Source organism: Oryctolagus cuniculus, chromosome X (genome assembly GCF_051225735.1).
Source record: "Oryctolagus cuniculus isolate XC-2025 breed Fujian yellow rabbit chromosome X, ASM5122573v1, whole genome shotgun sequence".
In the NCBI taxonomy this organism is placed as follows: Eukaryota; Metazoa; Chordata; class Mammalia; order Lagomorpha; family Leporidae; genus Oryctolagus; species Oryctolagus cuniculus.
In genome coordinates, this window is record NC_142888.1 from 55,340,233 (window position 1) to 55,412,321 (window position 72,089).

Sequence of the window (72,089 nt, forward strand, 5' to 3'; positions counted from 1 at the left end):
ATAAAAGCATTCTAGATGGAAGTTGCCATTTATTACAGAGTATGTACTTAATGTTAATTACTGTATAGTTGGTAACACTCTTGTGGAAGTATAATTGGATTAAACTCGAAATGTAGGGATATTAATCACTGACTTTCTAATATAATCACACTTTACTGTTTTAGTTTCACTCACATTTTACTGTGGAAAAATTACATCTTTAACTCGCTTCTTCAGAAGTCAAAAGTCTTTGTTTTTTTAAAAAATATTATTGAAGGTATACAAGTTTCACGTATTTCATATATACAGATTTAGGAGTATAGTGATACATCCCACCCTACCTTCCCTCTCGCCCATGCTCCAACCTTTCTTCCTCCTCCCTCTCCCATTCTCATTCTTAATTTTTACAAAGATCTACTTTCAGTTTACTAATGATAATAAATTTAACCCTACACTAAGTAAAAGAGTTCAACAAATAGTATGGAAAAAAAAAGTTATTCCTCAATATAAGAGACAATGTTTGTGAACAGTCTTAAAATCTCAAAATGTCCGTTTCACTCCTAAACATTACATTTTAGGTGCTCTGTTAGTTGCCTCAGATCATGGAAAATGTATGGTATCTATCTTTTTAGGACTGGCTTATTTCACAAAGTATAAGGGATTTCAGTTGTGTCCATTTTGTTGAAAGAGACAGAATTACATTTTTTTTTACAGTTGAGTAGTACTCCATAGTGTATATATACTATAATTTCTTTATTCAGTCAACAGTTGATGGACACCTGGGTTGATTCCATATCTTAGCTATTGTGAATTGTGCTGCAATGAACAGGGTAGGTATTTGATGTTTTGGGTTATTTGGCAAAGAGCCTGAAAAGAAAAAAAAAAAAAAAAAAGCGAGGCTCCTGGCAAAGTGGTGGAGTTGATTTAGTGTATACTTAGCATCAATTCACCTAGTTTTTTTTGCTCTTTTTTTTTGTTTTGACGTGATCTTATAGTATCTCTCATATTATTAAAGCTCACAAGAATCTAATAAACTTATTCAAAATGAGGCCCCACGGATTTCTGTTGAAGGGTATCTTGATTGTGTTAATATTGTTGTTTTTAGTAATAAAGCTGCTATAAACATTGTATAAAGATATTTGTGTCTTCATTTCACTGGGATAAATTCCCTAGAGTGCAATTTTTGGTCTAAAAGGCAGTTAAATGTTCAGTTTTTTTTGTTGTTGTTAATCTGATAAACTGTTTTTTCCAGAGGGACTATCTTTTACATTTCCACCAGCAATATATAAGAAATGCAGTTTCTCTGGATCTTCTCCAGTATTTGGTACATTAACAATTTCTTCATTTCAGCCATTTTGGTAGATATGAAGTGATAGTTCACTATGATTTCAATTTACATGCCCCTGATGATTAATAATATTGAATTTCTTTTCATGTGTTTATTTACCATTTTATATTCTCTGCAGTAAAATACCTCTTCATATCTCTTGTTTGAAAATTCTTTACAAACCTTTTGTTTGATATGTGGTCCACGAATATTTTCTCCCAACTTATAGCTTCTCTTTTCAGACTGTTAACACATTTTTTTTCATGAAACAGTAGTGTGGATAGTTGCCCCAGGGTACTGGGAAAGTCCCAAAGCTAAGGTTGGTTCAGACTCCCCATCTCTGCACAGAAATACAAATTACCTACCTGAAAAAAACCTGTTGGATCATGGAAATGCTCACTGTAACTAAGAAAAAGACTATTACTATAAGTATACAAGTAGTTGATGTTGGAGCAGTAACCAGCTTCTAGCTACCCTGCTTGCTCATTGCTCCATTGCAGTGTGTTCGATACATCTAACACTGTGCACTCTTTCTGACTGCTCTGGTAAATTCTTTCACCACTTGCAACACTGGCTTCAATCAGTCACTTCCTGTAAAATTTTGGTGGCCTATACGGTGACTTCTCCGATCATTGAAAGCTAACCTCTAACATATGCTGCAGTAGACAGCAGCATTTTGTACAGGTAAATCCACATACATCATTGGCCACCCAAATAACTTTTACTCTTCCTTCTCACCTATCTGCATTCCTCAGGGAACAGCTTTCTGATGCAGGAGTTACTGATGATTCCTTGCCAGGACAACTCTCTGGGAATTCCAAGATCCCTATGTGCTGCCAGCAGTACCTGCTGCCTTCAGAGATGAGGACAACACTTCTATCTCTGGTTCTCAAGGCATGGATCACTGTGCAGGGATAACTGATTTATTTTCTGGCTAGGGCAACTCTAGTGGAATTCAAAAGACCATGTTCATGGACATTCAGGGTGAGGACTGTACTTCATTCCATTTTAATGGGCTCCCTTTGTCCTTCACAAATTTTGAAAGCCCATTGACCCCCTTCCTCTTCAACTAACCACCCTGTTCAGAACAACTCTGGGCTGAAAGATGTGATGCTTGATGCATCAAGGGTGAATACAATTTTTTGTCCCTTTCTTCCAGAATTGGATTGGCTGTCCATCAGAGACCTTTCTCCTTAAGGGATCCAGGGCTTCTCTTAGCAAAAGAAGTGCTCCAGGTATCTTTCAGTGGCAGGATGCCTCCATTAAAGTGTACACCATTTAAACTGAGTCACTCCTTTCCTACAGGATACCATGGGAAGGGTTTGTACCAATTGCCCCTCAGGCCATGTGAAAGAATGGGACAACAGCCTTTCACCACATGTGATTCATTCCTGGGATGCATCCTAAAAGAATAGAATCCATTTAATCACCAGACCCTGAAAAAGCAGCATATCATTTTCCATGGTAATGTTCTCTGTTTCCAATACAAATTTTTGGAATGGAAAGTCTGGCCCTTGAACAGACTCATTTTATCTTTTTTTTTTAAGATTTATTTATTTATTTGAAAAGCAGAGTTACAGAGAAGCAAAGGCAGAGAGAAAGAGAGGGAGGGGGGGGGAGAGAGAGAGAGGTCTTTCATCTGCTGTTTCATTCCTCAAATGGCCATAACAGCCAGAGCTGCGCCAATCCGAAGCCGGGAGTCAGGAGTTTTGTCTGGGTCTCCCACATGGGTACAGGGGCCCAAGGACTTGGGCCATCTCCTACTGCTTTACCAGGCCATAGCAGAGAGCTGGATCGGAAAGTGGAGCAGCCGGGACATGAACTGGTGCCCATATGGGATGCTGGCACTGCAGGTGGCAGCTTTATCTGCTACACCACACTGCCGGCCCAAACAGAACTCTTAGCTACAATATTGTCCCTCAGCTTGATCTCTTCTGTTGCAAACTTTAATATAATCTCTTATATTCTATCCTGTCTTAGTCAAATTCTGACTGCTTGGAAAAGCTATCTCTTAGACTTAAGATTTTTGTCTTGAAAAAGAGCCCAGAGGATATGCTAGCTCCAACATTTGTCATCTTCTTGGCTGAGACTTGGTTTAACTTTCACAAGGCAGGTAGAAAAATACAATACTTAGTGAACATGGGGGTCACATACTCTGCTGTTACTACTTTCTGTGGACCCACCTTTCAGTTCTGCATCCTCCTTAGCAGCACAGATGGCCAACACCATGCCCAACACTTCACTTCTCTTTTAGTATGCACATTAGGAGAAAATATCTTTATTCGTATCTTTCCTGTCCTGCCAAACTGCCTCAGCTCTTTACTCAGAAGGGGTATTATTATAAAACTCTGAACTAATCTCTTTTTAAAACGATTTTATTTATTTATTTGCAAGTCAGAGTTACACAGAAAGAGAACGAGAGGCAGAGGGAGAGAGAGGTCTTCCGTCCATTAGTTCACTCCCCAGATGACTCCAATGGCCAGAGCTGTGCCCATCCGAAGCCAGAGCCAGGAGCTTCTGCCGGGACTCCCACTCAGGTGCAGGGACCCAAGGGCTTGGGCCATCTTCTATTGCTTTCCCAGTCCATAGCAGAAATCTGGATTGGAAGTAGAGCAGTTGGGACTCAAACCCGCGCCCATATGGGATGCTGGCACTGCAGGCAGTGGCTTTACCCGCTACGTCACAGCGCCAGCCCCTGCACTAATCTTTACCTGAGAGTATAACTGTGATCATTGATTTTAGGCTTGCTAACTTGGATATTCTTATTGGTTTTGTAATATATTTTTCTTTTTTTGAGATTTCTGTATGTTGCCTGTCATAATTCCACAGACATACAATTCCTAGCAAGATAATGCTGGTCTGGTACTTCAAGATGATGACTCACTCCTACAGAACAGATAAAGCCAAGTTTAACAATGGGCTACAGGTAAAGAAAGATTCTTATACATTATTGCCTGATAGTATTAGGAATGGAAATAATGACTCAAAGTTAGGGAAAAATAAAGTGACTGATGCTATACATTTAAAAAATCTGAACATTGTCACCTAAGGCTGACTGATATGTCTGAGAATAACAACCAATTTTGATTTATTGCATGCAACAGACTAGTTCACCTTTGGGCAGCAGCATGGGGCATACAGTTCTCTGTATACTGCCACTTCTGGCTAGATGACTGTCCTTGTTAAATATTGAAGTTTTCCAACTGCGGAAATCAGTTCTCCAAATTAAATGGCTCTAGATGTCCTTACAGCTGCCCAAGGGGGAACTTGTGCCCTCATTAAAATAGAATGTTGTATATGTCCCCAGTAACTTGGAACATACAATTGTGCCTGAGTTTGCAGCAAAGAAATGTTATACTTAAGAACAAATAATTCAAATAATTCTTAATTCAGATTTTAAAAAGTAAATTGAAAGAACTAGTAGGTAGGGGATATAGAGAAATAAAAAGGAAGCTATAAACATAATAATGTACTCTTGGTAAAGAAGATTAACAAGTTTTCTGATGTGTGTTAGTAGACAGTTGGATTGGAAGTGGAGTATCCAGGACTCAAACTGGTACTCATATGGGATGCTGACATCACATGCACTAGTTTAACCCACTACACCATGACAACAGTCCCTCTCTGGTGAATTTTTTTTTACCACCTGCCATTCAGGTCTCAATCTGTCACTACCCCTGACAAATAGGTTTTAAAAGTAATGTAGTTCAACCCGTGAACTTGTTTAGTTTTATGAGTCTTGTTGGTGCCAATACTAAGAACTCTTTGTTTAGTGTTAGATACCAAAGGTTCTCTCCATTTTTTTCTGAATTGTCATAGTTTTTTTTTTTAAAGGATTAACTTTATTTATTTGGCAGACAGAGTTACAGAGAGAAGTAGACACACACACACACACAGAGAGAGAGAGAGAGAGAGAGAAAAGGGAGAGAGAGAGAGAGAGAGAGAGAGAGGTCTTCCATCAGCTGGTTAACTGCACAAATGGCTGCAACTGCTGGAGTTGAGCTGATCCTAAACCAGGAGCCAGGAGCATCTTCCGAGTCTCCCACATGGGTGCAGGGACCCAATGGCTTGGGCCATCTTCTACTATTTTCCAAGGCCACAGTAGAGAGCTGGATTGGAGATGGAGCAACCGGGACTTGAACCAGCACCCATATGGGAGGCTGGTACTGCAAGCAGTGGCTTTACCCACTACACCACAGTGCCGGCCCCTAAATTGTCATAGTTCTAAATTTAATGTATAATTCTGTGATTCATTATGAATTACATACATTCCATTGTTACTTATTATATATTTACATAGGTATGAGACTGAGACTGAAATTCATTTTTCTTTTTTTTTAAACTTTTATTTAATGAATATAAATTTCCAAAGTACGACTTATGGATTACAATGGCTTCCCCCCGATACCGTCCCTCCCACCCACAACCCTCCCCTTTCCCACTCCCTCTCCCCTTCCATCACATCAAGATTCATTTTCGATTATCTCAATATACAGAAGATCAGCTTAGTATACATTAAGTATGGATTTCAACAGTTTGCTCCCACACAGAAACATAAAGTGAAAAATAATAGATGCTTTTTTTTAATGATGATGAAATCAGAGCAGACCTATTGTCATGTTTAATCCCAGTGAGAGTCAAGTTGGGAATTGATAATTTCTTTTTTTTTTTTTTTTTTTTTTTACAGAGGATCAGTTTAGTATGCATTAAGTAAGGATTTCAACAGTTTGCACCCCCATAGAAACACAAAGTGAAATATATTGTTTGAGTACTCGTTATACCATTAAATCTCAATGCACAGCACATTAAGGACAGAGATCCTACATGAGGAGTAAGTGCACAGTGACTCCTGTTGTTGACTTTACCAATTGACACTCCTGTCTATGGCATCAGTAATCTCCCCATGCTCCAGTCATGAGTTTCCAAGGCTATGGAAGCCCTCTGAGTTCTCCGACTCTTATCTTGTTTAGACAAGGTCATAGTCAAAGTGGAGGTTCTCTCCTCCCTTCAGAGAAAGGTACCTCCTTCTTTGATGACCTGTTCTTTCCACTGGGATCTCACTCACAGAGATCTTTTGCCAGAGTATCTTGGCTTTCCATGCCTGAAATACTCTCATGGGCTTTTCAGCCAGATCTGAATGCCTTTAGGGCTGATTCTGAGGCCAGAGTGCTATTTAGGACATCTGCCATTCTATGAGTCTGCTGAGTATCTCACTTCCCATGTTGGATCACTCTCCCCTTTATTTACTCCATTGGTTAGCGTTAGCAGGTACTAGACTTGTCTATGTGCTCCCTTTGACTCCCAGTCCTTCCACCATGACCAACTGTGAACTGAAATTGATCACCTGGAACAGTGAGATGGCATTGGTACATGCCACCTCGATGGTATTGAATTGGAATCCCCTGGTATGCTTCCAACTCCACCACTTGGGGCAAGTCAGCCTGAGCATGTCCCAAATTATACATCTCTTCCCTCTCCCATTCCCACTCCCATGTTCAACAGAGATCACATTTCAGTTAATTTTCATAACTTAAGAATAACTGTGCATCAATTACAGAACTAAATCAGTCATATTAAGTAGAACAGATAAAAAAAACTACTAAGAGGGATAATGTATTAAGTTGTTCATTAACAGTCAGCGCTATGCTGATCAAGCCACCGTTTCCCATAGTGTCCACCTCACTCCAACAGGTTTCCCTCTTGGTGTCCAGTCAGTCGTCACCGATCAGGGAGAACATATGGTATTTGTCCCTTTGGGACTGGCTTACTTCACTCAGCATGATGTGTTCCAGATTCCTCCATTTTGTTGCAAATGACTGGATTTCGTTGTTTCTTACTGCGGTATAGTATTCTAAAGAGTACATATCCCATAATTTCTTTATCTAGTCTATCGTTGATGGGCATTTAGGTTGGTTCCAGGTCTTAGCTATTGTGAATTGAGCTGCAATAAACATTAGGGTGCAGACCGCTTTTTTGCTTGCCAATTTAATTTCCTTTGGGTAAATTCCAAGGAGTGGGATGGCTGGGTCGAACGGTAGGGTTATCTTCAGGTTTCTGAGGAATCTCCAGACTGACTTCCAAAGTGGCTTGACCAGTTTGCATTCCCACCAACAGTGGGTTAGTGTCCCTTTTTCCCCACATCCTCTCCAGCATCTGTTGTTGGTAGATTTCTGCATGTGAGCCATTCTAACCGGGGTGAGGTGAAACCTCATTGTGGTTTTGATTTGCATTTCCCTGATTGCTAGTGACCTTGAACATTTTTTCATGTGCCTGTTGGCCATTTGGATTTCCTCTTTTGAAAAATGTCTATTGAGGTCCTTGGCCCATCTCTTAAGTGGGTTGTTGGTTTTGTTTTTGTGGAGTTTCTTGATCTCTTTGTAGATTCTGGTTATTAACCCTTTATCTGTTGCATAGTTTGCAAATATTTTTTCCCATTCTGTCGGTTGTCTCTTCACTCTCCTGACTGTTTCTTTTGCAGTACAGAAACTTCTCAATTTGATGCAATCCCAATAGTTGATTTTGGCTTTGACTGCCTGTGCCTCCCGGGTCTTTTCCAGAAATTCTTTGCCTGTGCCAATATCTTGAAGGGTTTCTCCAATGTTCTCTAGTAACTTGATGGTGTCAGGTCGTAGATTTAGGTCTTTAATCCATGTTGAGTGATTTTTTGTGTAAGGTGTAAGGTAGGGGTCTTGCTTCATGATACGGCACGTGGAAATCCAGTTTTCCCAGCACCATTTATTGAATAGACTGTCCTTGCTCCAGGAATTAGTTTTAGATCCTTTATCAAATATAAGTTGGCTGTAGATGTTTGGGTTGATTTCTGGTGTTTCAATTCTGTTCCATTGGTCTATCCATCTGTTTCTGTACCAGTACCATGCTGTTTTGATTACAACTGCCCTGTAGTATGTCCTGAAATCTGGTATTGTGATGCCTCCGGCTTTGTTTTTGTTGTACAAGATTGCTTTAGCTATTCGAGGTCTCTTGTGCCTCCATATAAATTTCAGCACCATTTTTTCCAGATCTGAGAAGAAGGTCTTCGGTATCTTGATTGGTATTGCATTGAATCTGTAAATTGCTTTTGGGAGAATGGACATTTTGATGATATTGATTCTTCCAATCCATGAGCATGGAAGATTTTTCCATTTCTTGGTATCCTCTTCTATTTCTTTCTTTAAGGTTTTGTAATTTTCATCGTAGAGATCTTGAACGTCCTTGGTTAAGTTTATTCCAAGGTATTTGATTGTTTTTGTAGCTATTGTGAATGGGATTGATCTTAGAAGTTCTTCCTCAGCCATGGCATTGTCTGTGTATACAAAGGCTGTTGATTTTTGTGCATTGATTTTATGTCCTGCTACTTTGCCAAACTCTTCTATGAGTTCCAAGAGTCTCTTAGTAGAGTTCTTCGGGTCCCCTAAATACAGAATTATGTCATCTGCAAAGAGGGATAGTTTGAGTTCTTCCTTCCCAATTTGTATCCCTTTAATTTCTTTTTCTTGCCTAATAGCTCTGGCTAGAACCTCCAGAACTATATTGAATAGCAGTGGTGAGAGTGGGCATCCCTGTCTGGTACCAGATCTCAGTGGAAATGCTTCCAACTTTTCCCCATTCAATAGGATGTTGGCTGTGGGTTTTTCATAGATTGCTTTGATTGTATTGAGGAATGTTCCTTCAAAACCCAGTTTGCTTAGAATTTTCATCATGAACGGGTGTTGTATTTTATCAAATGCTTTCTCGGCATCTATTGAGATAATCATATGGTTTTTCTTCTGCAGTCTGTTAATGTGGTGTATCACATTGATTGTCTTGCGCACATTAAACCATCCCTGCATACCAGGGATAAATCCCACTTGGTCTGGGTGGATGATCTTTCTCATGTGTTGTTGCATTCTATTGGCGAGAATTTTATTGAGGATTTTTGCATCTATGTTCATCAGGGATATTGGTCTGTAATTCTCTTTCAGTGCTGCATCTTTCTCTGGCTTAGGAATTAAGGTGATGCTGGCTTCATAGAAAGAATTTGAGAGGATTCCCTCTTCTTCGATTGTTCTGAATAGTTTGAGAAGAATTGGAGTCAGTTCTTCTTTAAATGTCTGGTAGAATTCAGCAGTGAATCCATCTGGTCCTGGGCTTTTCTTTGTTGGGAGGGCCTTTATTACTGTTTCAATTTCTGTCTCAGTTATGGGTCTGTTTAGGTTTTCGATGTCTTCCTGGTCCAATTTAGGCAGGTTGCATGTGTCCAGGAATCTATCCATTTCTGATAGGTTTCCCTGTTTGCTGGCATACAAGTCCTTGTAGTAATTTCTGATGATTCTTTTTATTTCTGTGGTGTCTGTTGTTACATTTCCTTTTTCATCTCTGATTTTATTGATTTGGGTCTTTTCTCTTCTTTTTTTAGTTAGTTGGGCCAATGGGGTGTCAATTTTGTTTATTTTTTCAAAAAACCAGCTCCTCGTTTGGCTGATTTTTTGTAATGTTTTTCTTGATTCAATCCTGTTGATTTCTTCTCTGATTTTAATTATTTCTCTTCTCCTACTAGATTTGGGTCTGGTTTGCTGTAGGTTTTCTAGATCCTTGAGGTGAATTGAAAGCTCATCTAGTTGGTGCCTTTCCAATTTCTTGATGTAGGCACCTATTGATATAAACTTTCCTCTTAACACTGCTTTTGCTGCGTCCCATAAGTTTTGGTATGTTGTGCTGTTATCCTCATTTACTTCCAGAAAGTTTTTGATTTCTCTTTTGATTTCTTCTATGACCCATTGTTCATTCAGGAGCATGTTGTTCAATCTCCATGTGTTTGCGTATGCTCTAGGGATTCCTGAGTTGCTAATTTCCAACTTCATTCCTTTATGATCTGAGAAGCTGCGTGGTATGATTCTAATTCTTTTGAATTTGCTGAGACTTGCTTTATGGCCTAGTATGTGGTCAATCCTAGAGAAGGTTCCATGTACTGCTGAGAAGAATGTAAAGTCTTTAGCTGTAGGATTGAAAGTTCTGTATATATCTGTTAGATCCATTTGGGCTATAGTGTCGTTTAAATCTACTGTATCCTTGTTGATCTTCTGACCGGATGATTTGTCTATTTCTGAGAGTGGAGTATTGAAGTCCCCCAGTACTACTGTATTGGGGTCTAAGTCTCCCTTTAAGTCTGTTAATAAATCTTTTAGATAAACTGGTGCCCTGTAATTAGGTGCATATACATTGATAATTGTTATATCTTCCTGTTGAATTGATCCCTTAATCATGATATAGTGTCCCTCTTTGTCACTCTTAACAGTTTTTGTGGTAAAGTTTATGTTGTCCGATATTAAGATGGCTACGCCCGCTCTTTTTTCATTTCTGTTGGCATGGTATATCTTTTTCCAGCCTTTCACTTTCAGTCTGTATGGATCTTTGTTGGAAAGATGTGTTTCTTGTAAGCAGCAAATAGATGGGTTTTGTTCCTTAAGCCAATCAGCCAATCGGTGTCTTTTAACTGGACAGTTCAGGCCATTCACGTTCAATGTGACTAATGATAAGTGGTAACTTTGCCCTGCCATTTGCCAAAGATAAGTTCTAATATATGCTTTGAATTCCCTGTGATCTTTTGCTGTGAGGTTTCCTTCCTTGGTTTCCTTCCTTTACCTTCTTTCATATTGATGACCGTGTTTCTGTGTTTCTGTGTGTAACACATCTTTAAGCATCTTTTGCAGGGCTGGACGAGTGGCAACAAATTCTTTCAATTTCTGTTTGCAATGAAAAGTCTTTATTTCACCTTCATTCACAAATGATAGCTTTGCAGGATATAATATTCTGGGCTGGCAGTTGTTCTCTCTTAGTACCTGGGCTATATCTCGCCATTCCCTCCTAGCTTTTAGAGTTTCTGATGAGAAGTCGGCTGTGAGTCTGATTGGAGATCCTCTCAGAGTAATCTGACGTTTCTCTCTTGCACATTTTAGGATCTTTTCTTTATGTTTCACTGTGGAGAGTTTAATTACAATGTGTCGTGGTGAGGATCTCTTTTGGTCGTGTTTATTAGGGGTTCTGTGAGCTTCCTGTACTAGGATTTCTCTGTCCTTCTCCAAACCTGGGAAATTTTCTGCTAATATCTCACTAAAAAGGCCTTCTAATCCTTTCTCCCTCTCCATGCCTTCAGGAACTCCTAGAACCCGAATGTTGGTTTTTTTAATAGTATCCTGAAGATTCCCGACAATATGTTTTAGATTTCTAATTTCCTCTTCTTTTCTTTGGTCTGACTGTATCCTTTCCTGTTCTCTGTCTTCTAAGTCCGATATTCTCTCTTCTGCTTCACCCATTCTGTTTGTAAGGCTATCTATTGTGTTTTTCATTTGATCTATTGAATTCTTCACTTCAGTCACTATCACAGTTTCCTGTTATACTATTTGTTTCATTTCATTTTGATTCCTCCTTAATATTTCATTTTTACAAGAGAGATTTTCTATCTTGTCCATTAAGGATTTGTGTAGTTCCAGAATTTGTTTTTGAGAACTTCTTAATGTTCTTATCAATTTTTTGAGATCTGCTTCTTGCATTTCTTCTATGTCATCATCTTCATAATCTTGAATTGGGGTGTCTTTTTCATTTGAGGGCGTCATGGTGACTTCCTTGTTTTTATTACCTCGGTTTTTGCCTTTGTTATTTGGCATATTGGAGATATTTGGTTTCTTCACTGTGGTGCTTTTTCTTGTTATACTATGCCTCTAGATTAAGTGGACTATCTGTTTTTGATGGAGCCTTAGAGGCTTGAGGTGGGTGTGGCCTGAGAGCTCTGTTTGGTGTGCCAAAGGTGACACTCCCAGGTTAGGCGTGGTAAATCTCTCTCTCTCTCTTTCTTTTTTTTTTTTTTTGATTCAAAAGGGAAGTAATTCTGCACAGCTGAACGAAGTTGGAGGTAGTTAGCAGGCAAATGATATACCCACAGGAGCCAGAGATCAGAAGTTCTTTCCCAAGGACCCCACAGGGAATCTGTTCGGCCCTCAGAGTGGGCTCAAATTCTCCTTCAGTCTCCCACTGGGTTGCCAAAGTTACGGAATTGTAGCGTCTCTGGAGAGTGCTCACGTGAATTCTGTGAGTTCTCTCCCCCACCGTCTCTTTTTTCACAGTCTCAGTTCAGTAGCACCACAAATTTACTAGGTCCTAATCTCCTGTTAATTCGCCCCGCCCAGAGTCAGGTTTTTCTGCTAGTCTCAGGGCCGGTGCAGACCTGAGGTTGCTCTGCTTATGACGTATGTCCAAGATGGCGCCTGCTCTTTGTCTTGCTCGCCCTTGAGAGGTGAGCGGAGAGAGAGAAACCCGTGTCCGTACCAGTCACCCTTTTTTTTTTCTCTCTCTCTCTCTCTTCCAGCTAGCCTGGCGAACTTCCCCCCCCCCCGGGGGTCTTTCCCTCTAGTCTCCTCTCTCCGCTTGCCTGCCGGTGTCTCGGGCTATTGAGGTTCGGCTCACCTCGCGTTCCAATGCTGGTGTGTTGAGTCTGCCGCTGGTGTCCTGAACTGTGGGCTCCCACGCTCTCCACGCAGGTCCGCTGTGAGTCACGTGTTCCGGAAGAGTTTCTTCTGCTGTTTCCTCCCCTACTCTTCCTTGAACCTGCAGTATCTCCACTTTTATTAAACTATCTCTCCCCAGACTATCAGTGTGCTCCCTTCCTATTCCGCCATCTTGCCGCTAATCCGAAATTCATTTTTCTTACCTGTGAATTTCCCATTGGTCTTACATCACTTGTTGAAAAGACTATCTTTGTTCCATTGCACTCTGTTTGAATATTTGTTAAAAATCAGTTGGCCATTTTTATGTGGGCTATTTCTTCATGTTCTCTGTTTCTCAGATTTATGTGTCTATTGTTCTACCAATATCACATGTTTTATTACTACTGCTATATAATTAGTCTTGAAATGAGTAACAGAGAGATAAGCGGGAATTCATAACAGGATTCCAAGCACTCTATTTTTCATTTTCAAATTTGTTTTATTATTTCTAGTTTCTTTGAGTTTATTTATATATAAATATATATATTTATATATATTTATAAATTCCATCAGCTGGAATATATATAAATATAATAATAATAATTATATAATAAATATATAAAAACATGTATATATAAATACATATACATGTATATATATATAAATCAAGATGTGGAGGGGCCAGCATGGTGGCATAGTGAGTAAACCTGCCACCTGCAGTGCCAGCATCCTATATGGGCACCATTTGAGTCCTGCCTGCTCCATTTCCAAGTCTGCTCCCTGCTACGGCATGGGAAAGCAGTAGAATATGGACCAAGTCCTTAAGCTCCTGTACCCACATGGGAGACCTGGATGAAGCTCCAGGATACTGGTTTCAGATTGATCCAGCTCCAGCTGTTGTGGCCATTTGGGGAGTGAACCAGAAGATGGCAGACCTCTCTTTTTTTTTCTCTCTGCTGTATAGTATTCTATAGAGTACACGTCCCATAGTTGTCCCATAGTTTCTTTATCCAGTCTTCTGTTGATGGGCATTTAGGTTGATTCCAGGTATTAACTATTGTGAATTGAGCTGCAATAAACACTGAGGTGCACACAGCTCTTTTATATGCCGATTTAATTTCCAGTGGATAAATTTCAAGGAATGGGATGGCTGGGTTTACGATAGGCTTATATTCAGGTTTCTGAAGAGTCTCCAAACTGACTTCCATAGTGGCTTTACCAGTTTGCATTCCCACCAACAGTGGGTCAGTGTCCCTTTTTCCCCACATCCTTGCCATCATCTGTTGTTGGTAGATTTCTGTATGTAAGCCATTCTAAGCCTCATTGTGGTTTTGATTTGCATTTCCCTAATGACTAGTGGTCCTGAACATTTATTTATGTGTCTGTTGGCCATTTGCATTTCCTCTCTTGAAAATGTCTATTGAGGTCCTTGGCCCATTTCTTAAGTGGGTTGCCTGTTTTGTTGTTGTGTTTGTAGATTCTGGTTATTAATCCTTTAACGGTTGCATAGTTTACAAAATTTTTTTCCCATTCTGTTGGTTGCCTCTTTACTTTCCTGACTGTTTCTTTTGCAGTACAGAAACTTCTCAATTTTATGTAATCCCAGTTGTTAATTTTGGCTTTGACTGCCTGTGCCTCCGATGTCTTTTCCAAGAAGTCTTTACCTGTGCCTATATCTTGCAGGGTTTCCCCAATGTTCTCTAATAATTTGATGGTGCTGGGTCGTGCATTTAGATCTTTAATCCATGTTGAGTGGATTTTTGTGTAAGGTGTAAGGTAGGGGTCTTGCTTCATGCTTCTGTACGTGGAAATCCAGTTTTCCCAGCACCATTTGTTGAACAGACTGTCCTTGCTCCAGGAATTGGTTTTAGATCTAAATCAATTTTTGTCTCTGTTATGGGGCTGTTTAGGTTTTCTATGTCTTTATGGTTCAATTTAGGTAGGTTGTATGTGTCCAGGAATCTATCCATTTCTGATAGATTTCCCTGTTTGCTGGCATACTACTCTTTGTAGTAATTTCTGATGACACCTTTTATTTCTGTGGTGTCTGTTGTTACATTTCCTTTTTCATCTCTGATTTTATTGATTTGGGTCTTTTCTCTTCTTTTTTTACTTAGTTGGGCCAATGGGGTGTCAATTTTGTTTATTTTTTCAAAAAACCAGCTCTTCGTTTGGCTGATTTTTTGTAATGTTTTTTTGATTCAATCCTGTTGATTTCTTCTCTGATTTTAATTATTTCTCTTTTCCTACTAGTTTTGGGTCTGGTTTGCTACAATTTTACTAGATCATTGAGATGCATTGATAGCTCATTTATTTGGTGCCTTTCCAATTTCTTGATGTAGGCACCTATTGATATAAACTTTCCTCTCAACACTGCTTTTGCTGTATCCCATACGTTTTGATATGTTGTGCTGTTAACCTCATTTACCTCCAGAAAGTTTTTGATTTCTCTTTTGATTTCTTCTATGACCCATTGTTCATTAAGGAGCATGTTGTTCAGTCTCCATGTGTTTGCTACGCTGTGGGGATTTCTGAGTTTTAATTTCCAACTTCATTCCACTGTGGTCTGAGAAGCTGCATGGTATGATTCTAATTCTTTTGAATTTGCTGAGACTTGCTTTATGGCCTAGGATGTGGTCAATCCTAGAGTAGGTTCCATGCAATGCTGAGAAGAACGTAAATTCTTTAAATGTAGGATTGAAAGTTCTGTAAATATCTGTTAGATCCATTTGGGATGTAGTACCGATTAAATCTGCTGTTTCCTTGTTGATCTTCTGTCTAGTTGATTTGTCTATTTCTGAAAGTGGAGTATTGAATTACTCCAATACTGTTGTATTGGAGGCTAAGTCTCCCTTTAAGTCCCTTAACATATCTTTTAAATAAACCGGTGCTGTGTACTTAGGTGCATATACATTTACAACAGTTACATCTTCCTATTGGATTGCTCCCTTAATCATTACATAGTGCCCCTCTTTGTCTCTCTTAACAGTTTTGGTGTTAAAGTTTATTTTGTCTGATATTTTTGGTTGCTGTTGGCATGGAATATCTTTTTCCAAGCTTTCACTTTCAGTCTGCATGTGTCTTTGTTGGAAAGATGTGTTTCTTGTAAGCAGCAAATAGATGTTTTTTTTAATCCATTCTGCCAGTTTGTGCCTTTTATATGGAGAGTGGAAGCCATTTACATTCAATGTGACTATTGATAAGTAGTAACTTTGCCCTGCCATTTTCCCAAAGATATTTCTAATATATTCTTTGCACTTCCTGTGATCTTTTACTGGGAAATTTTCTTCCTTTGCCTTCTTTTGTATTAATGGCTGTGTTTCTGTGTGTAACACATCTTTAAGCATCTTTTGCAGGGCTGGACGAATGGCGACAAATTCTTTCAATTTCTGTTTGTTATGAAAGGTCTTTAATTCACCTTCATTCACAAATGAGAGGTTTGCAGGATATAATATTCTGGGCTGGCAGTTTTTCTCTCTTAGCACCTGGGCTATATCTCGCCATTCCCTCCTAGCTTGTAGGGTTTCTGATGAGAAGTCAGCTGTGAGTATAATTGCAGATCCTCTAGGGTAATCTGACGTTTCTCTCTTGCACATTTTAGGACCTTTTCTTTATGTTTCACTGTGGAGAGTTTAATTACAACATGTTGTGGTGAGGATCTCTTTTGGTCAAGTTTATTAGGGGTTCTATGAGCTTCCTGTATGAGGATGCTTTGTCCTTCTCCAAACCTGGGAAATTTTTTGCTAGTACCTCACTAAAAAGGCCTTCTAATCCTTTCTCCCTCTCCATGCCTTCAGGAACTCCTAGAACCCGAATGTTGGTTTTTTTAATAGTATCCTGTAGATTCCTGACAATATTTTTTAGATTTCTAATTTCCTCTTCTTTTCTTTGGTTTGACTGTATACTTTCCTGTGTTCTGTCTTCTAAGTCTGATATTCTCTCTTCTGCTTCACCCATTCTGTTTTTAAGGCTCTCTAATGTGTTTGTCATTTAATCGATTGAATTCTTCATTTCATTTTGATTTCTCTTCACTATCACAGTTTCATGTTCTACTAAATTCCTCATTTCATTTTGATTCCTCCTTAAGATTTCATTTTCATGAGAGAGATTTTCTTTCCTGTCCAGTATGGATTTCTGTAGGTCATGAATTTGTTTTTGATAACTTCTAAATGTTCTTATCATAAATTTTTTGAAATCCGTATCTTGAATTTCTGCTATGTCATCATCTTCATTATATTGTATTGGAGTGTCATGTTCATTTGGGAGCATTATGATGTCTTCCTTGTTCTTGTTTCTCAGTTTCTGCATTTGTTGTTTGGCACTTTGGAGATATTCTTTGGTTTCTTCTTCTTTTTTTATTTCTCTCTGTGGTGGCTTTTCTCCTTACACTATGTCTCTAGATTAAGTGGACTGTCTACTTTTGGTGAATCTCCAGAGGCTTGTGTTGGGTGTGGCCAGAGAGCTCTGTTCAGTTCTTCAGGATTAAGGGTGTACCAAAAGCGACACACCCAGGTTTGGTGTGGTAAATCTTCTCTTCCTCTCTTTTTTTTTTTTTATTCATAAAGGAAGTAATTATGCTCAGCTGAGCTCTTCTCCGTGATGGAAATTAGTGCCTGAGCACTAGCCCAAGTGGGTATAATATTTGTCTGCTCTGTCCCAAGGACCATACAAAGGATCTGTTCAGTCCTCAGTGTAAGCTCAGATTCCCCTGGAATGACTCTCACCACGTAGCCAAAGCCCTCCGAATTTGTGGGGTCTCCCACTGAGACTATTCACGTTTAGCCACACTGTGAGTTTTCCCACACACCCTCAGTTTTTTTATTCACTTTTTTTTCACAGGCAGAGTTACACAGTGAGAGAGAGACAAAGAGAAAGGTCTTCCTTTTTGTTGGCTCACTCCCTAAATGGCCGCTATGGCCGGCGCTGTGCCGATCCGAAGCCAGGAGCCAGGTGCTTCCTCCTGGTCTCCCATGAGAGTGTAGGGCCCAAGCACTTGGGTCATCCTCCACTGCCTTCCTGGGCCGCAGCAGAGAGCTGGACTGGAAGAGGAGCAACTGGGACAGAACTGGCACCCTAACTGGGACTAGAACCGGGCTGCTGGGGCCGCAGGTGGAGGATTAACCAAATGAGCCGCAGTTTCACAGTCCCAGTTAATAAGCTTCACACTTTCACTAGGTCTTAATATCCTGTTATTTCTCCCCACCAGAATCAGGTTTTTCTGCTTGGCTGAGGGCAGGTACATCCCTGAGCTGGCACAGCTGTTATGTATGTCCAAAATGGTGTTTGTTCTATTGTCTTCCCCACCTTTGTAAGGTGAGTTAAGAGAGAGAATCCTGTCCATACTGGTCCCTTTTATTTTTTTTCTCTCCTCTAGTTAGGCTGGTGTACTTTCCCCCACAAGGCTTCAAGCCTCGTTCCCTCTAGGCTCTTCCTGCTGCTTTTCCGCCAGTGTCTTTGGCTACTGCAGTTTTGCCTCACCTCCTTTTCTAGCGTTGGTGCATAGACTCGGCAGCTGGTGTCCTGAGCTGTGGGCGCCCATGCCTTCCACATAGGTCCACCGTGTTCCACTAATTCCAGAAGAGTTTCCTCTGCAGTTTTTTCTCTAACTCTTCCCTGAGACTACAGTATCTCCACTTTTATTAAACTATCTTTTCCAGAGCTATCAGTGAGCTCCCTCCCTATTCTGCCATCTTGGAGCCCTCTCAAGGGTGTCAATTGTTAAATCAACAACAGGAGTCACTTTGCTCTTGCTCCCCATGTAGGACCTCTGTCCTTAATAAGTTGTACTCTGAGAATTAACGATAAAACTTGTCTTCAAACAGTACTTTATACTTTGTATGTCTGTGTGGGTGAAAACTGTTGAAATCTTTACTTAGTATAGAGTTGATCTTCTGTATATAAAGATAATTGAAAATGAATCTTAATAAAGAATGGGATGGGAGAGGAAGTAGGAAGTAGGATGGGAATGGGTGTGGGAGGGTGGTTATGGAGGGAAAAATCACTATATTCCAAAAGCTGTACCTATGATATTTATATTTATTAAATAAAAGCTTTTAAAAATAACAAATTAAGCTACTGTTTGATAGGAGAAAACAAGTTCTGGTGTTCTATTGCACAGTAAGGTGGCTATAGACAATGAGGAGCTAGAAGAAAATACTTTTTAAAGCATTTTCACCATAGAGAAATGATAAATATTTGAAGAGATACATATGGTTTCCATGATTTGAACATTATATGCTGTATACATGTATTGAAACATCACATTTTACCTCATAATTATATTCAAACTTTATGTAGCCATTAAAAATATAAACATTTTTAGATTGCTGAGGACAGTCTATTAGGATTTATCTGAAGATCAAAATCACCAGTAGGTATAGAAAAAATGAACTGTGTTTTCAGTTGTCTCAATTGCCAAATGGATAACAGTGTTCTCTACAAATAATTAAGATAACAATATTAGTTGAGATGGATAATTAAAGCACTTTTTTTTTTATTTTGCACCCAAATCAACTTAAGCTTTAATTCCATTTTCCATGAGCTTTTGAAGTATCCTTGCATTCTAGATATCAGTTTGTCCCTCCTCTTCTCTTTCACACACTACCTTTTCCCACCCATCTGTAGCCAGTCTCTTAGTTTTCTTAACAGCGTCCTGTCCTTTGATAAATGGAAGTGCTTAATTTTGATGAAATCTAATTGCCTGTATTTAGCTACTGATTTTTCTGTACTGAGGGTTTTTAACTATCTTAATATTAATTTATTTTCTTTTTTTTTTGAGTGTTACTAATGCTTTTCTTTTCTTCCTTTTTTTAACACAGAAACCTTTTATTTAAGATATACAAATTTTGTGCATTTCATATATACAAATTTAGGAACTAGTGATTCTTCCCACCCTATCCTTCCTTCCACCCACACTCCCACCCTTCTTCCTCCTCCCTCTCCTTTTTCCATTCTTATTTTTCACTAAGATCTTTTTTCAATTAACTTTATACACATGAGTAACCCTACATTAAGTAAAGAAGTTAACAAATAGTATGAAAAAGTAAAAACAAAATACCACTCAACATTATGTGGGCACAGGTTCCTTTCTAAATATACTAAAGGATAGGGCATTACCTGGAAAGAGCTTCTCTTAGAGAGCAGCAGTGTTGATCAAGGGGATATAGCTCTGAATATTTCTTGCTTTCTTCACCTTGTTGAGTCAATTATTATTCATCTAATTATATTCTGTGCACTAATTTTTTTTCAACACTTCTAAAATTCTGTTACCCACTGCTTCCTTTCCTATTTTCTTTGTTCTTGTGAATTAAAGCATTAAATCTTTCTTTGTACCTTTGGTGTACTGTTTTATATATCACAATTTGAGATAATTGAATACATTAGACTTGAAAGTGAAATTCATATGACAAAAAACTGTTAGAAATCTGTTAGTGCATTGTAAGAGGCCCCATATTCTAAACATGTACTTTTTTTAAAAAATTATTTATTTGACAGGAAGAGTTATATATATAGAGAGAGAGACAGAGAGAGAGAGACAGAGAGAATGGTCTTCCTTCTGTTGGTTCACTCCCCAAATGGCCGCTACGGCTGGCTCTGCGCCAATCAGAAGCCAGGAGCCAGGTGCTTCTTCCTGGTCTCCCGTGCGGGTGCAGGGTCCCAAGCGCTTGGGCCATCCTACACTGCCCTCCCAGGCCACAGCAGAGAGCTGGACTGGAAGAGGAACAACCGGATCTAGAACCCGGCACCCATGTGGGATGTCAGTGCTGCAGGTGGAGGATTAACCAAATGAGCCACGGCGCTGGCCCCCTAAGCATGTACTTTTGCAGTGGCATGCCAGTCAGAGAGAAATCATAGTTTATGGAGGTTTCTCCCATTTAAATTTCTATGGTAGGACTGGATAGATATTTTTATAAAGCCATATGTTTATGGTTTAATATACAGTGAAGGACAAAGTAGCTAACACATATATAGTAAAAAGACTCAGAAATTAATACAGAAGAAAGAACAATAAATTTATTGTATTTTCAAGTAGAAATTGAGAATAAATTCATTAGTAACATTCATTTAAGGAAAGTTGTACTCAATGAAATATTTATTTAAATAGCTTTGGCCTTTCCTTCAATTTTTTATTTGAAGATTTATTTATTTATTTGAAAAACAGAATGACAGAGATATATCTTCCACCTTATGGGTCACTCTGTTTTTTTTAAACTTTTATTTAGTAAATATAATTTTCCAAAGTACAGTTTATGGATTACAATGGCTTCCCCCCCCATAACTTCCCTCCCACCTGCACCCCTCCCATCTCCCGCTCCCTCTCCCATTCCATTCACATCAAGATTCATTTTCAATTCTCTTTATATACAGAAGGTCAGTTTAGCATATATTGAGTAAAGATTTCAACAGTTTGCACCCACATAGAAACAGAAAGTGTAAAATACTGTTTGAGCACTAGCCTTGGAAACTCATGACTAGAGCCTAGGGAGATTTCTGACGCCATAAACAAGAGTGTCAAATTGTTAAGTCAACAACAGGAGTCACTGTGTACTTACTCCTCATGTGGGATCTCTGTCCTTAATTTGTTGTCCAATGTGAATTAATGGGTCACTCTCTTCAAAAAAAAAAGCTGTATCAGCCAGGGCTGATCCTTGCTAAAGACAAGAGCCGGAAAACCCAGCCTGGTTTTTCACATGAGTGCCTATGGCCCAAGTACTTTGTGTTCTTTTACAAGTACTTGGGCTATCTTCTTTTGCTGTCCCAGGTACATTAGCTGGGAGCTGGATCAGGAGTGGTATAGCCAGGACTCACACTTGTACTGTAATATGGATACGGGTGTCCCACTGTACCACAATGCCCACTACTCCTTCCACCTAAAAAAAATTATAATGCAATTATGGGCTGAGATTTTGTATTATCACTGAGCACAAATGAATTTTATGAATTCTTTTTTGTACCATTAATTTCCAATCATGTATCACTTCCTCTCTCAAATAATCTGATCTGTATTATATGAGAGCTCTCCTGAATCAAAGCAAATAGGAATTGATCATCATGGAGGAGAATTAAAACCTGAAATGTAAAGAAAATTGGGGAATGGTGTCTGTTGCAATGGTTAAGACACTACCTGGGACCCTCACATCTCATATCAGAGGGCCTGAGTTGGAATCCTGAATCCATTTCTCTTTTCAGCTTCCTGTTAATGTTTACCTTGGGAGGTGATAGGTGATGGATCAAATACTATCCATGTGGGAGATGAAGATTGAATTCTGTGGAACTGGCTTTGGCTTGGGATAATTCTCCCTCCCCTCTCCCTCTCTCTCTCTCTCTGCCTCTGACCCTCTGTAACTTTGCCTTTCAAATAAATTAAATGTTTTTTTTTTTTAAAGTCTGAGAGATTGGCAAGTCCATCTGTTTACAACTTTTTTAAAAATTTCAATTGTTACATTACACTGGATTTCTTAATATGATCTTTTCTTAAATTCCTTGTCACCATGATCTGCCTATCTGCCAGGATAACATAGTACCAACTTGCGCTGTCCTAATTAATGGCTGGGGTAAGAAAATAATCCTCACCACAAAGTCTAATGCTTCTTTTTAGCACCTTAAACATCTTATAATAATCCAGATATCTAAAAGTATATTGCAATGACTGATTATGAAAGAGGTGTGTAAGAAGTGGTACATGTCCACATTTAAAAAAACATTAAGTTACAAGATAAAATTGACAAATCCAATCATTTTTATAATATATTGTGCATATATATATTGTGCGCACACACACACACACACACACATATATATATATTGCTCCTTGAAATTAGATCTTGTGCCAGTTTAATTTTGGACTAGAAATCTGAGATTTAATCTTTAATTATAAATGATAAAGTATTTTATTACTATTCATGACAAAGAAAAAAAGAACAATGGGTTATTTTGTTAAATAGTGCATTTTATACCCCTCTTTTTGGAACTCATAATGTATAATAAGAACATATTAACACACTGAGAAGTCTTGCAATTAAAAGAGCACTGTTTAAACTGCTTAAAAGTTAAATAACCATATTTACATTCATGAAGACTTTTTATACATCCAGAGTTGTCTTTAAACTCAACTGGAATGGTCTCTAAAGAATCAAATATTTAGCATTCTATCTATTCTATATAAAAATTGCTTGGAATAATATTACATTATAGATGAGAGAGTCATAAAACTGTAGTCATATTTTTAAGAAAATTGTGTCAAATTTATCTTCTTGAACAATTTATTTTTTTTTATTTTTATTTTTTTTAAACTTTTATTTAATGCATATAAATTTCCAAAGTACGATTTATGGATTACAATGGCTTCCCCCCCATACCGTCCCTCCCACCCACAACCCTCCCCTTTCCCACTCCCTCTCCCCTTCCATTCACATCAAGATTCATTTTCGATTATCTCAATATACAGAAGATCAGCTTAGTATACATTAAGTATGGATTTCAACAGTTTGCTCCCACACAGAAACATAAAGTGAAAAATAATAGATGATTTTTTTAAATGATGATGAAATCAGAGCAGACCTATTGTCATGTTTAATCCCAGTGAGAGTCAAGTTGGGAATTGATAATTTCTTTTCTTTTTTTTTTTTCACAGAGGATCAGTTTAGTATGCATTAAGTAAGGATTTCAACAGTTTGCACCCCCATAGAAACACAAAGTGAAATATATTGTTTGAGTACTCGTTATACCATTAAATCTCAATGCACAGCACATTAAGGACAGAGATCCTACATGAGGAGTAAGTGCACAGTGACTCCTGTTGTTGACTTTACCAATTGACACTCCTGTCTATGGCATCAGTAATCTCCCTATGCTCCAGTCATGAGTTTCCAAGGCTATGGAAGCCCTCTGAGTTCTCCGACTCTTATCTTGTTTAGACAAGGTCATATTCAAAGTGGAGGTTCTCTCCTCCCTTCAGAGAAAGGTACCTCCTTCTTTGATGACCTGTTCTTTCCACTGGGATCTCACTCACAGAGATCTTTTGCCAGAGTGTCTTGGCTTTCCATGCCTGAAATACTCTCATGAGCTTTTCAGCCAGCTCCGAATGCCTTTAGGGCTGATTCTGAGGCCAGAGTGCTATTTAGGACATCTGCCATTCTATGAGTCTGCTGAGTATCTCACTTCCCATGTTGGATCACTCTCCCCTTTATTTACTCCATCAGTTAGCGTTAGCAGGTACTAGACTTGTCTATGTGCTCCCTTTGACTCCCAGTCCCTTCACCATGACCAACTGTGAACTGAAACTGATCACCTGGAACAGTGAGATGGCATTGGTATATGCCACCTCGATGGTATTGAATTGGAATCCCCTGGTATGCTTCCAACTCCACCACTTGGGGCAAGTCAGCCTGAGCATGTCTTCTTGAACAATTTATTTTGATATTGACATAACACTGAGTTTTAAATGCACTAGCCAATTACTGTTGAAAGTTTCACTTTCAAAGGATTTAATAGATAACCCATTTTCAATTATTAGGTTTTATAAACTAAGTTTTAGCACAGTCTCCAGTGTTAACATTTTTGTAAGACTATCACCTCTTTTATTACCATCCACTTCATATCGGGCTCATTTACCATGTGACTACATTAACATTGTACATGTCTTAATGCTTCCCACTTTACCCAATTTTTTTATATTGAGTGTCTAATGCCTGACTTTATATTGGGGTGTGGCAATGGGCAATACAGAAACCTATATAAGGATTCTTCAAAAACTTATTGAAAATGGAATCAAAAGATAAGTTTGTTTTACTGTAACAATCTTTGAAAGGCATGCCTAGGTTTTCCATAATATGAATTTCCATGAAATTTTTAAAGACACCTCATGTGCATGAATTTCAAATATATTCAAGATCAAGGAAAGGCAATGAGTTCTTAGAATTAATACTAAAACAGTACATAAAAGGAAAACTTTATAAGCTGAACTTCATCAAAATTAAAAACTGATATTTCAACAAGAGGCTATAGCTATGAGAAGTGAGCATATTAAAAGGTGTGAAATATCATTACCATTTATATAAATTAAAACTACAGTTAAATATCACAACATATTTATCAGAATGATCAAAATAAAAAATTAATAAATGAGGAGAGACACATATATACAGAAGAATTGCAAGTATTTTATGCTTATACTCTATCCTCCAGGAGGTGTAACATAACTCCCCATTCCAACTCTTTCCACAGTAGAGTGTACATCATGATTTCCTTCTAAATGGCATTGTATTGAAAGAAGGGAATAAAACTGGGCTGGCACTGTGGGGTAGCAGGTGAAGACACCACCTGAGGTGCCAGCATCCCATGTGAGTGCTGGTTCAAGTCCTGAATGCTCCACTTCTGATCCAGCTCTCTGCTATGGCCTGGGAGGGTAGTGGAGGATGGCCCAAGTCCTTGAGCCCCTGCACCTGCATGGGAGACCTGGAGGAAGCTCATTTTCAGATTGGTGTAGCTCTGGCTGTAGCAGCTGTTTGGGGAATGAATCAGCAAATGGAAGACTCTCTCCTGCTCTCCCTCTCTCCCTCTCTCTATTTTTCTTTCTCTCTGCCTCTCTGTAATTCTGCCTTTCAGGTGAATGAATAAATCTAAAAAAAAAAAAAAAGAAAGAAAGGAAAAAGTAATTTCAATCCCTAAATTCCACAATGGCCCAGTCTAATCTGCAGCCAAAACTGTGAGGCAGAAATTCGTTCCAGTTTTCCCTTGTTTGTGATAAGGCCCAAATTATTTGAACTATCAACTCTGACTCCCAGACTCTACATTAACTGGAAGCTAGATTTAGGAGACAGAGATGGTTGTTGAACTCAGGTACTCTAATGTAAGACAGAGGCATCTTAACTACCATCTTAACTGTTAGGTTGAATGCTTGTCCCTGTATGCATAGGTACTGCTTTGGTAAAAAATTTATTTTAAATGAATGTATGTATATGTATAGTTTGAAATGGGAAATGTATTTTTCACTGATGATTTGATCATTGTGTAATGTTTGTTATTCTAGAATAATTTTCTTTGCTGTAGAGTCCACTTTATCTGATATTAATGTAGTCATTCCTACATTATTTTGATAAATATCAAATAGCATATTTTCCATCATTTTTCTTTCACACTATTTTTTTTAAATTTAAGTGGATTTTTGTCGACAAGAACAGGTATCCGATAAAAGTGGATCATTCAACAAGGATGGTAAGTAGATTTATTTGCAGATGATAAGAGGAAAAACTATGATGTTTAAAGTGGGGAAAAAATAGAAGTTGTACAAATGTGTGGAATTCTAAGGCTGCCAATTGGGTCTCTATACCATTGAGATATATCTGATAGACTGTGTGAAACACACCTTAAAATTGTTTCACCTGTCACTCAATGATTATTGTATCATGAATGTTAATTCTCAGAAATTGGCTTCCTCTCTTTTGGATCAAGGCATACTCTAAAGAACCAGAGAATGTCTTCAGGCAGAAAAACAAAGGAAGCCATCTGTTGTCTTTCGGCAACATCCAGGGTAGACTGAATGGGAGACACTCAGATAATATATACTACAATTCACCTCTTGTGTCATATATATATATATATATGGCTATTATGAATACATATATACATATGCATATACATGTATATTGTGTGTGTGTTTAATATCTACTTATGTACCATTTAAAGTTGACTCTTCCCTATCACTGATCTTTTATGGTATAGTCCAGTTGCAAATCCTTGAAGAAAAGACAAGACAACAGACTCCCAATAATGGGACAAGCTTTAGTACTTGTTGCTGTAATTTTCCTCATATCCATCTTTTATTTCACCATGAATTCCGGATTTAGTTTACCCTCAGCACGCACTACTGCATTTCTGAAGTGTTTGCCAAATTAAGTGACCTAGATTTTCATGTCTCTAAAAGTTCTAAGATTTTTGGTGATATTGCTCTTGTCATTCTGTCATTGCTACAATTCTCTTTTAACACTTGGCATAGAAGCTTAAAGAGGATTTTGAATGAATGGAGCAGCAACACTAGCTCTTTGTGAAATTTGATTTCATTATAATCACCTGTTTATTTTTCTTGAGATTCTACTGATTGAAGGAGCTCAAAAAGTGTCCTTACAGCCATATATTTAAATTTCATGGTGTCTTTATTGTGCTTGTTTGTGAATATTTCCTCTTGATGGAAGCAGAACCCATAGAACCTAAAGTTGCTGGAGAAAAAGTCACAAATTCCTCAAGCAGGTCCCTGGGAGCCAGGTGAGTGTTCCATTTCTACTTTTACCGCTTTGTTCTTGAACCCAGGTGTTCTATCTTGGTAGGACTAGTACCATAAAATGAACCTTTCTCTATATAATAGACAACATCCTGAAGAAGAGTATTCCAGCTTCTGAGATTTTCATCTGCAAACCAGTGCTTCAACTGCACTGTCAAAGGACTGCTTCACTATCCCACCAGGCTAGCAGCTTCTGAGTGATGTCATAGATTGTAGGAGCCATGGATCCTATTGTCGTATATTAAGTGTGAAAAATGCTTTATCAAAAAGTAGCTGTCTTGTTTCAAGGTGATGTTGTGTGGAATCCAGTGTAGGTAAATATGACACTGTGTTAGAGTTGGTGTTGGAAGAAATGGTGCCTGCAGTGAAGGTACACCCACAGCAATAATCCTTATCATTCTTAGAAAAGGCTAACCAGTGTCCTCTGCTATGAGGAAGGAGTATGGTTTAACTAACTTTCTATCACATGATTGGTTGCTCTTTGTGAGGGGAGGTGTTATATCAGGGACTCAGTCTTGGTCTTGTTTATAGATCAAATATTTAGCAAAAACTGTATGTCAAGAATCAATTCTAGAGTGCCCCATCTTTCTCAGCCTTCTAAGCCCTTCCACAATGTCCTGTCAAGGCAGTTCAGACATGTCTACTTAATTTACAATAGAGAACCTTTTCTCATTTCTCCATATGGATCCTAATCTGCATAATATCTGGAGAGGGTATTTGCGGCAGCTATCAAAGATTCAGTGGTTAGTAGACTTAAACATATCTTGATTCAAATACTAGTTTTGTTTGTTAATAACTATGTGATCTTGGATCATTCCTTAATCTGTCTAAATCTCATTTCCTGCAGTTAGGAAACTAATAGGACTTGCTTTAAATTTACTAAGAGTGTTGGGATAATGCCCACGTATTGATTAGCACAGTGCCTGACATACAACTACCAACTATTGGAGGTGAAACTGAAATCCTAACTTATTTGACCCTAATACCTAAGATCTCGATCATTATGCCATAGTAACTGGCAAGAAAATTTGTAGAAACCGTACTACATGGAACCATGCCCCCCCTACCCTCTCATTTTTTGGATACATGATTTCGAAGTAAAGTCAGTTTAAATATAACATGGAAAGATCTTTATTTATGATGACTAGATACACAAACGTAATTTAAGTTGTGAAAAACTTGAATTACAAGCCTTAAAGCCTCAAGCCTTTATCTCCATTTTGAGATGGGATTTATTTAATTTTGTTCATTGTTCACTGGAAAGGACTTTGAACACAGGGTCCTAGCAAATATTTAATTGATTACACTTACAAATAATCTGATTAATACTTTGTGCTTTGCACTTATAAATGCATAGGAGGAAATGACTATAAATTCTAAATTCTGAATTCTTAAATATATTTATAATTGACATATATTATGTTCTCCATAGCTTAAATAGTCCAAAGGACTATTTATTCTGCAATAGATTTAGAAATGCTCTACATTGTGTTTGTTTTTATTGTCACTTTAAATTAGAAAGCAATTAACGAATGACCTCCATTATGTTGTTTCCTTTCTCTTCCAGGCAGTTCACATTAGAGTTCACTACTGGATTGCAGATGACTGTTGTCACCTTGGGAAACTATTAAACCAATCAATTTCCTCCCCAAGGTTGGCATTAACTACTGACATTTTAATTGCACAACAGTATTAACGATCCCTGTAATGCTTAACATTTTCATCTAAAGCTGTTCATGGCCTGCTTTTGTGTATTTAGGCTGGGATTAGAAGAAGTTTGCTCATCGGTATGTTAACCTCTTTTATATCTTGCTGATGTTAAGTGCACTTTAATAAAATGCTGATTCTTCTCCTGTACCTATTTGGTCAGAAAACAAGAAACAAATCAACCCTGCCACTCTATTTTGGAAAGCTTTTTTTAAGTGAGAACTATCATTCAACCAGAACTGAAAAGTGACTAAGTAGTTTCCGAAAACTAATTTGGCTTATTTAGTCTTACTTGGTTCTCTTGGGCCATAAAACTGATACTTTTTAGCTCTGTACATTCCATGATACTATTTAAAATGTACTGCAAGCAGCAAATCATTTTTCTGACAGCAGAAAGCAACAGGTAAACCCAACTATTGACAAAAATGGAAAAGTTCTTATTATGCAAAGATATTTGCCTAATGATTTCTTCTGCTAACTGAAAACTAGTAGTATGTTAGATTCAAAGGTGCAGTAAACTTGTTCTACCAACAGAATTTTCTGTAGTACATACCTCCCTTTTTCCCTTCCTTCACTGTGCCAATTTTATGTCTGCTTCAATGCAGAGCACCCAGTCTCATACATATTTTCCTAGCACTTTTATTTCTCTCTGTGTGTTTTGCATGGACAATAAAACTATTGGAAGGATCACAAGAATTATAGTGAGGCAGATCTATGTCTTCCTGAAACTCCACTACTGTATGTGCTGAGGCAAATTATCCAAGTTGTCTGAATTGAAGTTTTCTTCTTTGCACAAACTAATACAACAATATCTGTTTCAGGGAGCTTATATAAGAGACACATTAGGTCACACACGAAAAGGAACTTCTCAAACTTTGTATGTGCAAAAAGACTCAAAAGATAACTTTGATTACACCATTGCAGGGGTTATTCAATGAGAAAACATGAGATTTGGTTCTAGGTCATCAATGAAGGAGGTACCTTTCTCTGAAGGGAGGAGAGAACTTCCACTTTGACTATGACCTTGTCTAAATAAGATTAGAGTTGGCGAACTCAAAAGGCGTACATAGCCTTGGCAACTCATGACAAGAGCCTAGGGTGATTACTGACGCCATAAACAAGAGTGTCGATTTGTTAAGTCAACAACAGAAGTCACTATGCACTTACTCCTCATGTAGGATCTCTGTCCTTAATGTGTTGTTCAATGTAAATTAATGCTATAATTAGTACTCAAACAGTATTTTACACTTTGTGTTTCTGTGTGGGTGCAAACTGTTGAAAGCTTTGCTTAATATATGCTAAACTGATCTTCTGTATATAAAGAGAATTGAAAATGAATCTTGATGTGAATGGAAGGGGAGAGGGAATGGGAGAGGGGAGGGTTGCGGGTAGGAGGGAATTTGTTGGGGGGAAAAGCCACTGTAATCCATAAGCTGTACTTTGGAAATTTATATTTATTAAATAAGAGTTAAAAAAAATTTGGTTCTGAAAGCCCCTGTTTTTAACCATGTATAGAGCACAGAAAAAAATGGTCATCAATTTTTACTTATTTCTTTTAAGCAAATAGTTCAATATTTAGTGTATCTACTTATTTTGGATAAGAACATTTAAAAATGTGAGGTCAGAATTATCAGGAGTCACATTTGCTTTTTTCCTTTTTGCTGACCTTTATCTCACAGACACAAATACACAAGGTTTCTGACATTACAAAGAAGTAGAAAGAATAGCATGGTCTCTGGAAAATATTTTCCTGTAAACATCAGGGACTGATATTCCAATAAGGGACATCTACTAAAGTTCTATTTAAATATAACTCAGGAATGTCTTTATATTTGATACAAATTATAAAATATAAATTATTTATATTTTTTATATGATAAATGATAAAATTATTTATCATTGGAATTTTAGAGTATACAATCAAAGAAAACTGTATATAATAATTCATATTCATAATCAATCCACATAGTGATCAGGTGCTCTCTGTGTATTCAACACTAGGAGAGAAGCTTTGAGGTTTACAAAGAGAATATTATATAATGGTTAATCAACACTTAAAGACTTTGCAATCTAGATGCAAAGAAAAGGCTAGCATACAAAAAATTCAACATAGAAAATATAAGCTAGTTAATAGTTATGTGCTAGATCATGCACTCTAAAATTATAAATTTGTGAAAGGAGGGATGTGAGTGAAGACATGACTAATTATAAAATGTTACATGGAAGAGCTGTGTCTTAAGGCCAAAAAAATCAGAAGGAGGTTATTGTAGACTTCAGGTGTAGTTTCAGAAATATAGGCAACCAATTTAAATACCCCCTTCAATGACTAGTTAATGCTAATCTTTGCACAGACAAATATTTATGGCCCATCAAATCTACAGAGATTTAAATTATATATAACTTGTTATTTTTGATACCCTAGTGGAAACCATAATGCCTATAAGTATAAAAATCACTTTTCAAAAAACATTGATTTGCAGTCCCTGGAGCAAGGACAGTCTATTCAACAAATGGTCCTGGGAAAACTGGATTTCTACATGCAGAATTATGAAGCAAGACCCCTACCTTACACCTTACACAAAAATCCACTCAAAATGGATTAAAGACCTAAATCTATGACCCAATACCATGAAATTATCAGAGAACATTGGGGAAAACCTGCACAACATTGGCATAGGCAAAGACTTCTTGGAAAAGACTCAAGAGGTAAAAGACATCAAAGCCAAAATTCATAAATGGGATTATATCAAATTGAGAAGCTTCTGTACTGGAAAAGAAACAGGAAAATGAAGAGGCAACTGACAGCTTGGGACAAATTATTTGCAACCATGCAACTGATAAAGGATTAATAACCAGAATATATAAAGAGATCCAGAAACTCTGCAACAACAAAACGAACAACCCAGTGGCCTTGTCTAAATAAGATCGAAGTCGGTGAACTCAAAAGGCTTCCATAGCCTTGGCAAATGCCCGTTAACTGAAGACTGGATAAAGAAATTATGGGATATTTATACCATGGAATACTACACAGCATTAAAGAATGAAATTCTGTCATTTACAACAAAATGGATGAATCTGGAAAACATCATACTTAGTGAAATAAGCCAGTCCCAAAAGGACAAATACCACATATTCTCCCTAACCTGTCATAACTAATAGAGCACCTAAAAGGCAATTTGTTGAAATGAAATTGACACCTGGAGATGCAAAGAATTGAATATCCCTTGTCTTGACTATGAGGAACACATTTTTTTAATATAAACTATTTGTTGAACTCTTAACATAGTGTTAAACATATGTGTATAAAGTCAATTGAAAAAGTCAATAAAAAAATAAGAGTGGGAATAAGAGAGGGAGGAAGAAGAGGGGTTGGTAGTGTGGGTGGGGGAATGGTGAGAAGAATCACCATGTTCCTAAAGTTGTAATTACAAAGTGTATGATGTTTATAACTGTGAAGCTGTTTAGTTCTGCATACCTTCCTATGGACTTACTTCTAAGGGTACAGATTGAAAACTTATCATGGGACCCTAAATCCCCTTAAGCTGGGTGGTAAAAATACCATCTTAAGTGTTAAAGTGATCATATGTATGGGATTAAGGGTTTGGCAATAATATTAGATAGAATTAAAAAGAAAGGAATGCTCCAACATGGGAAGCAGTCCACATATCAGACTCATAGATGACAATCGCTTTAAATAGCACTCTGACCTCAGAATCAACCCTTAAGGCATTCTGGTCAGGCTGAAAAGCCCACAAGAGCATTTCAGGCATGGAAAGCCAAGACACTGTGGAAAAAAAGTACTACATAGAAGGACCTTGGTGGGTGATACCCCAGTGGAAAGAAGTGGTCATCAAAGAAGAAGGTACCTTTCTCTGAAGGGAGGAGAGAACTTCAGCTTTTCTTATGGCCTTGTCTAAATACTGATAGAGTTTGTGGACTCAAAAGACTTCCATAGCCTAGGCAGCTCATGTCAAATACTCCAGGTGATCACCGATGTCATACATGAAAGTGTTAATTGTTAAATTAACAACAGGTGTCATTGTGCACTAACTTCCCATGCAGGATGTCTGTCCTCAAAGAGTTGTATTATAATTATGTGTAAGTGCTCCCAAAAGATTTATCATTCTTGCGTGCTTTTTAAAAATTAATTAAGTTTCTTTAAAAAAATATGTGAAATTAACTTCAAGGTGCAATGACTTTGAACAGCCCCTGTCTTCACTGTTGAGGAAAAGTTTTCTTGTTGTTTTGTTTTGCTTCTTTTTTTTTTTGTTCTTTTTTCTGTGAAAATTCTTGAACTATTTACTTATCATAGGGTTTGCCTTCTGTGTATAATGTTAGTCAAAAACAGATATTAGTGGAGACTGGGACTAGGAATGGGAGAAGGAGGAGGGGGAGGGGTAGGAGACTAAGTAGTAGGGCGGGTATGGTGAGAAGAATCACCATATTCCTAAAGTTGTACTTATGAAACACATGAAGTCTGTATTCCTTAAATAAAAGTTTTCTTTGAGGGGAAGAACAAATTTTAAAAAAGAGCTTTACAAAACAAAAAATAAATAAAAATCATTGGTTTGTTTTAATCTGTTGAAATCATACTCCATATTTTTGACATAAATGAATAATATTGATGTATTTAAAATATTTTTACAATATTTTGTCATACATTTTGTATTGAAACTCATGAACATTTTACAAAAATTTTGTAATATTTTAAGTAGATATTTCTTATACTTGGAATAAATTGTGGTCCAGAAAAAAATTGCTGGAAACCTGATGTTCCGTGTGTGGAAAAATGTTACAATGAAGGCTACATCCCTGATCTCAGGTTTTCATTCATTCAATCTATTGTCCATTTATTTATTAAGTAATTTTTTATGTTCCAATGCTGTGCTGAGTAGCAAATATGTTACTAAAAGAAGATGAGTCCATTTCCTCATACACAGTAGAAAGGCCAAACACTAAGCCACAGTCTTCTGAGGAGAAAAAGTTTGCTATGATGTAGTAAAGCAAGAGGTCAGGAGCAATGCTCAAATGTTATTCCAAGACAACTTTTATAAAAAATATTTATGGGGAAGGGAGTGAGGGGTGGAGATAGGACATGGGAGTTAACTGGTCATCATAGCAAGAAGAATATCAGGTCCCTCTGTGCAGGTACAGATTAGGCTTTTCATACACTGCATTTTAAAAATATGAAAGCCTTGGGGGCCAGCTTTGTGGCATAATGAGTTAAAGTGCCACCTGTAGTGCTGGCATCCCACATGGCCACCAGTTCATGGCCTGGCTGTTCCCTTTAAGATCCAGTTCCCTGATAGTTGTCTTGGAAAAGCAACAGAACATGGTCCTAGTGCTTGGTCCCCTGTCATCTAAATGGGAGACCTGGATGAAGTTCCTGGCTCCTGGTTTCTTCCTGGTCCAGCCGTAGCCATTGCAGCCACCTGGAGAATAAACCGGCTGATGAAAGTGATGGAAGATGAATCAATCTCTCTCTCCCCTACACACTCTCCTCCCCTCCCTCTTCACCCTCCCTCTCTCTTTCCCTCTCTGTCCTTGTAACTCTCACTTTCAAATAAATAAATAAATAAATCTTAAAAAATGATGACAGCCTTAAAATTCTTGGTGGGGGCAAATTTTGAACTAAATCATCAGAGCTTCATCCAGTTGTCAGTGTCATATATGCCATGTGCTGCTCCACAGTTCAGACTATACAATCAGTTTTGTCTGGGAGTCTCAACAGAGTTTCCTGCATCCTCAGTAAGGTAAGCTCAAGATTTTGATTATTTCTTTGTTTCTTAACCCTACAGGATATGATTTCAAGAGTACAGTGGTGGTTGAAATAGATCTTGCTTCCACTCTCACTCTAGTGGGAGAGGCAGACAAATAACAAGGAAACACATAAATGCAGAATTATAAAGTTCTAAGTACCATTTAAATAAAAGGAGCCAAGTTGGCGCTGACACTGTGGTGTAGCAGCTAAAGTCGCCGCCTGCACTGCTGGCATCCCATATGGGTGCCAGTTTGAGTAGAGTTCAACAAATAGTAAGAAGAAAAAACACTGCTCCTCAATAGTAGAGACAACAGCTGTAACCAATCATCAAATCTCAAAATGTCAATTTCACTCCTATATATGACATTTTTGGTACTCTATTAGTTACCACAGATCAGGGAAAATATTTGGTGTTTGCCTTTTTTCAGACTGGCTTATTTGACTAAGTATAATGGTTTCCAGTTGCATCCATTTTGTTGCAGAAGAGAGGATTTCATTCTTTTAAAAAAGAAAACAAGAAACAAAACAAAATATTACTTAACAAAATTCAAGCTATTATGAGTTTATTTATATATCTATTATTATCCAGTAAGATGATAATGCTATTCTACTTGGACAATTTTTCTTTAAAATATCAGTTTAATAAATTTTTCATTTATATGGTGACTGAAATCAAAGAGATGCTGCTATAATAAAAATATCTCAAGATCTTTATGGATCATATGGCAGCAATACAACCAGTTAGCATGTTTTCTAGAGAATCATTATCAATGTCATTGTTGTCATCCCTCAAAAATAGGATTTCACAGTTTAAAGGATCTATTCTCCAAGTGGAAATGTGTATTTTGAAAGCACAGCAAGTGGGGTCTTGTGCACAGCATCACTGATCTGTGGACCTGTGATTATGTCTGCTATATGACATTTGATAGTGTTCCAATTTCTTAACTTTGACATGCTTTCTGTCTTTTCACATGATTTTCAGCAGCAAAAAGACTGAGTACAAATTTATTGGATGTTTATAAATAAACAAAACATTTATTTTAGAGTATGCCTTACTCTAAATATGGCTCTACTCATAACACAATGCTTTCTTTGGGAATATTGTTTTGCACATAGTCTCAGAAGAGCAATATCTTTAGGCTTAGATAAGATCTGGTTTTCATTTTCTCAAAAGTTTTCTGGGACAATAATAGACTACTAATGATTCAAGACTTGGATCTACTCATTGATTGTCTCCCGATTTGTTTTCCACGAGCCTGATTCCCATATTGTGCTATCTTGAGCAACTTTTCTATACCACACATAGGCAAGAAAATATTTGGAAAAAATTCTCATTAGAGCTGCATTTTCAAATACTAAATTGATTTTTCAGATATGATTAGAATGATTTTTGGGGATTTGTATACATAATTAACTTGTAGCCTCACTGAATAATTTTCTTCATGTAGACATTATTTATTTGATTATATAATAATATATGTGTAATTTGCATACTGAAAACTAAATTGTGCTAAAATCATGGGAGTGGGTGGGAGTTTACATTATTGAATACACTCAGTAAAAATTTGCTTAAAAAAACTATGTGTGCTATTTACATTCCAAAATGCACAGAAAAATCTTGGTTACAGCCAGCAAATCAGCTGTCTAAATATCAACTCAGCAGGAAGTGAAGTAAAATACGGAAAAAGCTACATTTGATTTAAATTTTATAAAATTAAAAACAGCAAAATAATGGTGTAAATATATAATTATCTGTATTAATTTTACAACTTGTCAAAGATTCTACCAATCCAGAGTTGCTTTGATAGAGTTAGTCATAGAAACAAAGAATTATTAGTGCAGAATTTTTAGTGCAGAATTACTAGTGGAGCATCAGTGGATCAAACTCCAAGATAATCAGGTAAAAAAGTGGCTAAATTACAAACTAAGCTGTTTGAATGAGACTCCCAAAATGTAGTTTAATGCTTTAGAAGAAAGCTGTACAAGAGGAAAGTCAATCAACATGTTGTTTTAATTCAGTCTTAAGAATACGAAGTCATGATGAAATTACTTGAACAATCAACTAGGCATGTTGCTGATTTAGAAAATCCAGTTAATAAGGATGAATTAAAGGGATACACAGCAGAGCTATATATAAAGCTATTAGCTATATGGAAAGTTGTATGGAAAGACTGAGGTGAAGATTAAAGAGTATTAGCATACATAGTGTAACATATCAGAAAAATAAAAAAAAAAATGTGCTATTTTCCTCTAAATGGAACTTGGAACAAAAACTGAAATACAAAGAAATTATTTCTAAATAGGAGCAAATTCCAAAACCCAGCAATCACTTTTGTGAAATGCTAGAGAATTCTTGCTGGTAAAATAGTTTTCTGCCTCTTCATCCTTATAGCTCAATGGTGCCCAAAGGGTGAAATATGGAAAACATGCCAAGTCTATTGATATAAAATTTCTTCTCACAAGTCTAGGAATCTGTATTTCTATGAAAACATTGTGATTCTGATATATACTAAGCTTTAAGTAACTACTGCTTTACATCTCTTTGATATTATTAATCCAGAGTTTAATAGAAATGACCACTCATCAGTGAATTTTGAGAACAGGCATGACATAATCAGAGTTATGGCTCAGTAGAAATAACCTTCTGGGTCCAGGGTAAAAACAAAAAGACCACTTTGGAAATTATTGCAGGAATCAAGTTTAAAAAGAAATGATGGTGGAATTGACAAAGAGTTAGCAGTTGTGATATTGTAACGCTCTTGCTTAAAGTCATACTGGTAATTTAATTTACCAAGAGAAATATGCTCAAATGAACTAGGCCATGCTTTTTTGGTTGTATGTTACAAATTATTATGAAAAATCCAAAAACTAACTTATTGGTTCATAGGTAAAAAATAACATAAGAAGGGCCAGTGCCGTGGCGCAGTAGGTTAATCCTCGGCCTGCGGTGCCAGCATCCCATAGGGGTTTTGGAAGGTGTTCAGTGTGTAACGAATCTTCCCAACCTGATGAATCAATACACAGGCTTTTATTGGGATTCTGCTCCCGGCAAGGTTCCCCAGTCCCAACGAGCAGGGGCCAGGAAAGTCATGCGTCAGAGGTTGGGAGGGCTCCTTTTATAGATACAGGGTGTGGGGGTTAAAGGTTGAGGCAGGTCTGATCCTCATTGGTTGACCTTTAGGCACCCGTGGGGACCTTGACAAGGACTTTTTGTTCCCGGAAGTATGGGTAAGGACTCTCCATTCCTGGAAGTGTAGGCCTTCTCTCCTTGCAGATTCCAAAGCTACCAGGTGTTAATTCTAGTCCTGACTGACCCTCTGTGATTTCACCATACCAGCATCTCCTTCTATGAAGCCCTCTCAAACTTCTTAGCACTCTTGTTCAGCAGAATGGTTGTTCTTGAGACTCAGATTGAAGTAGGCAGGCATATAGGCTAGAATCAATTAGGTTTGTGAGCTGGAAGACCAGGCCTTCACCACACCCCTGTGTGACCTCACGCCCTACCTGATACCTTTACCACGCCCCCGTGTGACCTAATGCCCCTCCCTGGCCACACCTGAGTGCCCACCAGCCAATAGGTTAATTAACCACTCCACTTTGGAAGTGGGTTAAAAGCCTGGGACATGGTGTGTCCAGCCCTTCTCTTTTCCCTGGCCTCTTGCCAGGAAGGGCTTGTTGTAGCCCTGCACCTTCAGGGCGCGTGGCCTTCAGACCATGCACCCTAGGCTTCCTGGCCTAGATGCTCCTCCACGTGGCTGGTTCCTGGTACTCGGTATGAACCCCGATTTACCTCTCTCTCTTAATAAAGTTCTCACTCTCCTATGCATCTTTCTTACTAAATAAAAGCTTAAAATGTACCATGCTGCCTCGTCTATCTGTGCTGGTATTTAGAATTCTTCTCTAAATATTAGGCAAGAACCCTCTCAGGCTTATTAATATTGGGGATTTATTAATAAGCATATGGTGAAATCGTATGGCACCCCAAATTCCAGTAGCATATGTGGCACCCCAGATGGCACTTCTGGGGAACTTTAAAGGGCCACATTTTTGTATAAATATTAGGGGGTCATCTTCGATTTCAAGATCTGCTACCTTGTTATCTGTTTAGTTTAAATATTCTCCTGCTTTCACCCCCAAACCTTCTCCTTATTTTGATTGAGCACTGAGTACCAGTAAATACATTTTTTCAGGAATAAACCCATGCTGTCAAGTTTCTCAGTCTATTTAATTTTAGTGCTAATTCTGTATCTATTTATATCTGTCTCATTTCCTACTTCTCTTTTTGTTGACTTATCTTGTGATATAATACAAAATTGTCTGCTCATCACTCAAAAGCCAGTACTTCAGAGACAAGAGTTGATGCAAAGAATTCAGGTTCAGTGAACAGAAACATTAGAAGATGGAAGACATAATTGTCATCATGAACATCTTAAATTCTCAAGTTTCAGGCCTTTGCTTGCTGATAAGGGACTGGTTGGATTCACAATGGTTATGTTACCGGTGAATGGCAGGGTCCTTGTCTTCACACAAGAAAGAATTCAGGCATGACACAGAGAGTAAGTGGAAAGCAAATAGCAAGGTTTATTAGGGTAGGGACATCCGTAAGAACAGATGGGCACCTCTCCAGACAGAACCTGAGAGAGAGTGCCCAGTTGCTCAGACTGGGGGAAAGCGGGGTTACATGGTTGAGTGGAGAGAATATACCTGGCCAGGCCAGGCGGGCGGCTCAGCAGAGAGGCAGAGGGCTGAGCAGGCAGTCTGGTTGAGGTTGGGGGGGGTGGTTAAGGGGATAGGTTTTGTTTTCCCACATCTTCTTCTCCTGAAACAAAAGACTTTTTGGATGTAAATATGAAAAATTCCTATCTGAGTTTTCCCCCTGAAGTTATCAGACAGGAGGAAGCCTGGCTGGGGCCACCTCAGTAGTTAGAGGAAGGATGGGCTGGACCACCTGGAGGATCAGGATCCATAGCAGGATATTTGAAATGCAGATACTGGGCAGGAGGGGCAGGGACCCCCACCTGGCAGGTTATGGGGTAGAAGGGGCAGGGCAGGATGTAAATATTGGGCTGCCCCTGGAAGGTTATTGGGATGACTTTGAGATGCATATGCTGGACCTAGATGTCAATTCTTTAGGCCTTTGTCACACACACATAAGTTCATATATGACTTCCTACCTAACAGTTATTTTTAGCTTGCAGTCATAAATTTGATCCTCTACACATGCTGCCTGGAGCCAGAATACTTTGCAACTTCAGCCAACTTTCCCAAGGCCAGTCTCTGGAAAATTCAAGCAAGCATGATTTTATCAACAAAGTTAACCCTAAGTCTGATTCGTACCTGTTATATCTTAATGTTAGCCATCACAAAGCACACCGGACACCGGAGTAAGGGAAAGGGTTTATTGGGGAACAACCTACAGACAGGAGTGAAGGGGTGATGAAGGAAAAAGGGAGAAAGAGAGTATAAGAGAGAGAAACAGAGAGGAGAGGAGCTAGCAAGGAGAGAAGATAGAGCAGAGAAGAGGAGAGAGGAGAGCAGAGCCAAGAGACCAGAGGAGGAGGCTAGAGAGAGGAACCGAGAGAGAGCAGAAGAGAAGGACCAAGAGAGTGGAACAGGCCCTTTTGAAACTTTGCCTGAGGGCGGGCAGGGAAGCAGGAGCAGCCAATCCCAATAGGATGGGGGTGGAGCCTGGCTCAGGTAGCTGGGCCATGCGGCCAACTGCACCAGTTTCCTAACAGTACCTAAGTCAGCAATCAGCTTTTTTTTTTTTTTTTTTTTAAAGTTTCAGTTTTTAAATCTCTTTGTAAAGCAGAGTTACAGAGAGAGAGAGAGAGAGAGATCCATCTTCCATCACTGGATCACTCCCTAAATGACCACAAAGCTGGGGCTGGGCCAGGCCAAAGCTTGGAGCTAGAAGCCTCTTCTGGGGGTGCAAGGGCCCAAGCACTTTAGCCATAGATGTGCTAACAGGGAGCTGGATAGGAAATAGAGCAGCCTGGTCTGGAATGAATGCAGGCATCTCAAGCAGCAGCTTAATCTGCTAAACCACAAAGCTGAAGGCCCCAGCAGTCAGCTTTTCTTGTGCGAACTGGAGTCATTTGAGCTACTGTTAACATCTCCTTTCCTACTTAATGTGAGCTTTATCAGTATGGTGATGAGGATTGGGAGATAACACATATGCAAGAGGCTCCAGTATTATAATATTCTAGCCTGCAACTCCAGAGAGAAGAAAGTCTTTTCTAGTGTTCATACATGAAATTTGCAGAAAGAATTGTTGCTATACTGGGTACCTTTCTTTAGGAGAATCGTTGAGACTGAGGAACCAGAATATTACAAAGTGTCAGGCCTAAGTGAGACATGTGATCTTGCTAATGACCAGGAGATTGAGTTCTTTGACAACATCCTTAGAAACACAGAGTGGCTGTGGAGTAGCTCCTTAAAAAAAGAGGTTAAAGTTACCAGAAAAAGTTTAAGTAAGGCTGAGTGATTAAAAGCTATGAATTGCTCACTATATTTTGCTGTGAGCTCAAGAATTATGCTTGCATATTAGCAAAATCATCCTTTGGCTTACTTTGCAAAAGATATTTTTCACTTTAGAAAATTGTTTTACTTCTAATAAAAACTTTATTATTATTTTTAATGGAAGAAATAATTCATAAAGACTATATTACTATATCCAAAATTATAATGTTAATTAAGAGAAATAGAAAATTTACTGTAGTCTGGAAAATGATCATTGAACAACATTTGAGTGCTTAATTAACATTTATATCGTATTACTGTTACCTCTACAATAATTAATCGATTATCAATTCTATTGCTACAGATAACAAAACTAATTATTTTAAATTTTCTTTCTTATAAAGCAATAAAATGCAATGTAGTTATTATTAGAATTACTTTTCCTAACAGTAATGCAAGTAATATGCCACTTAATTTTCCTTAAAATTAAAAAGGAAAACAAAATGTGAATATTAAAAGTGAAAAACTGTTAATCTGTTTAGAAATATATTAATAATAAAAGAATGAGGCTCTGTGAGAGAAAACATGTTGATTACAATGCTTCTTTATATTAAATATGAAAATATGAAGAACATTACATATAACATAAGATCTGCTTTCAACATCAATTCAATGGTTCTTAAATATTTATGAAAGCCCAGTTATTAATTTAAAATAGGATAAAAGAAAACACTAGACTCACAGGAATAAGATTTTAATTATAGTTTCATCTATGCAACTATTGTAGGCAGAATTTTTTTTTAATATTTATTTATTTTACTTGGAAGTCAGAGTTACACAGAGAGAGAAGGAGAGGCAGAGAGTGAGAGAGAGAGAGGTTTTCCATCCTCTGGATCACTCCCCAGCTGGCCACAACAGCCGGAGCTGCGCAGATCCAAAGCCAGGAGTCAGAAGCTTCTTCCAGGTCTCCCACGTTGGGCGCAGGGGCCCAAGGACTTGGGCCATCTTCTACTGCTCTCCCAGGCCGTAGCAGAGAGCTGGATTGGAAGTGGAGCAACCTGGACCTAAACCAGCACACAAATGGGATGCCAGCACTGCAGGCAGTAGCTTTACCTGCTACGCCACAGTGCCGGCCCTGGCAGACTTTCTGAAATGTCTTCCCAAAGATGTTTTGCCCTAATCACTGAAATATCTGAGTATGATACTATTCCTGCAACTATGTTACATGGAAAAATTGACCTTGAGATAGGGAGAATATCCTTGATTGCCCAGATTGCCCCAATTTAATACATCTCATGAGTCCTGAAAAAGAGGACAGAAGATGTGGTGTGCTTTTTTTTCTTAGCCCCAGATATTAAACTTTATTTTTTCCTAGAACACTTTTATTTAAGGTATACAAACCTCATGCATTTCATATATACAAATTTAGGAATATAGTAATTCTTCCCATCTTGCCTTCCTTGCGTCCACACTCCCACCCTTCATTCTCCTCCCTCTCCTATTCCCATTCTTATTTTTTTACTAAGATTTATTTTCAAATAACTTTATACACATAACATTAACTCTACACTAAGTAAAGAGTTCAACAAATTGTATGAAAAAAAACTGTTCCTCAACAGTTAAGACAAGGGCTGTTCAAAGTTGTCTTATCTCAAAGTGTCAATTTTACTTTTATAGATTACCTTTTATGTTTTCTATTAGTCATCACAAATTAGTGAGAACAATGCTATTTGTCTTTTTGGGGCTGGCTTATTTCACTAAGTATAATGGTTTCCAGAAGCATCCATTTTGTTGCAAATGACAGGACTTAGTTATTTTTTACTTCTATTTAGTATTCTGTAGTGTACATATGCCATAATTTCTTTATCTACTCTTCAGTTGACAGATATCTGGATTGATTTTCATATCTTAGCTATTGTGAATTGAGCTGCAATAAACGTGGCAGTGCAGATCACTATCTAATATGCTGATTTGATTTATTTTGGGTAAATTCCCAGGATTGGGAAGGTGGGATCATATGGTGGGTCCATATTCATATTTCAGAGGTATCTCCATACTGTCTTCTACAATGGCTGTACCAATTTACATTCCTACTAACAGTGGATTAGGGTACTTTTGCCCCTGCATCCTCGTTAGCATTTGTTGTTTGCCGATTTCTGTATGAAAGCCATTCCAACTGGGGTGAGGTGAAACCTCATTGTGGCAACTGCATTTCCCTGATGGAAAGTGAGCCTGAGCATTATTTTAAAAAAATTATCTATTTGAAAGTCAGAGTTAGAAAAGAAGAGTCAGAGAGAGAAAGAGAGAGGTCTTCCATCCACTGGTTCACTCCCCAGATGGCTGCAAGGGCCAGAGCTGCACCAATCTAAAGCTGGGAGCCAGGAACTTCTTCCTGGTCTCCCATGTGGGTGCAGGTGCCCAAGCATTTGGGCTATCTTCTACTGCTTTCCCAGGCCATAACAGAGAGCTGGATTGGAAGTGGAGCAACCACGACTTGAACCCATACCCATATGGGATGCTAGCATTGCAGGTGGCATCTTTACCTTCAATGCTACGATGCCAGCCCACCCTGAGCATTTTGTAGTGTTGGCCATTTGGATTTCCTCTTTTTAAAAATGTCTATTCATGTCCTTTGCCCATTTCTTTTTATTTTTTTATTTTGGCATAAGTAATGTTTTTTTTTTTCTTTTTTTAATTTATTTTTTCCTGCCAAAGAAACCTTTTATTTAAGTGTTTTCCTATTTTGTAACTGGATTCTTTGTTTTATTGTGGTTAAGTTTCTTGAACTCTTTGTAGATTCTAGATATTAATCCTTTATCAGCTACATAGTTTGCAAATATTTTCTTCCATTCTGTGGATGGTCTTTTGTTTTGCTGAGTGTTTCTTTTGCATCACAGAAACTTCTCACCTTGATGTAATCCCATTTGTCAATTTTAGCTTTGATTGCCTGTGCTTCTGGGGTCTTTTACAAGAAATCTTTCCCTTATGCCAATGTCTTTCAGAGTTTCCCCAATACTCTCTAATAATGGTGTCACATTGTAGATTTAGGTCTTTGATCCACTTTGAGTGGATTTTTGCATAAGGTCTAAGTTTATACTTCTGAATGCAGAGATTCAATTTTCCATGTGCCAATTATTAAAGAGACTACCCTTGCTCCAGGGATTAATTTTAGCTCCTTTGTCAAAGATAGGTTGGTTGTAGATTCATGGATTGATTTCTGGAGCTTCTGTTCTGTTCCATTGGTCTACATATCTGTTTTTGTGCCAGCATCAGGCTGTTTTGATTAATATCACCCAGCGGTATGTCTTGAAATCTAGTATTATGATGCTTCCAGCTTTGTGTTTAAGATTACTTTAGGTATTCAGGGTGTCTTGTGTTTTCATATGAATTTCAACATCATTTTTTTCTAGATCTGAGAAGAATGTTACTGGTATTTTGATTGGGATACCATTGAATCTGTAAACAGCCATTGGTAGTATGGACATTTTGATGATATTGATTCTTCCAATCCATGAACATGGAAGGTTTTTCAATTTTTATATATTCTATTTCTTTAATGTTTGTAATGTTCATCGTAGAGATCTTTGATGTCCTTGGTTAAATTTATTCAGATATTTAATTTTTTGTATCTATTATGAATGGGATTGTTCTTAGAAGTTTTTTCTTAGCCATGACATTTTCTGTGTATATAAATACTGTTGACTTTCATGTGTTAATTTTCTATCCAATTTCTTTATGTAGGCACCAGTTGCTATAAACTTAACTCTTGGCACTGCTTTTGCTATATTCCATAAATATTGACATGTTGTATTGTCATCTTCATTTGCTTCCAGAATTTTTTCATTTTTTAAATTTCTCCTATGATAGACAGCCTGTTGATTCAGCAGGATGTTGTTTAGTCTCCATGTGATTGCATATGTTCTAGAGATTCTTGAGTAGTTGATTCCATTCCATTGTGATCAGAGAAGATACATGGTATGACTTTGACTTTTTGAATTGGCTGAAACTTGCTTTATGTTCCAGCATCTGGTCTATCCCAGAGGAGGTTCCATGCACTTGTGAGAGAAGAAGAACCTGTATTCTGCAACTGTAGTATGAAAAGTTCTGTAGATTTCTGTTAGGTCTATTTGGTTTATAGTGTCAACTAACTGTTGCTTTTTACTGATTTTTTGTTTGATTGATCTTTCCATTGCAGTGATGTGCTTCTGCAGCTTGAAGATAGAGAACACATTAGAAGAAATGTGTACAGCTTCTAGGAGCAGAATCAGACTTAGTTGGTAGCCAAGAAAGAAACAAAAACCTCAGTTTTACCACCACAAGAAATGAGTTCTGGTAATGTTGCCAGGGGTTCTAAGATGGTGGAATAGTGACTGGGCAGTCTGATCTATGCTAAACAAAATTAATAGAGAAGCAGTGAAAGTACACTTTCAGGGTAAAGCTTTAGGAGAAACTGCTGTGGGAAGTCCTGTGAAAGCAGTAGAAACTGCCCAGACCAGTTGCAAGGTGCAGACAGTCAGCAACGAGCAAGAACCTAGCAGCTTAGAACCAAAAATAGCACCTACCTACCTTGTCAAATCAGGTGAAGTCAAATGGCATGGGCCTGGACCACTGTTGATACAGCTGAAGGAAGAACCTAGTGGACTGCACCATTTTTGAGACTCTCCCAGATCCCCCAAGCCAGGAGGTTGACTGCTCACCTGGGTTGGGGGGAAGAAATGGCATGCTTCTCTCTCCTCTCCCCCACAACAGCAACCTGCAGCCAGCTGTGGGAAGGCTGCAGCCATTTTTTAAAAAATAAACAGGTGGCAGCTGCTCCAGCTCTTGTGCATGTACCCAGCAGCTACCAGGGACACTCTCCACCTAGTCAGTAAGGGCAACTGCAGAAGTTTCAGAGCAATGGGCAGTGATAGTCTCCACCTCACCAGCTGTACCCACCAGAAATTGGTTGGGAGGGGGAAACATCTCTATTGAAGGGAAGTGCCACCTGCAGAACTCTCCTATGCACCCAACACAAGTGTGAAGCCAGCAGAGCTGTGGCTGGTGGATATTGTATGTGTTTGTGACCCAGAGAGTTTACCAGAGAGAAAAACCTATGTTCCCCACTAACTTTGAATCTGGCTGGGAGGATTGGGCTCATTCCAGTGGGGTGAAGCACATATAGGCAGCAGCTCTGGGAAAACCTCCAACTCCTGCTCCCCTGGATGGGATGAGCTAATGGGGAAGAGTGGTCCCTCTTGAACTTCTTGACCATGAGAGCCCTGGGTGCTGAGAATGAGAAAACATTATGACTGTGAGAGAGGAGACAGAATGTAGCTAGGTTTCTGGGCAGTAACAGAGTGCTGATACACACTCTCAGAGCTCCTTGGTTGAGCAGAGAAGCTCATAGCACAGGGAACCATGTTCACAGAAGGACTGCGAAGATCACATGTTTGGTTGATACGGCAGTGCAGATGAGTGGTAAACACACTCGGGACTAACTGAGCATTCCTCATCTTGGAGGAAAGAAGGTGAGGGTTTGGTTGCACAGAGGTGACCAATCCTCTCCATCCTGTTACAGGCTAGAAGACAATGGCAACCCAGAATATTGTACCCTGGAAGAAATAAATAGTTAAAATTATAGAAGAAATAAACAAAATTGAATCAAAAAATAATGCAAAAGATCAATCAAACGAAGAGCTGGTTTGTTGAAAATTAAATAAAATTGACACATCATTGGCCCAACTAACCAAAAAAAAAAAAAGAGGGAGAACATCTAAATCAATAAAAATCATAATGAAAAAGGACATTTAACAACAGATACAACAGAAATAAAAAAGAATCATCAGTAATTACTATAAAGAGCTGTATACCAACAAATTGGGAAACCTAGAAGGAATGGATAGATTCTTGGACACATAAAATCTAAAAAAAATTGAGTCATCAAGATACAGAACACCCAAACATAAAATAACCCAGAAGGAGACTGAATCAGTAATAACCGCCCCCCCCCCCCAAAGAAAAGCCCAGGTCCCAGATGGCTTCACTGCTGCATTCTACCTGACATATAAAGAAGAACTAATTTCAATTCTTCTCAATCTATTCAAAACATTTGAAAGGGAGGTTACTCTCCCAAACTCCTTACCTTAACTCCTAAACCAGAAAAAGAAACAACAGAGAAAGAGAATTATAGACCAATCTCCATGAATAACATAGATACAAAAATCCTCAACAAAATACTACCCAATCGAATCCAATAACACATCAGAAAAATCATTCACCCAGATCAAGTGGGATTTATCCCTGGTATGCAGGGATGGTTCAACACCCACAAATCAATACATGTGATAAATCAATACATGTGATTTTCTCAAGAGAGGTAGAGGAAGCATTTGATAAAAAACATTCTTTTATGATGAAAACCTTAAGCAAATTTGGTATAGAAGGAACATTCCTCAACACAATTAAGGCAGTTTATGAGAAACCCCATAGCCAGTATCCTACTAAATGGGGAAAAATTGGAGGCATTCCCATTAAGACTCAGAACCATAGAAGAATGCTCATTCTCACCATTGCTATTTAATATAATCCTGGAAGTTTTAGCCAGAGCCATCAGGCAAGAAAGAGAAATCAAAGGGATACAAATTGGGAAGGAAAAAGTCAAACTATCCCTCTTTGCAGATGATATGATTCCATATATAGGGGAACCAAAAGACTCCATGAAGAGAGGCTTTGGAACTCATAAAAGAGTTTGGTAAAGTAGCAGTTTATAAAATCAACACACAAAAATCAGTAGCCTTTTTAAACACAGATTATGCCATAGCTGAGAATGAACTTCTAAGATCAATCACATATACAATAGCTACAAAAATTTTAAATAGCTTGGAATAAATTTTACCAAGAAAAATGCCAAGACTGAGAAAGAACTTTGAAGATCAGTCTCATTCTCAATAGCTCCAAAAACAATTAATGCCTTGGAATAAATTTATCCAAGCATGTCATATATCTCTATAAAGAAAATTACAAAACATTAGAGAAATATAAGAAAACATAAAAACGTGGAAAATTTTCCATGTTCATGGTGTAGAAGAATCAAAATCATAAAATGTCCATACTACTGAAAATAAAATTATAAATTTAATGCGATTCACAACCAAAATACCAGCATTCTTCTGAGATCTAGAAAAAAGGATGCTAAAATTCTTATGAAACACAAGAGACCCCGAAAAGCTAAAGTATATCACACAATGAAAATAAATTTTGAGGCATCACAATGCCAGATCTCAAGACATGCTACAGAACAGCTATAATCAAAAGAGTCTGGTACTGGCACTAAAACAGATATGTAGACCAATGGAACAGAATATAAACTCAAGAAATCAATCCACACCTCTATAATCAACCTATCTTTGACAACAGAGCAAAAATCAATCCCTGGAGCCAAGACAGTCTCTTCAACAAAAAGGTGCTGAGAAAACTGGATCTCTGCATGCAGAATTATGGAACAAGACCCCTACCTTACACCTTACACAAAAATCCACTCAAAATGAATCAGAGACCTAAATCTATGATATGATATCATCAAATTACTAGAGAACATTGAGAAAAGTCTGCAAGACATTGTTATAGGGAAAGATTTCTTGAAAAGATCTCACAAGCATAGGCAATCAATGCCAAAATTAATAAATAGGATTACATCAAACTGAGAATCTCTTGGACTGCAAAAGAAACACTCAGCAAAGTAAAGCAGCAACTGACTTAATGGGATAAAATATTTGCAAACAATGCAACTGATAAAGGATTAATTTCTAGAATCTATAAATAGCTCACAAAAGTCAACAATTACAAGCAAACAACCTAGTTAAGAAATGGGCAGAGACCAAGAGCAGACATTTTTCAAGAGAGGAAATTCAAATAGTCAACAGACACATGAAAAAATTCTCAGGATCAGGGAAATGCAAATCAGAAACACAATGAGGTTTCACCTCACTTCTGTTAGAATGGTTCTCATACAAAAATCAACAACAAATGCTGAAGTGGGTGTGGGGAGAAGGGTACCTTAATCCACAGTTGGTGGAAATATAAACTGGTACAACCACTGTGGAGGACAATATAGTGATATGTCAGAAAGCTGAATATAGGCCTACCATAGACCCAGCCATCCCACACTTGAGAATTTATCCAAAGGAAATGAAATCAGCAAATGAAAGAGTGATCTGTACGCCCATGATCAATTTAGCTCAATTCACAATAGCTAAGATATGGAATCAACCCAGATGTCCATAAACTGTAGGCTGAATAAAGAAATTATGTATATATGTATACACTGTGGAATACTACACAGCAGTAAAAAATGAAGTCTTGCCATTTGCAAAAAAATGGATGCAACTGGAAAGCATTATAGTTAGAAAAGTAAGCCAGTCACAAAAAGACAAATACTATATGGTCTCTCTGATCAGTAGTAACTGATAGAGGTACCTAAAAAGGTAATCTGTAGGAGCGAAACTGACCCCTTGAGATGCAATGATTTTGAACAGCTCTTCTCTTGACTGTTGGGGAAAAATGCTTTTCTTGTTTTTTTTTTTTTCATACTATTTAGTAAACTTTCTATTTAGTGTAGGGTTAATCACGGAAGTATAAAATTAACTTAATATTGACCTTTGTAAAAAATAAGAATGGGAAAGGGAGAGGGAAGAAAAAGAAAGGTGGGAATATGGGTTGGATGGAGGTAGTGGGGGAAGAATCACAATGTTCCCAAACTGGTATGAATTAAATGCATGAAACTTGTATTCCTTAAATAAAATTTTATAAAAAGGAAAATGAAACAAACAAACAAAATAAAAAGAAATGAGTTCTTCCAACAATCTGAATTAACTTCTTTTCCACTTTTGCTAAATACAATAGCTGAACTACATTCCTGTAGTTATCAGCTAATTTGGTTTTCCATGAAATACTGTTCTTAAGGGTGTCAATGACTCAAAATACATAAGGTTTCAAGTGGTCATCTGTATTTAACAAAGACTGATTGGGACCAGCACTGTGGTGTAGCATGTGAGGTGTTGGTTCAAGTCCTGGCTGCTTCGCTTCCCAACCAGCTCTCTGCTGTGTCTCTCCTGGCTCCTGGCTTCAAATTGGTGCAGCTCTGGTCATTGCGGCCAGTTGGGGAATTAACCAGTGGATGAAAGACCTCTCTGTCTCTCTGCCTCTCCTTCTCTGTGTGTGTAACTCTGGATTTCAAGTAAATAAATAAATCTTAAAAAAAAGACTGAGTATTCCAGCATTGAAAAACTACCCTATTTTAATTTGTGAATGTATCAATATTTTCAGCATGCATCTGCATCATGTTGATTCAATATTGAGAAGTTATGGCTTGGGTCCCTGAACCCACGTGGAGACCTAGATGAAGCTCCTCGCTCCTGGATTAAGTCTGCCCCAGCTCTGGTCATTACAGCCATTGGGTAATGAACCAGTGGATAGAAGACGTATCTCTCTCTCTCCTTCTCTCTCTCTGTCTCTGTCACAACCTATGCCTCTCTGTAACTCTGCCTTTCAAATAAATAAATAAATAAATCTTTAAAAAAATAAAATGCTGCTCACAGCTATTTAATACAAGCTATTTAAAATAAACTCTTCTAAGAGTATTAGGATATTCCCTTCCTCCCTGCCCCTCACCCTCTCTCTCTTTTTTCTTTTTCAGTTTTGGAGATAACATATTTTAAATTTATATCACAGTAAAAAGGCTTAATGCTTCACTAAATAAGAAGTATAGCAGGTAAAAAACAAAAAAGATCCTTGTTCAGTTGTGATATCATTATATTCTTAGAATTTTATCTACAAACTCTATTGGATCTATTAAAAACTAAGCAAAAAATTTAAAAATCCTAAAAAAGGTACAAAGTATTTTAATTAAAATATATTTGAAAACAAAGACCTTGTGAAATAGGGTACTCAACCAATGATATAAATGTGATCTCTGTATGAAACATATTCTCATATGGTACCTCATTATCATTTGTTCACACTCTAATGTTCATCATCCAGGATTATTTCCAGTTTACAAAAAAAGAAATTAAAACTCAGAGATTAAGTTACTCAAATTTACACAACAACTTAATATGAGAAGGCTAGTGAAGCAATGTGAAAAATTTTAAATGCAAACATATTCTAAGATGTATGAATTCCTTTGTATGGATGCGACTGACATAGGTGACCCAAATGAAAATAATATAACTAAGAATGATAATGAGGAGACAAAAGCAATACTGTCAAATAACTTTAGTTCATTTTGTTTATCCATATACAGCAAAGAACTATGAGTCAGAGAATTGGAGCCATAGTGTTTACACTTGTGTGATTTAAGAAAGCATGAGAGGCCTGCTCTGTGGCACAGTGGGATAACGCCCTGGCCTGAAATGTTGGCATCCCATATGGACGCTAGTTTGAGTTCTGGCTGCTCTACTTCCGATCCAGCTCCCTGCTATGGCCTGGGAAGACAGTGGAGGATGTCCCAAGTACTTGGGCCCCTGCATCTATGTGGGAGACCTGGGGGAAGCTCCTGGCTCATGGCTTCAGATTGGTGCAGCTCCAGCTGTTGCGGCCAATTGGGGAGTGAACCAACGGATGGAAGACCTCTCTCTCTCTCTCTCTCTCTCTCTGCCTCTCCTCTCTGTGTAACTCTGACTTTCAAATAAATAAATAAATATTTTTTAAAAAAGCGTGAACAAAAAGACCCATGTACACACATACAAATGCACACCCCCACCCTAGTTCTCTGAAAATAAATACACTTACAATACGTACTTTAAAATAAAAAACTGTTCTAAATTCACCCACAATTCAAAATATAAAAATACTTAAAAACAGAAAACATAAATTTGTCTTTGAGATACCATTCATATCAGAAAAACGTGTGCTTCAGTTTTTAGCAAATCAGAGGAAATGGGTACAGGAAACAATCCCAGGGAAAACCAAAGTTGAGAGTCCAATAGAATAACTCCTCCTTCCTTAAATAAAGCTGAGGATCCCAAGAGTTCTACCATTAACATTAAGTATGAACTTGAAATAAACCTGTACTTCTGGAGTACAAAGAAACTTCCCCATCATGAACAATCATGCCAAATGTACAGTAAAACTATATATATTTATGTACAGTAAACTATATATATTTATGACAAGATTAACCACATGTGGATTTACAGCCTAAATTTTTCATTACCTGGGTAGTCCAAATAATATCAAGTTTGGAGTTTAGTTTAAATTGTTCCTAATTGGTAATGTTCCCAGGTGCCTACCAGAACTGATTACAAATTTTCTTTGACTGGATTAAGAGGTTAAGAGATGTAGAGATTAGTATAAAAATGCCCAATTTTAAATTGTTGCTGTGCTTTGGATATGGTTTGTAAACCACAGGTTTATATGCTGGAGGTTTGGTCTCCAGTATGATGGTGTTGAAGTGGTAGAACCTTTGAACTGAGGTGTGGAAGATAATCATGTTATGAAGACAACACCCTCAGAATCAATTAATACAGGTCTTATGCTACTGAATCAGTTCCTCAAAGAAAGAGTTGTTTTAAGGAAGCCTAGAACCTTCCTTGGGTTCCTCTTTCACATATACTACTCACCCTCTTTCTCACATACTCCCATATACCAATGTCATTCACCATGAGGTCTTCACCACAGTTGACAAGATGCTGATGCCATGCTATTCCATTGCCAAAGCTATAATCTAAATAAATCTATTTTTAAAAATAAAGTGCCCAGACTTGGGAATTTTTCCATAGCAACACAAAATGGATTAAGACAAAGGAATAGGAAAGGGAGAATGCGGCATAGACAATATTTTTAAAAAATATGTTTTTCCAAACTAACAAAAGATAACCATCTGCAGATTCAGTTAGCTTAATGAACACCAAGCACAGTAATTAAAAGAACTATACAGTCCATCTTCAAAACGCAGACTGTAGAAGAAAAATACAAATTATAAGGAAAATAAAAAAGTAATAAAGGGAAATATGTATTAAAAGAGATTTAAGCAGTTGGCATTGTGATGCAGCAGGTTAAACTGCTGCTTGCAATGCTGTCATCTCATATTAGAGCACACATGGGTGGCTGGAATCCAAGGCCATAAACCATCATCTGTTGCCTCCTAGCTTGCAGAAGAACAGGAAGCTGGAGTTATGAACAGAGGCAGAAGTTAAACTCAAGCACTCTGACATGGGACACAGGCATCTTAATCACTAGGCAAAATGTCAATTCTATTAATTTATTTACATTTTTTCAGAGGCTTTAAATTTACAAAACAAAAATTGGGAAGTAATAATACAAAGAGTCCCCATATACCTTTCACCCCATTTCCCATATTAACATCTCATATTAGTGTCTTTGTGACAATTAATGAACAACAGACAGCTTCTCCTGTTTTTTTTTTCCATCCAGAAAACTTTTATCATTCCATCCCTCCCAGTCTCTAGTAATCAACATTCTGTGTTCAAGCTGAGTTGGTTTACCTCTCTCAATTTTAATTCCCACACATAAGGGAGAAGGTACAGTATTGGTCTTTCACTCAAATTGATGTTCTCAATTTGCATGCATTTTGCTGCAAATGACAGGATTTAATTCCTTTGTTAGCTGAATATTCCATTGTATAAATATACCATATTTTCTTTACCCATTCATCAGATGATGGACACCTTGGGTGATTCCATGTTTTGGCTATTGAGAGCAGTGCAGCTATAAATATGGTGGTACTGGTTTCACATTGATACAATGTACTCATGTTTTCTGGGTGTATACCCAGTAGTAGGATTGCTAGATCGCATGGTAAGTGTATTTCATTTTTTTAAGGAAATCTCCATACTGTTTTCCACAGTGGTTGCAATAATTTACCTTGTCACCAGCAGTATATCAGAGTGCCCCTTTCTCCACATCCTCACTGACATTTGTTACTCTCTGTGTTTTGGATAATAGCCACTCTGACAGGGTTGAGTTCTTATCTCATGGTAGTTTTGATTTGAATTTCCCTGATGGCTAGTGATGCTGAGTGTTTTTTCATATATTTGTTGACCATTTGTATTTCTTCTTTGAGAACAGTCTGTTCAGGTCATCTGCAAATTTTTTAACTGGATTGAATGCCTTTTTCTTATGTTTCTTGAGTTGCTGACATACTCTGTATATTCATGCTGTGTCAGATAAACAGCTTACAAATATTTTCTTCCATTCTGAAAGATGTCACCTTCGCCATGCCAAAGCTTCTGAGTTTGATATGATACCATTTGTCTAGTTTTAAAATGCCCATCTCTTTTTAGAGTATTTCATATTTTCATCACAAGATATATGCTAGAATAAGCTTATTCATATGATAGCAACAAATAAATAGCATAAATGACCCAACCTCCATTAAAATAAAATTAAAAACTTGTGATATGTCCATTTAGTGCAACTCTATGCAGTGACACTGGAAATGAATAGACTGAAAAAGTGTGTGATAACATTGGTGAATGTTCAAGACAAAACACTGAAAATATGTTTCAGAAAATATGTTCAAGGCCATTTCCCTAGTATAAATTTCTCATTTTAAAATATTTATTTACTTATTTGAAAGTCAGAGAGGAAGGGGGGTGGAGAGAGAGGTCTTCCTTCTGCTGATTCATGCCCCAAACAGCCAGAATGGCCAGAGCTGTGTTGGGCAGAAGCAAGGAGTCAGGAACTCCATCCCAGACTCCCAGGAGCTCAAGAACTCAGGCTTTCTTCCAGTACATTCCCAGGCACATTAGCAAGGAGCTGGATCTGAAACAGCAGCAAGGACTGAACTGATGCTTATATGGGATGCAGGCATCACAAGAGGTGTGTAAATCCACTGCATCACAATGCTGGCCCCCATCTAGTATAAATTTCAAAAATAATTGGAGGGGCCGGCACTGTGGCACAGCGAGTTAAAGCCCTGGCCTGAAGCACCAGCATCCATATGGGCACCGGTTCTGGTCCCAGCTGCTCGACTCCCAATCCAACTCTCTGATATGGCATGAGAAAGCAGTAGAAGATGGCCCAAGTCTTTGGGCCCCTGAAACCACGTGGGAGACCTGGAAGAAGGTCCTGGCTCCTGCCTTCATATCGGAGCAGTTCTGGCTGTTGCATCCATCTGGGGAGTGAACCAGCAGATGGAAGACCTCTCTCTCTGTCTCTACTCCTCTCTTTAACTCTCTTTCAAATAAATAAACTAAATATTTTTAAAAATAAATGGAATAATATTACAATGGTACTATGCTGCTTAAGGATGAAAAGACAAATGATAACATTATTTTTAAATGCATATAAATGATAAACACAAAATTCAGAATATGTTCACTTCCTAAGGGGTAATGGTATCATGTATATCTTAAACTAGATGATAAATGCATTGTTGATCAGTAGTGAATGAAACAAATTTTTAAATGATGACTCTGTTGTAATTCGATATATATATTATATTATATTATATTATATTGCAGAAAAATCCCTAAACACTTTAACATTTTATGTGTGATATCATGTAGATAATTATTATACATCCCTAGCATTGAATGTTTAGCATCAAGAATAAAAAAAGGAAATTTGTAGGCAGAAATATGGAAAGATCTCCAACATATAATATTATGTGAAGAAATGGAAATGGAAGAAAATACCTATAGCATTCCATAAGTTCGGTAAATATATTTGTATTTTTTGTATAGGCATAAGGTTCTTAGATGGATACACAAAAAAGTCATGATAGTGTTCAGTTGTAGGAAAAAGAAAAACTTGACTTAGGCAAGGTTTGAGATGATTTTGTTTTACTTTTTACACTTTGTGGAAGTTCTTTCCTCCCTTCAGAGAAAGGTACCTCCTTTTTGATGGCCCATTCTTTTTACTGGGATCTCACTCGCAGAGATCTTTCATTTAGGCATTTAGGTCCTTTTTTTTTTTTTTTTTTTTTTTTTTTTTTGCTAGAGTGTCTTGGCTTTCTATGCCTAAAATACTCTCATGGGCTCTTCAGCCAAATCTGAATGCATTAAGGGCTGACTCTGAGGGCAGAGTGCTGTTTAGGACATCTGCCATTCTATGAGTCTGCTGTGTATCCTGCTTCCCATGATGGATTGTTCTCTCCCTTTTTTATTCTATCAGTTAGTATTCGCAGACACTAGTCTTGTTTATGTCATCCCTTTGACTCTGAGACCTATCATTATGATCTATTGTGACTTGAAATTGATCACTTGGACTAGTGAGATGGCATTGGTACCTGCAACCTTTATGGGATTCTATTGGAATCCCCTGGCACATTTCTAACTCCACCATTTGGGGCAAGTCTGACTGAGCATGTCCCAAATTGTACATCTCCTCCCTCTCTTATTCCCACTCTTATATTTAACAGAGATCACTTTTCAGTTAACTTTAAACACCTAAGAATAATTGTGTGTTAATTACAGAGTTCAACCAATAGTATTAAGTAGAACAATAAAAATATTAAAAAGGATAAAGTATTATATTGTACATCAACAGTGATGACAAGGGCTGATCAAGCCACTGTTTCTCATAGTGTTCAATTCACTTCAACAAGTTTCCCATTTGATGCTCGGCTAGTTGTCACCGATAAGGGAGAACATATGATATTTGCCCCTTTGGGATTGGCTTAATTCACTCAGCATGATGTTTTCCAGATTCCTCCATTTTGTTGCAAATGACCGGATTTCATTGTTTTTTTCACTGCTGTATAGTATTCTATAGAGTACATGTCCCAAAATTTCTTTTTTTTAACTTTTATTTAATGAATATAAATTTCCAAAGTACAGCTTATGAATTACAATGGCTTCCCCCCTATATCGTCTCTCCCACCCGCATCGCTCCCCTTTCCCACTCCCTCTCCCCTTCCATTCACATGAGGATTCATTTTCAATTCTCTTTATATACAGAGATCAGTTTAGCACACATTAAGTAAAGATTTCAACAGTTTGCTCCCACACAAACATAAAGTGAAAAATAATAGATGATTTTTTAAATGATGATGAAATCAGATCAGACCTATTGTCATGTTTAATCCCAGTGAGAGTCAAGTTGGGAATTGATAATTTCTTCTTCTTTTTTTTTTACATAAGATCAGTTTAGTATACATTAAGTAAAGTTTTCAACAGTTTGCACCCCCATAGAAACACAAAGCGAAATATACTGTTTGAGTACTCATTATAGCATTAAGTCTCAATGTACAGCACATTAAGGACAGAGATCCTACATGAGGAGTAAGTGCACAGTCTTGGCTTTCCATGCCAGAAATACTCTCATGTGCTTTTCAGCCAGATTGGAATGCCTCTAGGGCTGATTCTGAGGCCAGAGTACTGTTTAGGACATCCACCATTCTATGAGTCTGCTGAGTATCTCGCTTCCCATGTTGGATCACTCTCCCCTTAATTTATTCTATCGGTTAGTATTAGCAGGTACTAGACTTGTTTATGTGCTCCCTTTGACTCTTAGTCCTTTCATTATGATCAATTGTGAACTGATATTGATCACTTGGACTGGTGAGATGGCATTGGTACATGCCACCTTGATGGGATTAAATTGGAGTCCCCTGGTATGTTTCTAACTCTACCATTTGGGGCAAGTCAGCTTGAGCATGTCCCAAATTGTACATCTCTTCCCTCTCTTATTCCTACTCTTATGTTTAACAGGGATCACATTTCAGTTAAATTTCAACACTTAAAAATAACTGTGTGATAATTACAGAATTAAACCAGTCATATTAAGTAGAACAGACAAAAAAAATACTAAGAGGGATAATGTATTAAGTTGTTCATTAACAGTCAGGGCTATGCTGATCAAGTCACCGTTTCCCATAGTGTCCATTTCACTTCAACAGGTTTCCTTTTTGGTGTTCAGTTAGTTGTCACCGATCAGGGAGAACATATGGTATTTGTCCCTTTGGGACTGGCTTATTTCACTCAGCATGATGGGTTCCAGATTCCTCCATTTTGTTGCAAATGACCGGATTTCATTGTTTCTTACTGCGGTATAGTATTCTAAAGAGTACATATCCCATAATTTCTTTATCCAGTCTACCGTTGATGGGCATTTAGGTTGGTTCCAGGTCTTAGCTATTGTGAATTGAGCTGCAATAAACATTAGGGTGCAGACCGCTTTTTTGCTTGCCAATTTAATTTCCTTTGGGTAAATTCCAAGGAGTGGGATGGCTGGGTTGAATGGTAGGGTTATATTCAGGTTTCTGAGGAATCTCCAGACTGACTTCCATAGTGGCTTGACCAGTTTGCATTCCCACCAACAGTGGGTTATTGTCCCTTTTCCCAAACATCCTCTCCAGCATCTATTGTTGGTAGATTTCTGCATGTGAGCCATTCTAACCGGGGTGAGGTGGAACCTCATTGTGGTTTTGATTTGCAATTCCCTGATTGCTAGTGATCTTGAACATTTTTTCATGTGCCTATTGGCCATTTGGATTTCCTCTTTTGAAAACTGTCTATTGAGGTCCTTGGCCCATCTCTTAAGTGGGTTGTTTGTTTTGATGTTGTGTAGTTTTTTTTTTTATCTCTTTGTAGATTCTGGTTATCAACCCTTTATCTGTTGCATAGTTTGCAAATATTTTATCCCATTCTGTCGGTTGCGAACATTGAACCATCCTTGCATACCAGGGATAAATCCCACATGGTCGGGGTGGATGATCTTTCTGATGTGTTGTTGCATTCTATTGGCGAGAATTTTATTGAGGATTTTTGCATCTATGTTCTCAGGGATATTGGTCTGTAATTCTCTTTCAATGCTGCATCTTTCTCTGGCTTAGGAATTAAGGTGATGCTGGCTTCATAGAAAGAATTTGGGAGGATTCCCTCTTTTTCGATTGTTCTGAATAGTTTGAGAAGAATTGGAGTTAGTTCTTCTTTAAATGTCTGGTAGAATTCAGCAGTGAATCCATCTGGTCCTGGGCTTTTCTTTGTTGGGAGGGCCTTTACTACTGTTTCAATTTCTGACTCAGTTATGGGTCTGTTTAGGTTTTCGATGTATTCCTGGTTCAATTTAGGTAGGTTGCATGTGTCCAGGAATCTATCCATTTTTGATAAGTTTCCCTGTTTGCTGGCATACAAGTCCTTGTAGTAATTTCTGATGATTCTTTTTATTTCTGTGGTGTCTGTAGTTTCATTTCCTTTTTCATCTCTGATTTCATATTGATGACCGTGTTTCTGTGTTCTGTGTGTAACACATCTTTAAGTATCTTTTGCAGAGCTGGGCGAGTGGCCACAAATTCTTTCAATTTCTCTTTGCTATGAAAGGTCTTTATTTCACCTTCATTCACAAATAAGGGCTTTGCAGGATATAATATTCTGGGATGGCAGTTTTCTCTCTTAGCACCTGGGCTATGTTTCGCCTTTCCCTCCTACCTGTAGGGTTTCTGATGAGAAGTCTGCTGTGAGTCTAATTGGAGATCCTCTGAGAGTAATCTGACGTTTCTCTCTTGCACATTTTAGAATCTTTTCTTTATGTTTCACTGTGGTGAGTTTGATTACAAAGTGTTGTGGTGAGTGTCTCTTTTGGTCATGTTTACTAGGGGTTCTATGAGCTTCCTGTACTAGGATATCTCTGTCTTTCTCCAAACCCGGAAAGTTCTCTGCTAGTATCTCACTAAAAAGGCCTTCTAATCCTTTCTCCCTCTCCATGCCTTCAGGAACTCCTAGAACTTGAATGCTGGGTTTTTTATTAGTATCCTGTAGATTCCCAACAATATTTTTTAGATTTCTAATTTCCTCTTCTTTTCTTTGGTTTGACTGCATACTTTCCTGTGCTCTGTCTTCTAAGTCCGATATTCTCTCTTTGCTTCACCCATTCTGTTTTTAAGGCTCTCTAATGTGTTTGTCATTTGATCTATTGAGTTCTTCATTTCATTTTGATTTCTCTTCACTATCAAACTTTCCTATTCTACTAGTTTCTGCATTTCCTTTTGATTCCTCCTTAATATTTCATTTTCACAAGAGATATTTTCTATCCTGTCCAGTAAGGATTTCTGTAGTTCAAGAATTTGTTTTTGAAAACTTCTAAATGTTCTTATCATAAATTTTTTAAATCCGTATCTTGCATTTCTTCTATCTCATCATCTTCATAATCTTGGCTTGGGATGTCTTGTTCATTTGGGGGCATCATAATGTCTTTGTTGATCTTGTTTCCTCGATTTCTGTGTTTGTTGCTTGGCATTGTGGAGATATTATTTGGATTCTTCTTCCCTTGCTGAGGTGTTTTTTCTTGTTATACTATGACTGTATTAAGTGGACTGTCTGCTTTTGGAGGAGCCTTAGACGCTTGAGATGGGTGTGGCCAGAGAGCTGTGTTTGGTTCTTCAGTGTTAAGGGTGTGTCAAAGGTGACATACTCCGGTTAGGTTTGGTAAATCTCTCTCTTTCTCTCTCTCTCTTTTTTTTTCGATTCATAAGGGAAGTAATACCACACAGCTGAGCAGAATTGAAGGTAGTCAGCTTCTGATCTCTGGCTCCTGTGGGTATGTCATTCATCTGCTCTTTCCCAAGGAGCACGCAAAGAATCTGTCCTGCCCTCAGTGTGGGCTCAAATTATCCTGCAGTCTCCCACCGGGTTGCCAAGGTTACCAAATTGTAGCATCTCTGGAGAGAGTACTCACGTGAACTCCATGAGTTCTCTCACCCACCGTCTCTTTTTTTACTGCCTCAGTTCATTAGCTCCACACATTCACTAGGTCCTAACCTCCTGTTATTTCACCCTCCTCCAGAGTCAGGTTTTTCTATTTGACTGAGGGCGGTCGTAGTTCTGAGGTTGCGCACAACCCTGAGGTCACATAGCTTTTATGTATGTCCAAAATGGTGCCCTGCTCTTTGTCTTGTTCGCCTTTGGGAGGTGGGTGGAGAGAGAGAAACTCGTCCATATGGGTCCCTTTTTTTTCCTCTCTCCTCTATTAGCCTGGTGAACTTTCCCCAGTGGGGCTTCAAGCCTTGTTCCCTCTAGGCTCTATCTGCCATTTCCCTGTCTCGGGTTACTGAGGGTTTGCCTCACCTCGCCTTCCAGCTCATATGCGTAGACTCCATTGTTGGGCTCTGGAGCCGTAGGCGTCCTTGCTCTCCCTGTAGGTCATCCGTGTTACATCCACTAGATCTGGAAGAGTTTCCTCTGCAGTTTTTTCCCCGAGCCTTTCCCTGAAACTACAGTAACTCCACTTTTATTAAACTACCTTTTCCCGGACTATCAGTGCATGTCCTCACTATTCCACCATCTTCTATATTTTAATTTTAAAAATATACTCCTGTTTAACAACTCATACTGTAACGTTTGTTGGACATACTTAATTGTCGCATTTAGCTATTTATATACTTAAACTCAACATATTCTATTCTGTGCAATCATAGAATACTTTAATGAGCGACTTATTGTGAAAAACAAAACTTCATATCACTGTGATGTTGGTTTTCAGGAAAACAAATGATGGAAGTGTTTACATGATAAAGATCATTCTACTGTTTCTATACAGTTAATTGTGATAATAGAAACCTTTTATTCATTGCCCTTCACCTACAGTAAAACCTAAAATGAAACTGAATCAAACATCTAATCTACCACCAATGAAAATGCTATCAGAGAGAGGAGATAAAACAAGAAAATAAGCAACTATTACATAAAAGAGAAAGTAACAATCATTATGAAGGGAAAAAAATAAGTGTCAAAGTATTTTGAAAGTTACTTGGGAATAAATTTTGCAAAGAGGAAAAGAAACCAAGAGAGATTTTATGGAGAAGGTAACATATGAGTTGTCCTTTCAGGAATATATAAGATATATTCATGGCGAAACAGGTGTTCAGGTAATGTGAGATAGTGTAGATAGTGCGTTTTTTTTAAGATTTATTTATTTATTTGAAAGGCAGTGTGTGTGTGTGTGAGAGAGAGAGAGAGAGAGAGAGAGAGAATCTTCCATCTACTGGTTCACTCGCCAAATAGCTACAATAGCCAGAGCAGGGGTGGTCTGAGACTGGGAGCCCAGAGCTTCTTCTGGGTCTCCCACATGGCTTCAGGGGCCCAAGGACTTGGAACATCCTCCACTGCTTTCCCAGGCACAGTAGCAGGGGACTGTAGTGGAAGTAGACCAGCCCAGGGCTCGAACCAGTGCCCTTATGGGATGCCTGAAACATAGGCGGTGGTTTTACCACTATGCCACGATGCTGGCCTTGAGGTAGTATATTTTATGTAGAAAGATTGCATTAATCAAATCACTGGATAGACCAAATTAACTGTGATATAGCACAGGAAGGATCACAATATCTATACCAATGAAATATTCAAGAAGTATTTCTTGAATAAATGAAAAATGAAGTTAATCTAATAATGAAAGCCATTTATTTGAATCATTATTTGGACTTTTTTTCATTAGTACTTTATTTATCATCTATATTCATCTATATATCCACCTTTCCTTAAATTTCAGATACAGCAGCTATGTTTTTAGAAAAACTACTTGAATAAAAAAGAAATATTTCAGGGCCAGAGCTGTGGCATAGTGGGTAAAGCTGCTGTCTGCAGTGCTGGCATCCCATATGGGCACTAGTTCGAGTCCTGGCTGATCCACTTCTGATCTAGCACTCTGCTATGGCCTGGAAAAGCAGTAGAACATGGTCCAACTCCTTGGGCCCCTGCACCCATATGGGAGACAAGAAGAAACTCCTGGCTCCTGGCTTCAGATTGGCCCAGCTCTGGCCATTGCAGCCAACTGGGGAGTGAACCAGCAGATAGAAGCCTCTCTCTCTCTCTCTCTGCCTCTCTTTCTCTCTCTGTGTAATTCTTTCAAATAAATAAATAAATCTTTAAAAAAATTTCATCCCTCTACTCCTTCTGTGGAAGGCAATGGTGAGGGGTCATGTATTTGGATTCCTACCACCCACGTGGTAGGTAGATTGAGTTCTGAACTCCAGGCATATTTTGTGTATTTGGTGACTGAACCAGTAGATGTAAATTCTCTCTCTCTCTCTCTCTCTCTCTCTGTGTGTGTGTGTGTCTATGTTTTGTGTGTGTGTTTATCTGCTGTCTGCCTTTCTGCCTCTCAAATAAAATATTTTGGAAAAAAATCCACAATGACATATCATCTGTCAGAATGACCATTATCAAAAAGATTAAAGTGTAGTAGTCAAGGGTGCAGAGAAATGGGGACACTTGAACACTGTTGGTGGGAATGTAAATAGTACATCCATTATGGAAAACAATGCAGAAATTCCTCAAAACACTAAGCATAGAATTCACAGATTATCCAGCACCTCTATTTGTTGATATTTATACAAAATCTATGAAATTAGTTTGTTGAAGAGGTAGCTATACTTCATGTTCATTGCTATTCTCTTCACAGGAGTTAAGTTATCTAATCAACTTAAAAGTTTCTCAAAAAATGAGTGGATAATGAAAATGCATTACATACACACAGTGGAATAATATTCAGCCTTAAAAAGAGGGAATTACAAAGACAATGTGGATGGAATTGGAGAACATCAACATAAGTGAAATAGACCAGGTACAGAAAGACAAATGCTGCGTGATCCCACTCAGATGCAGAATCTAAAACAACAGAATATAATAGAATATAATGGTAGCTGAAGAGGGTAAGTGTGGGGAAAATGGGGAAGTGATGGCCCAAGGGTACAAAACCTCAGAAGGAAGTTTTTTTTAGCTATATGCACCACATGGTAGATATAGATAATATAGAGTATATTGCTTCTCCTTCATGTTATGAGGCAACCATGGGGTCCCTCACCAGAGACTGAACAGATGAGGCTTTCCGATTTTGGACTTTAAACTTCCAAAGCTGTGAGCTTAATGTACTATTTTTTAATAAAGTACCCAGAATAAAGTTTTCTGTTATTTCAACACAAACTGGCCTAATACAGTGGAGTAACTGAAAGTCTACACTATTAATCTTTTCGTGGGCTAATAAGTTGGTCCAGGGTGCCGTCATTATATTTTGTTTGAAAGTTCAGCCTTTATTGACTTCTTTTCTTGTTTGTCTCATTTCTCCACTTCCTTATTAGTGTTTCTGTATATTCTCATCAAATAAAACTATTTGCGGGGCTGGGGCTGTGGTGTAGCGATAAAGGCCACCACCTGCAGTTTGAGTTCCGGCTGCTCCACATCTTATCCAGCTCTCCGCTATGGCCTGAGAAAGCAGTGGTTTATGCCCCAAGTCTTTAGGCCCCTGCACCCCTGTGGGAGATCTGGAAGAAGTTCTGGCTTCGGATCTGCCCGTCTTCGGCCATTGTGGCCATCTGGGGAGTGAACCAGTGGATGAAGACCTCTCTCTCTCTCTCTCTCTCTCTCTCTGTAACTCTAGCTTTCCAATAAATAAATAAATCTTGAAAAAAAATTTTCATTTGAATCCTTGACTCAGCATCTTTTGGAAGAACACAAGCTAAGATATTCTACATGAAGATATGTTGAAAAAGCTTATAAAAGACCAAGTTCTCCATATCCCACCCCAAAGTAGAAAAGATTATTTGAGTATCTAGAATGTAATGTACTGCAGTGAAATTGACAATGATCTCTTACACACCTTGTCTCCATTGTTAAGGAACCGTTGTTTTTTTTTTTCTTATACTGTTTCTTGAACTCTTAGAGTAGGGTCAATCTTACAAGCATAAAGTAAACTGAAAATAGATCTTTGTAAAAATTAAGAATAGGAATAGGAGAGGAAGGAGGAAGAGGGGTTGGGAGTAGGGGCTGGAGGGAGGGTAGGGTGGGAAGTATCACTGTGTTACTAAATCTGTATATATGACATACATGAAAAAATTTGTATACCTTAAATAAAATTTATAAAAATGATTATTTGGAAAAAAATTGAAGCTTTTGGAGAGCATCTTAGGAAGACAGAATAAAAGGAGTCAATAGATAATAGCTATTATTGTTCTGGGGGAATCATTTGGTCATTCATTTCTTTATCACAATTTCACTGAATATACACATGCAGATTACAAACATGCAGACTATAATATTGAATAAGAAGTCATTTTTACCTTTAATGAACTTACAGTTAGTTGAAAAAACAAATATGCAAATAATTTTAATGCATTAAATAATGTAGATGAGCAGCATCTCTAATGAATTAATGGGAATCCCACCTTAAGTGTTTTGGGGGAAGTATGTAGACAACGTTTGATAGTAGTTACGTCTAGAATTTTGTGAATTGGGTGGAACTTTGCCAGGTGAAATCGCTGTAGCAAAAATATTTATTCAAAGAGATCAGCATGATTAAAGGCAAAGAGGTATAAGACAGTGTATGAAAAATGATATGAGGTTTAGTATGACATAACTACATACAAAAATAAATACATGCAGGGTTTTGTTAGACAACAGCAAGAAGGAGGAATTAAATACTGAAGTATTCTGGTGAGAGGCTAAGTAAATCAGATTTAGTTCATGGTTAATGACAGCATTTTTATACTCACACAGGCACCACTTTCACATTTTTTCTATATTATGGGTAATATATTATAATACCTGCAAGGACAATTCTTTGTTGGAAGGTATTTGTGAGCTTTATGATTGCTGCACATGACAGCATCTTGAAATCCTCTAGTTTTCATGTCTGAATGTCGATTTATATGAAGCCCAGTAATTGATATAAATCACCTGATTTATTTTTTAAGATTTATTTATTTGAAATTAAGAGTTACAAAGACAGCAGAAAAGAAGGCAAAAAGAGATTTTCCGTTAACTAGATCATGCCCTAAACAGCCATAAGGGCCAGGGTTGGGAAAGGTTGAAGCCAGGAGCCAAGAATTCCATCTGGGTCTCCCACATGGGTGGCAGTGCATCAAGCACTTGGACCATCTTTTGCTGATTTCCTAGGTGCATTGGCAAGGAGCTGGATTGAAAGTAAAACAGCCAAGAATCAAACTGATGCCCATATGGGATGCCAACACCGCAATTGGTGGCTTAATCTGCTGTGCCTCAACACCAGAACATGAACTATTTTTATTGTGTGGAAAATACTACAAGCTATGTTAAAATAGATGATTAAGTTACATAATTAAACCTTTTATTGTTGTCTAACACATGTTATACCGAATTTTGAATGCCACAGACACCAAGTTTTAGCAATATTTTTAGCAGGATTTTTCTTAATGACTTGTAAGGGGCCTGACATCCCTAGCTCATTGTAACAAAGAAGCTTGTTTTAAGTAAATGTTCCTAAAGCTCTGTACTTATTAATACTCTTATCTACCTAAGTAGTTATTAATTTAAGAACAACCTAGTTGTTGGAACAGTTTTTTAAAGAAGTTTTAAAAGTATAACAGGGCCGGAATAAAACAATGGAAAACAGTAGCTGCATTTGCTGTCTGGTCTTAGCAGGGATGCCGAACAGCAGCTATCTCTTGGGCAATTGGGAGGTCACTGCCTGTAGGGTTGACAGATTAGGAGGTAGTCTGCTTCTTGCTTGCCCTGGAACAGAAGCATATATAATAAGCCACATGCCTAAGGCTTTCAGAATACAAAATTTTTTTCATACTGGAGTTGGATTTTTTTATATAAGGCTCCAATTTCCAAAATTAAAACCTAACAAGCTATATATTAGCCCTAAAATTTAAGAGTTATTTTGCTTTCTAAATCTTTAGTTCATAGAAATTGGTTATTAGGTATGTGGCCTCTAAGATCTAAAAGAAAACCAAAATAGTAAATATAATTGGATGGTAAAATCAATCAATAACATTCTAAGTAACATTTTTAGTTGATGTGAAGATTAGAGAGTTCAGACTTTTATTAAGCAAGCCAATAGAAATGCTGATGGGTTAATTATCTCTTTGAGGAATGGAATTGTTCAATAAGATTACCATTATCTGAGAGTAAAATAATGATTTTCTAAATCTCTTCCTCAGCTTTAAAAGGGCTAATCAGAGTCAAGATCTGTTCATATTAACCTGTAAGAACAGGGAGTTTTTTTTACACTTATTTTTATTTTACTTTGTTCTGGAGTTGATTATAAACAGTAGTATATGTAGAGTAAGTCAAATATAAAGCTTATAAAAATGATAGCCTACAATAAGCATTTAAGATTTCCTAGTTATAGAAGAATGTGAACAATAATTGAAGCAAAGTACTTGTAATGTGAGTGTTATAGGTTTCCTGTTAGCTAGCTAATCACACTCTGTGAGATTGATCTTTTGAGGATAGAAAAGCTTTATTACTATTACTTGCAAATGAGGAACCAGGAGAAATATGCTTCAAATCTACTTCTCTGGGGTGTGAAGGAAAGATTTATAGATTAGGTAGGAGAAAGTTGATATTTGGAAATGCCCGCCAAGAAAAATATTGATTGGAGAGCTTGGAATCAGGCCATCATGGTAATATAGAATTTTAATTCCAGGTTTCTGTGTTTGATTAACCCCTTGCTTCGGGTGTTACTGCAGCTTCTTTGGTTCTGCCAGTCATATCCTCCCTCTGCACTTGCCCAGGTCACTGACATGTACTCCTCCGTCTGGGTTCCCTCTGTGGGTGCTCAGCCATGTCCTAAAAAGCAGAGATTTTTTTTAAAACGTGATTTTTGTTAAAAATTGTTAAAGCATAAAATGGGGAAACTGTCAAGAAAAGTATAAGGATAAAGAAGTATAACACAAGATTTTTATGAGTGAGGCATCAAGGGCAGACCAATATCATGTTCTCTTGATACTTAGCCAAAAAATCAAAACCAATGTGAACTTCAACTGAAGAAAAACAAGTCCAACTAGAAATTAGAGTAACAGCAATTATGACTCTGTTAAAACAATGAACAGACTAATCTGTAAAGCTAAATGTTCTGACTTCATATTCTCTCTGTCTCTTTTGCCACCTTAAATTTTGGTTCAGGCCATTTCTGTTCAGCTCTGCATGTAGATGTGTTAGTCACAAGAGGAATTTTGCTTGCAGCTTAAGATTCCTGAAAATAGGCCTTTACCTGGATCTTTCCTCCTCCTAGGAGATAAGGAGCATGCACAAAATTAATGGCTGTTTTGTTAATGATTTATAATGGCTGCTTAATCAGATCTACATCTACAAAGTCAATTGGCCAAGAACAGACAGCTTCATGAAATTTCTCAGACCCTGACTGGTACCCAGGTGTATGAAGTGATTCATCTCCTCTTGACCTCACCTACTTCTCTTTTCCTGCCACTTTTGCTAAAAAAAATAAAGATCTGCTACAAGGCATGGACAACATGGTTTCCTTAGGGTAATAGTTCCACCCCCTTCTTGGATTACCATTACTTCAAGAAAACTCACCTTTTTTGTTTCAACACTCTGCACTAGAGTTATTGAACTAGGAAATAGTTCAGCATAAACAGCCTCTAAAGTAAGACATGCAAATTCAGGTAAAGCAAAAGAAATAGGAAGACAGTAATGATACAAAGGAAAAAAATACAAGGAAAATCCATAACGGAGAAGGTAAAAATCCAAGGTAAATTTCCTTTCCTGGAATTTACTGACTAATGTGCATCACACTTTCCGCTGAAGCAGTAGAAAGTCCTGACCAACTCCCCCAGTAACCCTCTCAGCTAATTCTATCATTTCATGAACACACACACACACACACACACACACACACAAAACTGATGTGTGCACAGAGATTGTGGAGAGCAGCTCTTAAGAATCAGGGAATGTGACTTTGGGTGTGAAACCGAGCTCCTATACAGTACTGTGGATCCACATGCTAGATCCTAGCAGGTCCTATTTCCCACAGCCTCCCAACCTCCCTCACTCAGCTTAAAATTCCCGTACTCTTATATACTACAATTAACTGACTGAAATGAGCAAGTGGTGCAGCTGGACCTACAGGGTCCCTGAACAAAATATTAAAGAAGCCATTTATAACATCTCAGTGTATGGTCTTGCATAGAGAGTTTCTTTTCAAAGATTGACTGATTGATTTGAAAGGGAGAAGAGAGAAGAGAGGGAGGGAGAGAAGAAGAGAGATGGGGAAGAGTAGGGGAGAGAGAGAGAGAGAGAGAATCTTCTATCTACTGATTGACTCCTAGCAGCCTGGAACTCCATCTGGGTTTCCCACGTGGGTTGCAGAAACCTAAACACTTTGGCCATCTTCCACTGCCTTACCAGGTACATTAGCGGGGTGCTAGATACAAAGTGAAGTGGCTAGGACTGGATCCAGTGCTCCAATATAGGATGCCAACATTGCAGGCGGCAGCTTAGCTGGCTACACTACAATGCCAACCCCATAGAGAAGTTTCTTTTCCAGGAAACTCAGATCCTGAACAAATAGCAATTACCACTTGTGCATAGGCCCTAAACTGGAGTCTGCTTTGTCCTCAAGATATTGCCCACCATTGAACTAGAGCTGCAAGCACTGTTAGACCAACCAGGGTCTTGGACATGAACTGAATATGCACATCTGAATCCCAAATTTAATCTGTGAGAAACTTTAACCCAATAACTCAAGGAGCCTGAGAATTAAGCAACAGCTCCTTGGCTCTTTGCTCCATGCTTTGCAATAAATACCCACTTTTATATGTTTTTTTTACCACCCCAGTGTCAGTAGTTGGCTTGCTATGCATCAGGCAAGTGGACCCAGTTTGGAGGGATTCAATTTCAATTCCTCCAAACACTGTGAGAATGTTCTGTAACAAGTGTGCTGTGACTCAGGAAATAGAGTCACTTTTGAACTTTATTCAACTTGCTCCTAACTTTCTCTGAACTGAGTAAAAATAAAGTCAAATTGCAGTGGGGTGAGATGTGGATATACCCAGTTGGATACATTCTAAGCTCTTGTCTCAGTGTGAGAGATGAATTCAAAGCAGAGATATAGATAGAGTACAATAATGGTACCAGGATTTATTTAAAGAGACTAAAGACATAGTACACAGTCATAAGTGAATGCAAGAAACCTCATGAGAGAGAATTGTGCCCTCATCAGTTTGGTTTCCCCTTTTATTGGATAGGGGATGATTCCTTAATTGAATACACAAGCAGGGTGGACTTTGGGCAGAGTTCAGGATAACATGGATGATTATTTTTAGTTATGTTTTCTTATCTTAAAAAAGATATCTTTGGTTCTATTTATCTGAAACCTTGAGAGAATAATCCCATGTGTTTCAAGAACAACTAACATATCTCAACAGTGGAAAAAACTGTTTAATTTTGGAACTTTCAAAAAAATAGACGAGTTTCTCAAAAGTATGCATTTTATTGAGAAAGACATATTCCATGACTGGAATCAATATTTATGTTCTCCTGTTTCAGAGTAGAAGTTTCAGTCATTCATTTAACTAAAACACATGGAATGACTACTGTGTGCCAAGCACTGGCATAATCACAAGGAATATGGCAGTGAGGAGTGCAGTCATACAGTCATACTCTTCCCTGTTCCTGCGAAAGGTTGTATTTTTATAATCAAGAGAGATGTTCAAGAATTTGTTGATATCAAGATTTGTTGATACAATTGTGGTATTATGAAAAAAAAGGTGCATAATTCTAAAAAGGTATTACAAGAAAGGGAACCAGACTTAGTTGAAGGCGTGATGGTTCAAGGAAAACTTCTTTGCAGAAGTTGATATCTAAAGTTTATATCTAAAATCGTATAGGTGAATGGTAAGAACCCTGGGCTAGGTATAGAATGGAGTGGAGAGTATTCCAGACAGAACATGTTAGAATACACTGAGATGAGATGCAACATAGTGAATCCACAAGTGAACAGAACAACCCTAAAACTAGTTGTCGACAACTGATCCACTTGCCAACAAGCAGAATGTCAATCAATGAAATTGGAGAAATGAAACAAAGATGTTCATTGCAGAGTTCAGAACAAGAAGCCAGGAAGCTATCACTTAATTTCTGGGCTACCTGAAGGGTTAGAGGTGAATATTCTATGGATCAAAGATGGGGCTGATACGTGGATGGTCAGCTTATGTCCAAGTTCCTGGTTGGCTTGTGGTTCACATGGCCTTGCTGGATTGGTCAGTAATACTGTGTTCTTTGTGATGGAAAAGTTGGCCTCAGTTAGTCTGGGGGCTACATGAAGGTGGCAGATACTTCCTGCCCTAGACCTGGAGTTCCTCTCAAACCCTCCTTCCCCCCACCCCCAATAAACCTCTTGAGACAGTACCTACAATGAAGATTTTAGTTATTGGAGAAACAAATGACCTAATGAGTCTGGTGATAGCTCCACCGCTCCCTCAATTCAGTAAGTTAATTTTATTAAGATTTTGATGTGCAGTTACAAAAAAAGAGGAGGAGCATGGACACCTTAAGCTAAGGCAGTGAGACTAGGAGGCTGGTTCTGCTACTGGAAATGACTGGAATGGAGATTCTTATCTCTTGTCAAAAAAGAATTTCAGACATGAGATAGAGATAGGAAACAAGCAAACTAGTGATGGTCGGTAAAGAGATGTTTTTTTAAGAGACTACACCTGGTAGGCCGAGTGGGCAACTCAACAGAGAACCTAGAGCCCAGTCTGCATTCATATGGGCTCACATTTTCCCACCAATTTTCTCTTCTCCCACTCTACCACCTCCTCCTTCTTCCTCTGGGATGTTGCTGGGCCATCTTCCACTTCTCTATAGTAAAAAGGGTACATATATTTCTGAATTACATTGGCCTATTACGTAATTACACTACGTGATTTCCTCCATGCACATAATTTATGAATACTTTCTCCAATTAATGTTTTTGTCATTTTATTCCAGCTACACTTCACAGAATGAAGTGTAAACTTTCCTTCACTCCTATGAAATACTTAGAGGGTAGTGCTCTCAGAGAAGTCTTGGAATCTAGACACAGACACACACACACACAAACACACACACACATCCCTCTGTAAATTTGTGTATGCATCTTTTCTGTTTGTTCCTGAGTTGTATATTTTAAAATAAACCATAAAGCATAAGTATTGTCCTGCATTCTCTGAGCCGTTCTAACAAATCATGCCCAAGGAGGGGGCCATGAGAATCCTTAATTTGTAGCTGTAGTAAACTGTAGGTGCCAAATAGTGATCAGAGAGTCAGAGAATTGCTTAATGTGGGGGAAAATACATTTCGTATCAGAGGAGTCATATGAGAGTGTAGAAAGATTGTTTTCTACAGCTTTTAAAGAAGTGGTAAACTAAAACTTATATTGATGACAGAAACTGAAGAAGATAAAAATAAATGGGAAAAT